This window comes from Amborella trichopoda, chromosome 8, assembly GCF_054954075.1.
Source record: "Amborella trichopoda isolate Santa Cruz 75 chromosome 8, AtrichopodaSantaCruz75HAP2 v2.0, whole genome shotgun sequence".
NCBI lineage: Eukaryota > Viridiplantae > Streptophyta > Magnoliopsida > Amborellales > Amborellaceae > Amborella > Amborella trichopoda.
Genome location: NC_142343.1, coordinates 27,328,806 through 27,388,296, shown reverse-complemented (window position 1 = coordinate 27,388,296; position 59,491 = coordinate 27,328,806). Strand labels below are relative to the sequence as shown.

The 59,491-nt window shown below is 39.1% G+C and overlaps 3 protein-coding genes and 1 long non-coding RNA gene across 4 annotated transcripts in view; 2 read left to right on the top strand and 2 right to left on the bottom strand.

Annotated features, from left to right (window-relative positions):
- Window positions 1–21,848: 21,848 nt before the first annotated feature.
- Window positions 21,849–44,604, top strand: EMB506 (Ankyrin repeat family protein). The gene is made up of 7 exons (XM_006843202.4): window positions 21,849–22,239; window positions 40,228–40,307; window positions 40,573–40,674; window positions 40,754–40,852; window positions 40,932–41,030; window positions 41,137–41,235; window positions 44,213–44,604. The coding sequence occupies exons 1-7, from the start codon at window positions 21,873–21,875 to the stop codon at window positions 44,324–44,326; spliced, it is 960 nt and encodes a 319-aa protein (XP_006843265.2). The 5' UTR covers window positions 21,849–21,872; the 3' UTR covers window positions 44,327–44,604.
- Window positions 44,605–50,843: 6,239 nt separating this feature from the next.
- Window positions 50,844–51,323, top strand: LOC148780991 (B3 domain-containing protein At2g36080-like). The gene has a single exon (XM_088874685.1). The coding sequence runs from the start codon at window positions 50,844–50,846 to the stop codon at window positions 51,321–51,323; it is 480 nt and encodes a 159-aa protein (XP_088730811.1).
- An 89-nt stretch (window positions 51,324–51,412) lies between these two features.
- LOC148780990 (uncharacterized) lies at window positions 51,413–53,417 on the bottom strand. The gene is made up of 2 exons (XR_016061121.1): window positions 52,752–53,417; window positions 51,413–51,843 (listed from the first exon to the last, which is right to left on the bottom strand). It is a non-coding gene; the product is annotated as an uncharacterized LOC148780990 (long non-coding RNA).
- A 4,114-nt stretch (window positions 53,418–57,531) lies between these two features.
- Window positions 57,532–59,491, bottom strand: part of LOC18433109 (receptor-like protein kinase HERK 1) — a 3,817-nt gene continuing 1,857 nt past the window's right edge. Inside the window, exon 2 of the mRNA XM_006843205.4 lies at window positions 57,532–59,491. This exon is cut by the window's right edge and continues 1,513 nt beyond it. Coding sequence (XP_006843268.2) covers window positions 57,874–59,491 — 1,618 coding nt within the window. The 3' untranslated portion in view covers window positions 57,532–57,873.

Here is a 59,491-nt window from a genome sequence, read left to right as displayed (position 1 = left end):
TACTAGAACTGGGCCTTTCAAACCTGAAATTGCCTAATTCCAACTTGTATTATAGCATGCATCGACGAGAAAGACGTTTCATATACCACTTATAATAGTAAATTGTAGCTTTAGAAATACAAATATAAATATGGGTAATTATCGTAAATATATCTATATTTTAATTTAATTGAAAAAAAATCTCAACTTTCAAAGCCTTGTATACACTATTTTTTTTTTTTTTTTTTGAATTTTTTTTTAAAAAATGACTTTTACAGCCGTCGTTTTATTGTAATTCATAATAAGTTTTACGGTAATTAAAATACCGTAATAACTTAAAGTAGTATTACGGTAATTGAAATACCGTAATAACTTGAAATAGTATTAGTAATAGATAACATTTTTTTTACAGCATTCTTTTTACCCTAATTAGGCACTATGTATGGCTTCCTTATCGATGAATGAAGGAGAGGAGAAAGAGAGAAGGGTTTTACGTATGTGAGAGAGAGATTTGAGAGAAAAAGTGTGGAGAGAAAGAGAAAAAATTTAGGGGAAAATGAAAATGAACCAGAGATAAGGACGGACAGGAAAATTGAAAAGGATAAAGACGGCTTCTTGGGGGATTGAGAGAGACAGAGGAGGAAAGTTTAGAGAAAGAGTGGTACGTGGGATTAAAAGTGTCGAATAAAATAAGTTAAACGGAAGTTAACGTACTTTATAAAATAGAAACATTACGGTAGAAAGAATGCCGTAAAGAAAATGTTATCTATTAGGGTACTTAAAGTACCGTAATACTACTTCAAGTTGTTACGATATTTTAATTACCTTAATACTACTTCAAAATATTAAGGTATTTTAATTACTGTAAAACTTAATATGAATTACGGTAAAATGACTACCGTGAATGTTATTTTTGTAAAAAAAAAAAAAAAGACTCGAAAATGAAGAAAAATTGTGTAGAGGTTTTTAAAAGTTGAAATTTTTTTTAAAATTAAGCTAAAATATGGATATATTTACGATAACTACCTTATAAATATCTATGATTTTTTAGGTAGTTGGGCCCGTTTGGTTCCATGGATTTGGATTTCAGGGATTCACTTTTTCAAAAAAAAAATTAAAACGCATTTGGCTGGGGAATACGGATTGACATTTCTACTTTTTAAGTATAAAAAGTGGAAATCTGAATCCACTGACGGAATAATGGACTTCAAAAATGGCGGTAAGTTTGATTGCACACTCATTTTGTAGTCTTCTCTCACAAATCAATCCAAAACCATCAAGCCATCACCCGATGATATCTTCTCTTTCTCATGTTCCTGCAAACGCTTATCTTCTTTGTGCTATGAGGAAGCCATAACATTGCGAACGATTTGCCATTGGAGATGGGAATCAAAAACCCAAATTGACAAATGGGGCAATGGTCAAATTAGTTACAAACTCCTCTACAAAACCCTAGAGAAATGGGAGAAACTTATTTGATTTTGGAAGATGATTCGCCAAGAAATGGGCCATCTGGTTATGTTCAATTGTGGTGCATTTTTTCTCACTAGTTCTAGGGTTTCATCTCTCATGTGTTGCTCTTACGAGCTTCGAAAGATCCCCTGTCTCTAGTTGGGTCTTTCTCCCGATGGTTCACAATTGAATTTTTTTGATCCAGAGTATGGTATTGTACAATGTGCGTGCAAGCCTGAATTTTTTTAGATACAAATTCTTCATAAGGGTATTTTAAGTCATTTTGATGTTCACCCAATAAGTTTTAAGTGAAAAAAACTAACAATATAATGAATAGTAATATAAGTGAAATGGGAGCCTTCAGATCTTCATCATGTGGTTCATAATATATATCGTTATTTTAATTTTAATTATTTTTCTATAAATCAGATCGTAATGAAATTTTAGACATAGGTACTAAAAATATGGGGCACAAATTAAAAATATAAAAAAAAAATATTTTCTAAAATATAATATGCCTGAAATACCCCTAAAAAATGTTCAGGGTAGTTTGGTCATTTTAAATTATTAAAAATAATGTTTTATGTTTTTATATGGTGCGCATTAGTGTTAGGTACATACACCCAAAATTCATGTTAATCAGATTTATATAAAAAGATTTAAAAATCAAATAGTGATGTGCATTTTGAACCACATGATGGAGATCTGATGGCTCTCATTTCACCTATATGCTATTCATTATAACTGGCCAGTTGTTGTAAGGTTTCATATCAATCAAATTTATATAAAAAGAATTAAAATTTAAATAGTGATGTGCATTTTAAACCGTATGATGAAGATCTAATGGCTCATATTCCACCTATACACTATTCATTATAGCTGGCCAACTGTTGTAAGATTTACCCATATATATATAAGCAATGATTTCATGCAACTGTTGTATCATAATATAATGCAACCACATTAAAAAACCATGTTAGAGATATTTGTTTAACACAATTTTTTAGATGTATATTCTTTTCATTCTAAAGAATAATCAAAAAATAAAATTTAGAAAAAAAACACCCTAAAAAGTGTTTTTCTAGCCCAATTAATATAAGCCGTCCATTTTAATGAGAAGGTTAGATATAGGCCTCAAAAGGATTTTTTTATTCCCAAAATTCTTATATAGTGTTATCATCATTAAATTAACAATGCTAAAAGACAAAAAAGATATTTTGAATGTGTAAAGGTCTAGATCTTGAAATTCACCGAATGGACTAATTTTGACCATATCTAAGGTGCAAATTGAATTTGTTTTGCATAAAATTGATTATGAGGATGAAGATAATGGGTGTGCAAAATTTGGAGCCATACAAATACTACAAACATGGTTTTCTAGAGGTATCATTGCATTATACTATGATACAACCGTTACATTGGATCATTTCTTATATATATATATATATATAATGATTTCATGCAACGGTTGTATCATAGTATAATGCAACCGTACCTCTAGAAAAACATGCTTTTGACATTTATATGATCTCAAATTTTTCACACACACTCTTTTCATCTCAATAATTAATTCCCCCTAAAAAAAAGTTAAATTTGAATACTAGATATGGTCAAAATGAGTCCCCTCCAAAAACGAATCTAGACCATTCATTTTGTGAATTTCAAGATCTTAGCCTTTATAAACTCAAAATCATTTTTTTTCTTTTTGAACATTGTTCATCTAATGATAATAAAGCCATCCAAAAAAATTGGAAATGAAAAAAGCCTTCTAAGGCCTAGATTTAAGCATCTCACCAAAACGAACGGACTATGTCGATTGGGCTAAAAAAAATACTTTCTAGGTTGTGTTTTCAATCCTTTTTTTTTATTCATTAGAATGAAAATAGTGTATAGTTCAAATTTTCGATCAAACAAATGGCCATAAGATGGTTTTTAAAGGTTGTTGCATCATATTACCATACAACGGTTGCATGAAATCATTATTATATATATATATATATATATATATATATATATATATATATATATATATATATCTTGTTGTTAGAAATGACATTGCAAACTCAATTTTTAAATCACCTTACTAGGAAAAATACTTGAGAAAAATGATTTAATAATCACAACATTTGAAATGGTTAATTTTTTGAAATAATAGTAATTCATAAAAAAATCAAAACTTTTAGGAAAAATATATTCCAGGCAATCTAAACAATGAATTTGCATTTTTCTGGTCTCTACCATATGCTATGCAAACAACATAAACTGATATTCTGGTAAATATCAATTCCAGTAAATACCAACTCTAAGATACATTTTTCCACATGAGTGAAAAATCCAGGGAGCTAAACGGGCCCTCAAGTGGTATGAATCAAACTCGAGATGTAGTGCTGGTAAATGTTAGCTAGGAACCAGTGTTCAAAACAACTGATCGGGCCGACAAGTCAGACATGGACAAATACTATTAATCCAATCGATTCTGATTAGATTGGGCGATTAGTGCCCTAATTTTTTTAAAAAAATGCAATTTTGGTAAAAAAAGATCTCAAAAAACCCAAAAATAAATCCAAAAAAATTGTAAAAAAAAGTTTCAAATTTACATGTATTGTTTTTATATATTGTCGCATAAAAAAAGAAAAAAAAATGTTATAAGCATAATTGGATTTTGGAGAAAGTGATTAGGCACCGTAAGTCCCTCAGGGGTTGGTGGTATAGGTATTAGATTGAAGATCAAATCAGATGAACAACGAATAAATTTCATAACCCCTTGAGTTGAGGGACCTACGGGGCTTGGCACCCTGGCCTGACCAACTCTGGTGTGTTTGAGTCTACTTGCCCAAAGCGACAAATCTTGTAGTTAGCAAATAAAAAGTATATGACTTGTCTGTCATGGTAATAAAGCGGGAACAATAACTATGACCGCACAACAACATTACAGCTAAACAACAAGACTACCATTGAAGGCTAGTCTCAACCCGTCTTGATCAAACGAGAGAGTAAAAGAAAGAAGAGAGGTCAAAGAGAGAACGAAAAGAAAGGAAATAAGGGGAATTAAAGAAGGAGAAGAGAAGAGAGAAGAAAAGAAACAGAGAGAGAGAGGTGGGACAAAAGGCGATAAGACAAGAAGAAGATATGAATAGGAAGAAAAGGAAAGAAAAAGAAGAAAGAAGAGCATGAGAGAAGATGAGGGAGAAGAAAGGAAGAAAGGAGAGAGAAACAGAGAGGCAAAAGAGAGAGAAGAGAGATATAGATGGCGATGCGATAGGGAGAAGGGAGAAACTCAGACGGCAAGGGAACAGAGAGAAGGGAGAAACTCAGATGGCAATGGACCTCCGTCTTCTTGGACTGAAGAAGATGGAAGAAAAGGCACAGGCGGCGCTAAGGTTTCACCGGCTGGGCTAAGAGAAAGAGAGGGGAGAAAACATAAGCAGTGCTAAGGTTTCGCCGTCTGGGACAGAAGAAAGGAAAAAACTTAGGCGGCGCTGAGGTTTGGCCGTCTAAGACAGAAGAAATGAGAAAACTCAGGCGGCGCTGAGGTTTTGCCATCTGAGACAAAAGAATTGAGAAAACTCAAGCGGCACTGAGGTTTTTCCGTTTGAAACAGAAGAAATGAGAAAACTCAGGCGGCGCTAAGGTTTCGCCATCTGAGACAGAAGAAATGAAAAAACTTAGGCGGCGCTAAGGTATCGCCGTCTGAGACAGAAGAAATGAGAAAACTCAGGCAGCGTTGAGGTTTACCGTCTGAGACAGAAGAAATGAGAAAACTCAGGCGGCGTTAAGGTTTCGCAGTCAGAAAGAATAAATGAGAAAACTCAGGCGACGCTAAGGTTTCGCCGTCTGAGATAGAAGAAATGGGAGAGTGAGAGTACAAACAGCGATGGACTTGCGCCGTCTAGGATAGAAGAGAGAGAGGGGATTTTGACAGAGACCCGGCCCGCCATTCAAGCTAGGGCCCGGCCCACTGCATGTGTCTCATAAACAAAAAAGACATCACACCAGGCAAGAGGTACACCATGGATGGATGGAGGAAAGAAAGATGAATATAAACGTGATAGACCAAAGAAGGAAGAGAGATAAAGAGATAAAGAGGAAAGCAAGGAAGAGAAAGGGAGAGACGAGAAAGAAAATAAGAGATAGAGACGAGGGAGAAAAGGGGGAGAGAAAGAGAGATACGGATGAGATGAGGAAAGAGGAGAGAGAAAGAGAGATAGAGATGACAAGGAAAGAGAGATAAAGATGAGAAAAAGAAGGGAGGTGAGAGAAAATTATCTTACAAGAGGTACCGACCTTTATTTCTCTCTCCTCCCTCTCTCTCTCTCTCCAAGACACACCCATGAACTCAAGGCAAAAATTGATCAATCCGTAAAATGAACGAGGGCCTTTTATAATTAGGCATTGCATGTTTATATAGAAATGGGTGGATGCCCAAAAACTACCCAAAATTGAAGATAATTACAATTTAATTGAATTAAAAGAAATTCTAAAAATGGGTGCAAAATGACCATTTTTCCCCTGCTTAACAATATATGGAATTTCAGAACAGTCCCTGCTGCTGCCCGAGAACTTGCGTGATCTTTCATGGCTGATCCGAGGTTGCTTTGATGCCAGTTTGATAGAAAGATGATTGTTTTATTGTAGGGCTTAGCATGGTGATCGATTTGATACCGACTTCGAGCCATGATCATGAGACTTGAATTTTGGATGAATCTTGAAAACTTCGAATCAATAATGTGCTCATTCCTTGATGTTTTTTGTGATTTCTTCGTCGAATCACTCTAAGCATGCCGTCACAATCACTTTACAACAAACGCAGCTTGATTTCGTGTTTGGATGAAGATTTCGTTGTCTTGAGTTTTTGGCTGGAATCTTGAAATCCAACGGCCAGAATTTACAACAGATTCGATGCCTCTATGTGTAAAATCCAATCGTTCATCGTACACGAGGTTTAGACCAGAGATGACCTCGAACCTTACACACATAATGCAATTAGTTTCGCATCGATCGGGTATGAGAACGTCGTGATTTGACCGCCCAAATGAGGTGTGTTGCTGCTGAATTTTTCTGCAATTTCCTTCATGGATCAGCAACTTCTTACTAGTTTTTCTCCCTGCTCGGGCATTGTCATAGGGACATACCACCTATCAAAACGCTCATCTTTATGAGACGAACAGGCTCACGAAATTTGAGCATGATTCGACTTGGAATGAGTGAGATATAGGCCCCTAATGTCACTGTTCGTGACTGTAAAAACAACCAACTTTAATGGTGTTTTGGTGAAGGGTGGCCACACGGGAATAGTGTGCAACTTACCCCTTTTCGGTATTTTACCTATAACTTTATCTTGAAGTGCCCGATTAAGTTGATAAGGGTTTTCGATTATGTCAGATCCAATGACGGTAGTCCCACTGCTGTTTGATACACCAAAAATATATTTCTAGTTACGAGGTCTATTTTAGGGTGCTAGAGGCCAATTTTTCTGAAATTGTTTCTTTGTGTTCATTGCCTTAGACATGTCTGATTGTGATGAAACTTGGAAGGTGGCCTTTTGGAGTGCTTATAAAGATCTTGACTTGTTCTAGGGCCATTTTGAGACTGTCGAAATTTCCACTGTATGTTGAGGCTTTATTGACCTACTTCCTCTTTATTCCGCATCAGGGACCAAGGTGCTGAAAAATGTGTTCAAACAGCTTGCTCTGCGGAATGTTGTGCTTCAAGAGATGCTAGAAGGATAACATTCAGAAAATTTCCTTCGGCTTTGTTACTTTTTTTTTTCCTAGCCACAAGGCCACGTGAACGCCGAGGAGATTCACGCAATGTTGCAACTAAGATGCTTAGACGTTTGGATGCAATGTACAGGTCCATCCGTGGGGGAGAAGATACTTTTTTAAGGGATCCTGTCAAAGTCCTCACCCTCGCGTGGACTGTTTTTTATTCTGAAGCTGAGGATTTTGTACGTACCTCATTAGTTAGAACCAGGCCCGTCTGGCAATGGAGTGCCGCGTCGAAGGGCATTGTTCCCATTTGATCTGCGTTTCTTTGTCTTGGATACACAACTAAAGAGCCTTTGGTCGGTGATCGTATGCATTGTGCACTAGATATTCCTTGGCGGGCAGGGTACCTCAATTTATCGAGATGACCAGCTTTAGGTATAACCCCTACCCACTGTTAGCAGTCTCGTATAACAGGTCCAAAGTCATGGCTAACTTAGCCTTCTTGGGGCGTCTTTAGTTTGTCGGAGTAACTTTCTTGTTTGTTTGCTTTGGATGGTCTGTTAAAGACCATTTTGTCGACGCTCGTCTGTGTCGTGCACCAGTTATTCCTCGGCACGTAGGGTACCTCAGTTTATTGCGGTGACCGGCTTTGGGTATAACCCCTACCCACTGTTAGCAATCTCACGTAACAGGTCCAAAGTCATGACTGACTTAGCCTTCTTAGCGTATCTCCAGCATCTTAGAGTGCGTTTGTAACCTCGTGGGAATAATGCTCTTCCTCATGAGACTTGTTGTCTTGCTTTCTTAGCAAATCTTCGGTCTTTCGAGTCCTTTTTGTAAATGGACTCAAACTGTCGTAATCTTTTCCTTGAAGCTCATGTTTTTTGGGTGCTGGTATTGTGGCACCAGGGATTTTTCTTTTTGAGTGTGGGCTGAAGCTGCCTGTTGAGGCAAGTGCTGCATCAACCTGTTCATTTCTCCAAGCGTCCTTTGCGGATTTTCACTTGAACTTCAGAAGCGGTGCCATAGAGACGGTTTTCACCAACTTCCTTTTATTTGAGGCTCTTTTACCCATGACCTTTCAGCCATGTCCACCCTTATTTTTCATTTTTACTCACAGTGCCCTTTCAGGTTTTCACTGTGCCAGGGTTTTTATTTTCACGGAACTCTTTTACTCACGGTTTCGTGACCATGCCCGTCCGTCATTTTTACTCATGGCATTCCCTTGTCCAAGTATACACCATGCTCGTTATTTTGTATTCTTGTCTCTCTCGTTTTTTGTGAAGGCGTGTTTAATGGCATGCCATCGGGACTATGCGAAGCCTTTTATCGTCATGCGGTCAGGACGTGCACTATAGTTTTAGGTCATACAGCTGGACCGTAATGGAGATGGATGGCAGTCTGTTGAGGTCATGGAGTGAGTATGGTGATGGTTTTAACGCACTTTGGGAAGATGTATGAATGAAGGTGGAAAATTATGGCCCCGTAGCTGACGACGAGTATGGGTGGCAGGATGGTTCACCGTATTGTGAGCACACGTGAAACTCACTGAGGAATGATAATGAAATGAATAGATTCACTGGAGAGGTAATGAAAGTGGTGCACAAAAATGAACGGGTCGGTTAGGGAAGACGTGCATGAAGATCCACATAAAGGGGGTGTGTGCATATGTGAGGGCAAGGTCATGCCTCCGGGAACTGTTCAAAGCAGCTTAGTGCGGTCAGAACATGCACTATGGTTTAAGGTCATACAACTGGATAGTGGGTATGCAGTTTAAAATCATGCAACTAGGACCATGCTGTTTAAAGTCTCCACCACAGTTTAAGGTCGTATAGTTTGGACCATGCAGTTTAGGGTCATGCACCTGGACCAATGTTGTGCAGTTTAAGGTCATGCAGCCAGGACCAAAGCTGTGCAATTTAAGGTCATGCAGCACGGACCATGGCTGTGCAGTTTAGGGTCGTACAGCATGGACCATGGCTGTGTAGTTTAGGCTCATGCAACACGGACCATGGCTGTGCAGTTTAAGGTCATGCAGCACGGACCAAGGTGTGGGTCACCATGTAGGTGAAGCTGCATGAGGAGGGATAAAGTCTATCGATGGCAATCTGACTCCCTGGGGATAAAATGGTCAAGACCAGCAAGGGGTTCAGATGGGAAGGTCCACTTCATTTGGGGTAATGGGAACAGGTGTGGGTCCCTTATAGGTGAAACATGATACCCGTTCTAGGTGAGACAGACCCACTGGGGGTTGCAGTGGTAAAAATGCCCTAACTCCACTGGGGATCATAAGCTGCAGTACAAGTATGACTCCTACTGGGGATGAGAAGTCATGGCCAGAGTAGAACGACTTAAGCACCACTCCGTTGGGGATAATAGGCCACGATCAAGGTGCAACTCTACTGAGGATAATAGTAGTAAGATGTGCATGGCTTTTAGCATGGGGCGTGTGACAATGAACATTTGTCGAACACCTAGCCGGCCCTGGGTTTTTTAAAACGTAGTCGGCGCTGATGTCGGCCAACATTACTTCTGGAACACTCAATCGGTGCTAAAGTCATTAGAAACATAACCAGTGCTGAGGACAGCCCGTGATATCTCTTGAACACAGTCGGTGCTGAGTCACTGAGAACACAGCCAGCGTTGGGGTTACCGAAAATATAGCCGGCACTAGGTAGTTTTGACAACATATCCAGCACTGGGTGTGGGTTAGTGTTCGGGCCCTGACTTGAGCCCGACCCTGTCCTGGTCTCTTTTGCATAGAATTCCATGGGTGGCGATAAAACTTGCCCGGGCCTTGGGTCAAAACCTGACCCGGTCCGACCAATTGACGTTTGCCCTTCTTGGTCATGACTGGGATTCCCAGTTTGAGAAGGGCATTCGAGGAACACATCAGCTATAAAAAGGGGTAAACCCCATTTTCACTGTTTTTCACCGAAGGGTAAAAAGACTTAAGAAAAAAATTCTAATGGTGAGAAGAAGGTTTCCAGTGAACGCTTGAGTGAGTGCACATGGGATTTCAGCCAAATTAGTAGCTTGCCTGCTGACAAGGGAGAATTCCGGCAAGAAGCAGAAATTTTATCGGGCTTTGTGAAGTTGCAGGAGTTTGTAATAAGCATTGTGAAGCCATCGGGGAGTTTTGTCGTGGAAACAGTGAGTTTTTCGGGACAACATGGAATTTCTAGTCGTGATTTTGAAAAGTTTGTCGGGATTTCAGCAGTGACTTTGGCAAGACAGAGAAGAGAAGAAGGGCAAAAGTTGCAGCGACGGGTCGTTGGGTGAACTTTCGCTAGTTTTTGGCAGTTTTCCAACATATACAAGTGAGTTTCCCCAGTGGTTTGGAAGAAAGTTGCAGAGGTTTCTGGCAATGGAAAGGGGTTTCAACGAGAAACTGAAGGGCATAGGGAGACGGACGGTTACAGGAGGTTGACCGTTGCAGGGAGGTGAACGGCCTTGAATCCACACGTGTGAGGACGTGTATCAGGCCAGGACGTGGCGGCAGTTGTCAAGCGGCATTGCAGAGCTCGAGGTGACACGTGCAGGATCTATAACACGTGTGAGAGATTTGATCCCAAGCGGCAACTATCTTTTATAAACTCAGCCGACACTAGATATTAGCAAACACAACCAGCGCTGAGCATTAGCCAACACAACCAGCGTTAAGTTTTGAGTACTCAATTGGCGCTGGACCTCTGAAGTTACACCCGGCGTTGGGTCTTTAGTGACACAGTCGGCGTTAAAATTCCAAAAACACAGCCGACGCTAAGCTTCCAAAAACACAGCCGGTCCTAAGCTTTTGAGAACTCAACCAGCACTAGGCTTATAAAAACCCTAGCGGGTGCTAGTCTTCTGAAAACCCAACCAGCGCTAGGCTTCTGAAAACTCAATCGACGCTAGGCTTTTGAAAACCCAGCCGGCGCTTAACCAGTGTCTCAACAATTTTCCTTCGGCAGTGAACCCTTGAATCTCTTACAATGGCTGAGGCTTTTTACCAAATCTCTTACAATGGCTGAGGCTTTTCAGAGAAGGAGAAGTTAACACCAATGATTTTACCGGTGAGGCTCTAGTATGGGGCGAGCCCATTTGGCTAACTACTCTTATATGTAAACCGGAGTGGCCTCCTAGCGTCACGTTCATCACTATCCCGGTTTGCTTTGAAGTCCGGAGTGATAATGATGGCAATGTGATTATCGAAGAAGGGGTGGCGCTTCTCCATTGCATGCATAGAAACTTTGCTTCTGAGGAAAACTTGTCCACCCTCGGAAACCGAATGGTGCAAACAAAGGGGCTAATATGGTCGGGCAAGGGCCTTCGAGTACAGGGAGAGCACCAATATCCAAAGGGATACTCTTCCTAGACCACCAGGGTGTTAGTGTCGTACAGTAACGTTCGTGAACGTGCTTCACTGCTAGCAACTGTTCAGTGCTCGGCCAATTACTATGATTGGTGTTCTAATACCGTCAAGGTACTGCTCGAGACGTGGAGCCACGTTAGCAGCACCTGGCTTTTTGGGTATAGGGAAGTAGGAATGTCCTCGCTAGATCTTCATTTTATCAAGGGTCTGCCACTAATCGGGGCCATGTATGACGAATTCGTGCCCCAAAATTCAGTCATCTTTGATGGTGCTAGCTTGGAGGGAGAGGAGTCACCTGCTAGTCTTCAAAAGATTTTCGAGGTTTATCAATTACTTCATGCTCAATCTAGCAATGGTCGGGTAACTTTCACCAAATGGGTGAAATTCTTTTACGGGGACTATGCTGAAGGTAGTCAGGGTACTCCAAGAGGGAAAGGGAAGGCAATTGCAAAGGAGAGACCTCCCTTGTATCAACCTAAGACCACCGACGATCGTGTCTTCTTAGCCACATATTTAGCCTTATTGTTATGCAAATTTGTGCTCCCTGGAGGGGCAGATGACATTCGTCCAGGCACCTTCTATGTAGCCTGTGACATGGTACGAGGGCGTGAATACGCCCTTGCTCAACCAGTCATGTGCAATATTTACCATGGCTTGGGGGCCATCTCCCCTGGAAAGGCTTACAAAGGCAAAGAGGGAGGGAATGGCATTATCAGAGGAGAAGCATTCCCGGGGGACTTTAAAACTCCTTTCCCCATCCATTACGTATATGGGTGGCTAGCGGCCTATTTCCCTGCCACTTATGTCAAAAGCCAGGGTAGAGAGGATAAATTATGCCCCTTCTTGATGAGGAGGCGATCTTTCACAGCCTAGGAGAGGCTCGGAACTTGTTTGGGCATGACTTCTCAAATATGCGGCGGGTCCCATTTCCGGTTGGGAGCTTCACTGACTGTGCTTTTATTGATGAACTAGGGAAGGAGCTAGATGGCGATCCTACTACTATTAGGGAGCTCATGTTTATCCTAAGCATTAGAGGGGTAGTTTTACCCTCTCACAATGCCAGATTAGAAGGGTATTTCCCTCATCGCTTCGCCTGTTAGCATGGGCTTGATCAGGGCTGGCCCTTCTTTGTGTTTTTCGAAAAGCGTAAAGGCAGAATAACCATAGGGAAGATGGAAGAGCTTGGGACTCTGTGAGAGTGCTGGCTGCCAGGACATATACGGACCGCATGGTCCACATGACTAGAGATGATAGAAATAAGCAAATATGTGATACCTCATTTTAGTAGAAGGGTCAGGGTGACCGAGGCATATGCAAACTGGTGGAGGCTCACCAACAAGGGATACTGGGATGAAGATCACCCTTGGAAAGGGGAGTACGGTAATTGGTGCCAGGCGACCAGACAGAGAAGGACGGTGGATACTCCTGCTCATGGTGAGGTTTTTATCTTGGGAAATCCTTTAAACTGGGAGGCTATTGGAATTTCTCAAGAGATACCACAATTCCTAGCCATGAAGAAGAAAACTGGGAGCATATTCGACAAACTCAGTTATGTCTTCGAGTGGCGTGAGGGCCGAAAGGTCCCAGGTTATGAGAAGTGTCCCATTCAGGATTTGAATGCACTGATCGAGAGTGGTCCTCATAGAAAATTGGCTACAGGTGCTTCTCAATGAGGGAATTCTAAAGCGGCTGCTCCTCCTTTAGCAAAAGGGAGGAAAAGGAAGCGTTTTACCACTACCAGTACTCGTGCGCCTACTCAGAGTGGTAAACATGTTAGAAGGCGCAGGGGTGCCAAACTTCAGGTAGCTCTCCTTCTTCTGATTCATTAGCATCTCCTCCAGTATCACATTCTGTGCTTTCACCACCATCTTCTATTTCTCCTAAATTATTATCTTCCTCTTCAGAGACTGAGGTGAATGACTCTGGCCCTTCCAAGCCAATTATGATTGCTTCTAACTGGGAAATGACTCTGGACGTTGGGGAGAACCCACAAGTCTGATAGTAATCCCTGTGTCAGATCCGGTTCATGAGGAAACCAATGAGGCTGAAGGCTCTGTGGTTCAAAAGTTTAGTGCCCCAGCTGGGACAAGAGCCACGATTGAAGAAGAAGGGCCTCTGGTTAGTGAGGCTCTTGAGAATGAAGAAGGTGTTGCCCCTGAAGATGACGGGGTTGAACTTTTTGTGGTCAAGGTTGTGGTCATCGGGGGTATGGACCAGGTGAAAGGGGCCGTGGCTGGCAGAGTCTCCTTAGAAGGTGAAGGAAAAAGGGAAGATGGAGCTCCTGATCTTGCCAATTCTGATAAGACAATTCAGGAGGGTGAGGGGCAAGGAGAGGAATTTTCTGTGGAGCACGATGAGACAGAATTGGTGGCCCCCATGGGCGAGGGTCAAAATGGCATGGCTGGAATTGAGGCATCCAAGGAGATTGAGGAAAGGGGTGCCTCTGAATCTGAAGTTTTGGGCTTCACAATTTCTTCAGTGGAGCCAGTGACTCAGATGGCTATCTCCTCTTCGATCCCAACCCTTGAGACCGAAGCCTCTTTAGAGGCGGCAAGCACAATATGACCACCCCAGCTAGTTTTTAGTGGGGTATCTTGTATAATTGCAGGTATGCTTCGTACAAGCCTTCAGGGTTTAAGGGAACTGCCTTGCAGTGAGCTGCGCGAGGCTTTGGCCAAACTCTGGGAATTTGCTGCCGCAACCACTGTTATTGGAAATGCGTCAGAAGTCCTTTCCCATTTTAATGCTACCTTAAGCGAGTTGGAGAGTTGGAGGTCAGGAAGACTGCATTGTGAGGCGGAAACCAGTAGGCTAGCCTCCTTGGAGGAGTCAATCTTGCATCGTCGCGAGGAGATATATTCTTGCACTGAGAAGAAGGCCACTATGACTGGTCGTCAGCTGGATCTTAAGAGAGAGGCGCAAGCTTGCTTCAAGAGGATGGTCGAAATAAGAGAGGAGATGCGAATATTAAGGCAGGAATTCACCGAACTTGAGAAGGAGATGATTCAGAGAAGGGCCATGGAGACTTCTCTAGTCACAAGCTTATCAGAACTCACTCACACCATCGAGTGCGAAACTGTGGCGATGGAGGAGGAGACTCAAATGGTGGCTGAACTGAAAGAACATGTCTAGGACACCGAGGCTTCTTCTGTAGTATGCATAACAGAGATCAATAAGATAATTGATCATTTTTTAAAATGTCTTTTGTCTTGCCAGCACTTGTAAAAAGTTTGAACTCATGAATAAAATGATTCTTTTTCTTTTTTGGCTAACTTTGCAGTATGATTTCACTCTCCTCTTACTTTGCTACACCTCATGTGATCGTTTTGGGCTTGAACACCTCTCGACATATTTATTGTCTCAAGGGGCTAATATCCTAGGCCTTGTTTAGTCCCCTGACAAGCTGTCGTGGCTTTGATAACTTCGAAACGGGGAGTCAATGCTTTTTCTCCTCTTAATGTTTGATTGGACAATGGCTCATAATTCATTTTCCTCATCATTTGGTGAGCCTGCTCACTATAGATAGTCCAATCAGGAGGGGCTTTTGCCTCCATTAGTGGTGCATTTACTTCAAACCCATCATAGCTTTTGGTCTCAGGCACGAACTCCTTGAGATGTTTTGAAGCAATACACATAACCTCCAATTAGCTATAGAGACTGCGAACTTCGCTTCATAACTATGCTAGGGAATCCTGCTCTTGAGGGGAAGAAGACTGTCCTTTCTCAAACTGTCCTCCTCGCGCGAAACCAGAGAAGTGCAGAACTTGTGGCTGGTCACTGATATGTACTAACTCTGTTGTGGGACGAGGAGCATCTTCTATGCTCATAGCAACCGGATTTTGAAAAAGCTTTCGCAGCGGTTAGCGCGCCACTTCTACTTTTAAAAGTGCAATAGTGGAGGACTTTTTGATGGTCTAGCGTATAAGTGATCTTTGGAGCTAGAAATTCTACTCCCATAACTTGCTCAATCTCAGGAATGACCTTTGGTTTATCTTCTGGCCAAGGTGGGCCAAAACTAGTGGTGAAGGGCGAGGACTCCTCTGCTAGTGAAGATGAAGTTTCTTTAGGGATGATTGTGGGGATGCTAGAACGAATAGGAGTTAGAGGGATGATTTTGCCTTGTCTTTCTTCCTCTTTGAATATGTTTACCAATGTTATCCCCACATCCTCAACATCCTCATGAGGTGAATATCCTGTCTTCATTGTAGACTTGTGATCTCCATCATTCAGCTTCTGAGGCGACACCAGATCTGTGAAGTAATACTTAGCATCAACGTAGTGAGTTTCGGCTGCATGGAATGGTCTTTTGTCAGCATAAACCGTATGCTTCTTCCATCTCGACTATACTTGAACCACTGGTGTAATGTCGATCGAACCACTCCTTGACCATGGAGTCATGGTCGATCGAGGAGAATGTTGTAGGAAGTGTTGGTCTCGATTACATGAAACTGAGCATAATCGTTCAGCTCACCGATCTTAAAATGAAGGCGAACTGTGCCAGCTGGCTTCTCTCTTGACTGGTTGAACTCTTGAACTGTGATGTGGGTCGGAGTAAGATCTTCGGACCCTAATCCCAATCGAGTAAGGATCCTCCTTGGGATAAGGTTGACTGCTGACCCTCCATCCAACATAATTCGGTTGATGGGGGATGCATGTAATTCACCTGTCATGAAGAGAGGGCGATTATGAAACTTTTCTCCTAAATGCAGATCGTCCTCTGAAAAGGTGATTGGCATACATCCTTCTAAAATCGTCAGGTCCACCTCAATGGGTTCTACTTCGATCTTGTACACCTCTGGGTTAGAGAGAGCTTAAACCAAAGCCATCCGGTAATCCTTTAAGAGAAAGAGGGTGTTATAGATGCTAAGAAGGGCTGGAAGTTTCCTCAAATGCTCTATCACGTCATATTTTACCTTTTCTTGGTCAAGGCTTTGTGCTCCTAATCCTGCCACTGGTTTGGGTGGTATGCTGGGTTGAGGAGCGGCTTTAGGTGGAAGATATTTACTTTGGCCTGCTGACTGACTTGACTGCACAGCGGGCTTGATTTGGGTGATGGAGGTTTGAGGTTTTGGAAGCGATTGAGTAAGAGGTATCGCAGGGAATTGGAGAATAGGTGGATTGTTTGGGGTATTTGGATTAGGAAGGAGCCGGGGAGATGGAGGATAGGCAAATTGGTATTTGGATTAGAGCGAAGTGGCAAACTAGGAAACTTCAAAGTGCCCGACTTTTACGGTGGAGATTGCAACGCCTTCCCCGATCTGAGGCTCATTTACTCGGTGTTAGGTGATGCTCCTGAGATTTGCACTATATGACATGCCTCCTAAAAATAAAAGCTCTGCCCCCTTGATTCCTTTAGTCTCTGCTCAAAGTCGGGCTCAGGGAGCCACTGAGGTTTCTTTGGCTTCGACGTTTTGTACTTCTTTGCAGAAGATAGCTCTGCCTTGGCCTTAGCTGCCAAGGCATCAGCAACTGTTAAGAATCGAGCTACTTGGGCTAGCGTCTTTTTCAACCGCTTCTGTTGCACCCTACTTATGTTGATTCCTTCGAATTCTCTGTCAAGAGCCTCGAAATCTGAACATTTCAAGGTTGCACCTACAGGAGATATTGAGGAAGAAGGATGAGAAGCAGAAGAGGAAGAAGGAGAGGGGTTCGAAGGTGGGGGACTTTTAAGGTCGTTCCCCTAATTGGACCGAGTTTGGAAACTTTTTTTGTCATCACCAAGGTTGGACGTGTGCAGGAAATCTTTCAGGTCTTTCACCTGCTTAGACCATTGGGGAGTGCTTTTAACGTCGTCATCCTCATTGGACGTGCTCTGAGGAGAAGATGGCTCAGGGACATCCTCTTGATGAGATGGAGAAGGAAGGAAGATGATGTCAGGGATAAAGTCTAATAAAGTTGGCAGTGGGGGAAGGGGCCTAAGAAACTCCTGCTCGACTAGCGGTTGAGCGGTCTTGTTTTTCCGACGAGCAGCCCTTGGTCTCCTTCTGATTTTCTATGGTGGTGCTTGATTCATCTTGCTCTGCTGGCAAACATCCTTAGCTTGGCGAACTGCTTCTTGCCTCGGAGACATGAGTCTACTTCACCTATGGTGGACTATCCATGGCTGGGAAGTAGAGGGTTCAACCGGATTTGAATCATTATTACGAAGTTCTTATGTTGGAAGGCCCTCTTACACCGGTGGAGCAGTAGCTTGGGGATCACTTATTGGAACGTTGTAAGACTCTTGGCATTCCTGTATTTTCTTTGTAATTATATCATGGAAACTGGTACAGTTGTACAAATAATGCCCTCATATCTAGTGGTATGGGCACCAACGGTCCTCAGTTCCATGGGCAAGGTGTCGAGGCTGCCTTGCCGGTTTCGGTGTGATAAGACCTTCTTGAAGCATTATAATGAAAGAGGCATGAAGAAGACCAGGCGTTTCGTCTTCCTCTTGAACCGTTACTGTATAGGAGGCTTCTGCTACCCCGAATACATCTTTTAGTTCTTCAAGCTTACCCTTTTGAATCAGAGCCTCAATAATGTCTTTCAGTGTGCAGCAGTCATCTGTGGGGTGATTGATCATTCGATGGCAAGCACAGTAATTCGCTTGAGTATCGAGCCCAGCTTGCTCAGGGAACTTGGTCTTTAGAAGCTGGATCATGTTATGTTCCAGCAATAATCGGAATAGCACAAGGACCCATTCCTTCTCAAAGGGGTAGACCATGTTCCTATGTCTAGTACAATAATCTTCCCGATTAAGATTTGCAGGTGGGGGTGTACTCGGTTGTATGACTGTTGTTGTTTGCCCACCTGAGGCGTTGTCTTTGTTGTGCTTACGCCCTTGGAGAGGTCCAAAGTTTGGAAGGGAGCTTTTTTTGGATTAGTGACCATGACAGCTGCACTGATCACTCCATTTTGTTGGTTGCCTCAGGGGTTAGTCCGCGAGCTACCATTGCCCTGGTTGTTTCCCGAGCTTACAGATGGTAGTCGTGACCCACCGTGGTGGCGTGATAGGCCTTCTATGCGTACTTATTTAGAGATTAGCTCTGACATGGAAGTCGGATTGGAGGCCTCAACATGTAGAGTGATTTCAGGTTGCATGTTCCACACACAAGTTTGAAATGCTTCCTTCTATGGCATAGGATTGGGATGACGAACAACCAAATTTCTCCATCTTGATATGAACTGGTCTACAGGCGCATCAGGGTCTTGGGTTAGGGTGAGAAGCTCAATGGTTTGAACCTCTCTCTCAACCTCCTAAAAGCGCTGGTGGGAGAGTTTTTCCATTTCCTCCCAAGTATGCACCGAGTTTGGAGGAAGTCGAGCATACCACTGAAAAGCTGGGCCATTAAGGGTTTTAACAAACTGGCGGAGAAGGAGTCTCCCATCAGCCGCTGTCTCTCCACACGCTGCTTGGAAGTGGGCGATATGCTGATTCGGTGACATGGTTCTGTTGAATAAGGGAAACTTCCCTTTCTTGTAATCTGAGGGAACGACACTTGGTCAATATATGAAGGGTACGGCCTTTGATAAGGCATTGCACCATGTATCCCCAGAATTTGTCTGTCCTGTAAGCTATGGGTAACCATAGCATCGATGTCTGCCTATGAGATGGGAGGGACAAAATTGTCATGTGAGGCAGAAGGAAAGGGCTGCCTTGGAGGTGCACCATATGAGTGATGGGAATTAACCTCATGGTTAGCTGATTGTCGTGTGACATCTATATGATCTATCTTCTCCATCATTATGCACACCATATCTTCGAATTTGTTCATGCGGTCTTCATGCGAGTCAGGTTCATTTATAACCATTACACTAACTGTTTCTCCATGGAGGTCAGCCTTAGTTGTAGTTGAGAACTTGTGAACTTGACGAGTTGCACGTGGTAGATCGGTCAGCAAGGGGTCTGCATGCCTCGACTGAACTCGAGTTTTGTATGCTGATCGAGTGAGGACCGTTTCTTGACGGTCTTGGGACGGTGGCTGCTGAGCGGCTGGGTCATTTTCTACAATGCTAACCATAATGCAAAGCTCATGTGCTTCCTCTTCAGGCTTCGTCATCTGAAGAGGGTAGAAGGGGTTTAGGCGAAGAAGGTCATCAGAGCTGATTTCACCAACCACCTTGGTGCAGACCCCTATCGTGTTTAGCTTTGAAGTTTTGATGGACCTCGCGCAAAAACTATGATCGGGACTGCGGCTGGTCGGCTTTTCTTGCACAAGAGAGAGTTGTCTCCATCAGGTGCGGTAAAGGACGAATTGATATCCTGCTTTTAGTGGAACTTTTGAACACCCATTTTAATTATTGATTTCTCAATCAAACTGAAACAATAGTATTTCCCATACTCTAACTAGTGTATCTTCTTATTGACAAATGATTGTTAAAATTGTGGTATTTTTGGGTTGTTATTACCTCTTTCACATGAGTTTTACCGTTTCATGTTATTCTTCCTCATTTTATTTGAGTCTCTCAAATATTTGATTCAATTAATTGAAAAGTTTCATAATTGGATGGTATCATGGTGTGTGGATCTTGAGGCTTTCTTACCACTTGACGCATGGAAGGAGGGGACAAAAAATAAATCAAATCAGAGAAATAAAATACAAAAATAAATATTGATAGAATATACCCTCATTTTAAAATCTGCAAGAAATTTACCCGAAAACGACATTTTTACATGACCCAAAATAATCTTTAATTATTTTTTTAGATCAAAGAATTACTTATTTGTAAAGGAAAATAGTCCTAAAATGTAAGTTCTCACTAAGATCCTTTAACTAAATCACAACCATTCACATTAAAAAAAAGTTTCGGTTTTATCCTTTAGTTTTCTACACTAAACGAGACATAAATACCCCTAAAAAAACTAGAAACCAAAAGAACTTAAATCTTCTAAATAAATAATAAAATAAAAAAAATAGAAACGCTATTTGCATCAAAATTTTTATTTATAAGTGAAATTTTTTTGGTAACTTGACTACCTAAGTCACCTTAACAAAAATGATCCAAATATCCGTTTTTGTTTCAAATTTTAAATAAATATTTTTTTTTCTATTCAGAAATATTAACTTGACTTTTAAAGATGGCATTTTGATAATGGGATAATCTGCTATTCACAACTCATCAAATTATAAGAGTTAATATTTGAGCGAATTGTGAATGATGGATTTATTAAAAGGGTTATAAAGCCGAGGCTCGAAACAATCAAAGTAAAGCACACCTCCAAATAGTGTCGAGAAATATGTAACCTTAAAATATATTTTCATGTTTAATTATAAAATTTAATGCTTAAAAATAGTGTAGATAGAAAACTCTATGAAAACTTGAAAATCTTGAAAATTGATGGTCGAAAAATGTGTTACAAGATGCACTATTTCTAGACCTTGAAATCCATGCATATTGATGGCAAGATGATCAATTTGATGATATTTAGACATCAAAGCAACTTCTTTAGCGAAAAATTTGATGAGGGCTCTAATTTGATTGTTTAGAGCCTCGGTTCTATAAATTTTTTCTTTTATTAAATATGCAATGTCTTTTTTTTAAAAAAACTATTTTTGGTGATACCTTACTCATGTGAAAAAATATCACTAAATGACAAAGAATATTTTTTTGTCATTTTTATAAGGTGTAAAGTTGAAATTTTTATTAAAGAACAATAACACTTTACAAATAAAATTCCATAACACTAGCTTTTAAAATATTATTTTACTTTTATAAATAATTTTCAAATTGTCTTTACTTATAATTAAATTAACTATTAACGTAATTTTTAATAAAAATAATATTTTTTTAATAAGTACACAATCATAATCTATTCTAACATTAACATTTGTATTTTAAACGGTTTTTAACTACAAGATCTTTCATAATTTCTAACCTTTTTTTAGGTAAGTAATGAAAATTGAAATAACTTGAATGACAAAAAAAAAGTTTGAAATGGGGATAATTTTTAACATTACCAAGCCAAATATCGTAACATTCCCCATTCCCCCCCCCCCCCCTCACTCCCCCTCCTCTCTCTCTCTTCTAAATAAAAATAGAAAATATATACAATGAGATCATTTATTTTTGAGCTGGAAAGTCACAATCTCTGTTCTAAATAAAAATAGGAAATATATACAATGAGATCATTACTTTTGAAACACAAAGTCCCCATCACTGGATTTGAAATTGGGTGATTATTACATTTTATGCCCAACATAGATAAAAATGAGTGTGACCGCTTTGTACATAAAATGAGTGGTATCCTATTTATTATTCATAAAAGAAACAAGTAGTCTCATATTACACATTCCCATAAAAATATTACAATTGTAGCATATTCGGATTTGAAAAGTGGAGCAAAAGTATCAAAATGGCATGATCGTTGAGCTGTTGGCGATGGAAGTAATTGGAGAATGATGTGGTTCGTCGCAGGGCGCGCACCCTCCCTCCCTTTCCATATCCAAGCCCTGCCACCATCTCCCTTCTGTTTTCCCCCATTGCCTCTTCCTTCTACTTTTCTCAAAATCCCTCGTCCTCCTCTCTGCTGCGGCTCTTCCAGCTGTCGAGTATCAGCAATGGCCAGAAGAGGAAGATATGACGATCCAATTGAATCATCAGAAGGGGAGTGGGAGGAGCCTGATTATGATGGTGAGTGGACTGCCTCTGATTCTGAAGAAGTTGAAGAAGAAGAAGATGACCATGCTACTCATTCCATTGATACTTCTTCTTCTTTCATGCGTCTCCGAACACAGGAGATGGAGTACCGGAATCTTGTTAAACGTACGTTACTTGCCTTCTTCGTCTCCTTTGTTTTGTTCTTGTTTTTGTTGCAACTTGGAGAAGGTTGCGACTTGCTTGCATAATTTGAGTTCGAATAGTGTATTGGAGTTGGTGTCCTTATGAGAATGTTGGACTCTTCCCTGCTGGAGAACTTCTCGAATGGGGTTTTTCCAAATTGCTGTTGATTCTGAGCATGGAGGTTGTTAAGTTGAAAATTGAGCAAATTGTTGTAAATGTTGATGATTTCCTCTCTTTTATCTCCTGAAAAATTATGTTCCTTTCAAAATATTAATTTTGCTAAGATGAGTACTGATGGGTAACCCACTGAAAGAAGTGTTTCATTCCAGTCGTTTTTCTTTTGATGTGGTATGAAATAACTGCGTTAGGGCAACTATAATATGCGCATACAATATGCATTTTGTTTCCTGAACGTTTGGAACTATATCCCATCTTCCCAAACCTTCAAGACCTGTGTCCTTCAAAGCATCTGATTTCCCATTTGCTTTTGGATGGTGGCTTCACGGACCTGTTTATGAAATGGCTTTTCTTAGTGTCAGTGATAAAGCATAATGTGCTTCATTCACTTGTACAAGTGAATGAGCCATCATATATATTTTCAACAAATACCTTTGCTGGTGTGGCGAAGCTTAATCCCTTTATGGATTAGTCATCTTCTCCAACACGGTCCTTGGTGGTTCCCTGATCCCCAAATTGGCTGGCGTGTGACCCATACAGTCCTTAGACACACTTTCTGTTATGTTGGTTAGGCCAGTCCTTAGAAAAAGTTTTGCATCATTTCAAGGAAATGGGCATTCTTTGTAATTGGGGTTTTTCTTGATAATAGAGGTCATGGAACTTTAAGGAAGCCAAGCTTCTCCCAATCTTGTGTATCCATTTTCTCTTGTACCTCTCCCCCATCTAAATTCACCCCTCATGTGGATGCTGGATCTTAACATGATTCTCAAAATTTTGTGGCAAAATGTGCAAAAGAATTTTGAGTTCTCTTGTTAAAAGTTACCTTCTCTCAAAAAAAAAAAAGAATTTTGAGTTCTCTTGTTTGTCATCTACAATACTTTGAAATTGTAGAATGCTTACCTTATCAGCGCAAAAAAGTTATTGTGTTCTCTTAGCTTCAACTATTAATAAAGCTAGAAAAACCTTGTGAGCCCATCCAACAATATCCACACAAGCATTGAAATTGAGTTTACTCTAGAATAATTAGTTACAACAAAGGCACTAACATCATCATCATCATCATCATCTGAACCTTGTCCCAATTATTTAGGGTCGCTACATAAATCCAGTTTCACGCCATTCTGCTCTATCAGGGCCCATATCCTCAATTTGACCATAAGTCACCACATCTCTTTTCACTACTTCCATCCATGCCGTTTTAGGCCTTCCTTTTGTCATTTTTGAGCCTTTCACTTAAACCAAATTGCCCCTCCTAACCGATGCTGTTCTAGGTTGATGTTGCACATGGCCAAACCATCTAAGTCTACTTTCCTCATCTTATTGCGTATTGGAGCTACTCATAAGTTCCTTCAGATATATTCATTCCGAATTCTATCATTTATTGTTTTGCCACTCATAGAAGGGCACATAGCAATGTTTAAAAAACACTGATACAAATGCTAACCTCTTATGTGGATATGAGTGTCTGAAAATGCCAACCCCAAGGTTGGCCTTTCAGACATGATAATTTTGTGTATCATTTAAATGAAGAGGGAGGTGGATGTTAAATGAGATTAGTACTTTCATATGGGCATTTCATTAAAAAAAGTTCAGTAGAAGTGCTTAAATTTCTAAAGTGTCAGACGAGTTTGTTGTGACCATGGTGTGTTTAAACATATCAGAAACCCTATAGTGCTAGAGTCTAAGTTACATTTGTATCGAACAAAACTGTACACGTAGCAATTTAACCGGTGTTCCTTAAAATGAAGCAACTGCCTCCTCTACAGGCATATAATACTTCTCATGTTCTCTTAGGTGCACATGTAATACACTTGACAAACCACAGTGACAGCCATAAACTTTTGAAGCAATCTAAAATACTTTGGATTTTTGTTCCTTTCCCGTCCTTATTGGAACGTCTTTAGCACACACTAAACCAATTAGCAATCCTCTAGAGTGACCAAGCCAATTATGACTGCTCTGAAGGGCCAAGAAGTAATTTGGTATCCTCTAGAATTACCAAATTGAAAAGGATGCCTCTATATTGTACAAATGTTGGTTAAGAGAAAATCAGTATGTTATCGTCTGATCAATCATGTCTCAAGTAAAGTCAAGGGAAAATATCATATTCCTCCCCCCTGAAATTCTTGATTTTGAAAACTACCTCCTGATTGTTTTGATTTCAAGTGGCATTCGTTTTTCACTACTCCTTGCATACACCCACCCCCCCCCCCCCCCCCCCCCCCCGGCCACCACCACCACCACCACCACCTGCTGCAGTACCACTTTCGTCATTTTCTCATTAACTTTTTCCAAAGATTGGCTCACTCAAACTTCTTCCTTTCCAATTCAAGGCCCCAATCTGCTCTTTCTCTCCATCTCATTATCTCATTATATTCTTTCTCTCAACCCAAACTCTATGCTTTGTCACTTTATCTATGCTCATCCTAAAAACCTTTATCCTTTTCCTCTGCATCCAAATTTGTATGCTCTCTTTCTCTCATTCTCTCTCTAGCATGGGCTGGGTTGCTCATCCTAAAACCCTGATCATTTTTCTCTACACCAAAATTTGTGAACTCTATTTTTCTGCTATTGGCTGCAATTCATTGGTTTATCTTTATACATAATTGTGGGTTCTCAAATGCTATCTCTATGCTGTATCATGGATTCATCTTTCTCTCTACTACAATTCATGGGCCTTATCTTTATACATAATTCCTAATAGCGTGCGTTGGAGGTTAAGGAATGAGGCAAAAGACTCTATTCTAGTACATAGGTATTCGGGATATTAAACTCTACTAGACTATAGTAAAGAGGCATTTGAGAAAGCGACTAGTCGCTTTTGGCTTTTCTTCTAGAATGCCGACTACCAGTGTGATGGATAAACCAACAAGGAATTGAAAAATATGAGGATGAGTATACTTCCTCGCTCTCAAAAATCTCTATGCTCTGGCAATTTTTTCAATTTTGTATACCCAAAAATAAAAATAATTACCTAAAATGGTCTATCTTATATCTAATATACTCATTCTCAAATTAGTATTTGATCTTGGTAATGAATTTCAACAAATTAGTAGCTGATCATTGAAAACAAATTAAGATTACCAAGGTTCCTGTGTCTTGTCTTCCATCCATACTCCGGCAAAAACCCTATAAATGAATGATTGTTATTGTATGTCATAGAGAGAGATGATAGGGACTTAGGGGAATTTGGCTGAGAGGAAGCACCCGTGGAGTTTGGCAAAGTAAAATGGTAAGATAAAAAAATGAGATGAAAGATAAAAATCACAAGAAGGTGAAAAAGGGCAGCACTATTAGGGGTATCTAAGTGGTGAGCTGAGAGATAAATCACTGATAGGTAAGGTGCAAAAGGGCAGCACTATTAGGGGTATCTGAGTTTGGGTGGAGAGAGAGATAAGGGCTGTTGGTTTGGGTAATATAAACAGAAAATTGAGAGTTGAACTTCTTGGATATAGAGGGAAAGGCCTTGGAGTTTTCGAAAAATAATGGGGCCTTGGACCTTCTAGGTTTGTAGAGAGAGAGGAGCTTTTGGGTTCATGTTAGGACTAATGGTGTTAGGTTAGGGTTTACACGGGGTGGAGGAAACAAAATAATGAAGGCTGAGGATTTTTTTTTTCATTTTTCTTTTTGTTGTTGTGTGTGTGTGTGTGTGTGGGGGGGTTTGTTTAGAAAGAGAGTAAGTGCAGATAGAGGGAGAGTGTTTCAGGAGAGAGATTATGAGAAAGGGATAGAGGGAGAAGATGGTTTAACCCCTTGAATTCTACAGAACCCAGCATATTGTATGGGACAATTTCCCAAAAAAAGAATAATGGAAAATTAGGGAAGTGGCACGAAAAGTAGTGAGTGAAAAGTGTAGAGCAGATAGAATGCTGATTGAAATCAAAATAACTATGAGGTTTCTCTTGGAACCTGGATTCATAGGGGGATTTAATATGATATTTTCCCTAAGATAAATTCAATATGGGAAAATAACCAAAATACATGATATGAGCCAAAATTACTAGAATACCCCTCAAGCATATGATTACTTAAATTACCCTATTCCTTCTATAGACTCCCTTGAGAGCACCTTGGCAGACTCAACAGCCTATGTCGATTCTGTATTTGTTTAGGACATGGTTTGTGCCCAAGGATATTTGTTTGACGTCCTCAAGGTTATAGGCTTCAAATTCAAAGGCCCTAAGGAAGTCTTGGAGGATTTCATCGCTGCATATGCTTCTTCCCAATCCAAAACAAAGACCAAGGGCAAACGAGAGCTGTCCAACATCTCCAACCTTGTTTTTGGGGTGAATTATGACAAAGGATATCCTCCGGAACCTCACCTCACACTTCCGGTCGATCAGTTTCATCTGGTCAGGTAGCTTCCCAGGCGCACTTCTAGGTGCAACTACCTCTCTCTCCGTGCCCCATGAAGATTCTAATCTGGAACATCTGTGGATTGGGCCAACCACATAAAAGAAATGCTGCCCAGGACCTAAGCTCGAAGCATTCCCCATCCATCCTTGCACTTATTGAGACCAAGCTTCCTTCCCTGACTCTTTCCCAAATCAAGAACGTTTGGGGTCTCTGGCCTTGCACTTGGTCGCCCTCGAGGCTCTAGGGGCATTGAGAGGCATTTGGTTACTCTGAGACCCCACTTTACACTCCCTGCTAGATTCCAAAATAGGTGAGTTCTCCGCGACTGTAGTTCTCTCTAGGTTGTCAGACGGTTTGCAGTGGAAGTGCACCGCCATTCTTGGCCCAAATTCAGACAATCTTAGGCCTTCTTTTTGGGCGGAACTACAATCCATAGCCTCCATTGCCCCCCCCCCCCCCCCCCCCCCCCCCAATTTGGTGTCTCGGGGGGGACTTCAACATCACAAGGTGGTCCCACAACTGGAATTCCATTCATTCCATTTTCCCCCAAAAGATCTACATAGCTGGAATGACCCTTTTCGGAGGATGAAATTCTCAAAGCCATTAACAACTGATCCCTGATAGAGTCCCTGGCCCAGATGGGTACCCAATAGCTTTCTTTAAGACCTTATGGGAAACCATCCTACTTGATGTCATCTCTTTCTGAATTTCATTCCAGAGGGGTGATCAACAAAGCCATGAATGCCACTTTTGTTGCCCTAATCCCAACGATTGAAGGGGCAGAGGAGCTCAAGGATTTTAGGCCCATTAGTCTAGTTAATAGTTCTTATAAGTTGCTTTCCAAAGTGTTGGCCTCAAGACTTAGAGCATTCCTCAATTGGGTTATTTCCCGTTCTCAAGGAGCTTTTGTCAAGGATGACCAGATCTTAGATGGGGCCCTCCTATGAGTGTATTCACTCACGCTCCATCTCCAAGATCCCTGGACTTATCATTAAACTTGATTGTGAAAAAGCATACAACCACGTAGACTGGTTGATCCTTGACGAGACTCTCAGGAGAATGGTGTTTGAATCCAAATGGAGAAATTGGATTAGAGGTTGCATATCCAATCTTGTTTTCTTGGTGTTGATCAATAGATCCTCTAAGGGATTCTTCCAGGCCAGCAGGGGTCTCTTCCAAGGGGACCCGTTGTCCCTTTTCCTCTTTGCCATTGTGGTCGAAATTTTCAGCTCAACCATTTCTAGGCTTTACCAAGTGGGCTTCCTGAGAGGCTTCCAATCCAGCAGTGATGGCCCCAACCAATGAACGACAAGTCGTCCGCCCGACCGCCTAGGCAGACTTTTGGAATAAACGGTTAGGTGTATTAAAGGCAGACATTATTAGGCGGGCAGAACTAGGCGCCATGATCGACTTTGGGGGGGCATGACCATTCTTGCACCCAAAAACAATTTCAGTGAACTTTAGAGTGAGAAACAACTTGAAAAAAACTAGATTTGAAGATTTTTTGAGAGATCAAATTTTTTTTGGAAATCCTCGAATGGTCACGATATTAAAGGATATTCATCTCCAATCTTTTTGAGGTTTATAGGAGTTGTATAAGAGGAGATTTGGGATCCCAAGCATTTCAGTTTGGCCCGAAGTCGAGTCCACTTTAAGAAGGTTGGTATATTTCAAAGTTTTCATTAGGATTTGTATTTTTATCCCTTAATGTCTAATGATGCTATTGTTTGCTATTTGTAATTTTTTTTGATACTCTATGATATATAGTAGATATGTTATTATCTCTTTGAATTATTATTTTATTAGTTAGTTTAATAATTGCTTATTAAATAATTCCATGTGTAATGTGTTTTCTCGATTTATGATTCATAAAGCATAATTATTTTATTAGTTAGTTTAATATTTGTAATGCTTATTAAATAATTGCATGTGTGATATCCTTTTTCGATTTTGTGTTATATCATTGCAATTTTGATATGTATGTTTTACCTAGAATTATTTTTTGGCTTAATAAGAACCCAATATATTAAAGGGTCAATGTCTCTACTATTTTTACTTCACTTCCTATTTGTAATTGTTTAGATGACCACTTCTAATTTTTTCAAGTATGACCTTTTTTTTTTTGGTCTAATTTTCAGGCTTAGGTGTTAAGTTTTAACAATATATTATGCACAAAACTTATTAAACAATTCTATATACAATAAAATGGGGGAGGTGTGAGGGATCCAATTTTTGTTTTCAAAGAACACCGGCTGCCTTTGGGTCTGGGGCGCCTGCATAGGAGGCCCAGCCCCCCCCCACCGCCTCTGACTTATTGAACATTGGCCCCAACATTTCCCACCTATAGTACGTAGTTGACACCCTTGTCTTCTGGCAATATCTAGGGCTTTTGTAGGTTGGTCCTTGGCTGCAGAAAGCAATTCCTCCAACATATACGCTTCCGCCCAAGGGAGGGGAATAGAGTAAAATTTTTGACAGACACCTGGATTGCCCATACTCCTTTCAGGGACCAATTGCCTAAACCTTTTCCTCCTAGCTTGTGATGCCCATTCCTCAGTGGCCCAAAATTTCATCGCCTCAGAGTTGTCTAGATCTTGGTCACCAAATTTCAGGAAGCTCCTAGCTGAACATGAGTTAGAAGAATTCAGAGCTTTGGCTGAACTCCTTCCAAGTGGGGAAGATAAGGTTAAATGGGCAACTGCATCCTCGGGAAGCTTCTCACTCGGTGTCCTCTTTCTGTCGATCCGTAACTGCAGTCCACCCCAACCCTACCTCCCCTCCCCTTACCCTTACTTCCAAAGCTTGGTTCCCCCTTATTCCCCTGAGGATACAGGTGTTCTGTGATAGCACTTTACAAACGAGTGCTGACTGTCGACCACATTCAAAGGAGGGGTACCCTGCCCCAATGGATGTGTCATGTGCATGAAAGCCGAGTAATCCAACGGACACCTTTTTCTCCACTGTGACCTGGCCAGAGCCTTATGGACTGATCTACTATAACTTTCCCAGTGGCCATGGGTCACTCCCTGATCAATTCCGCACCTGTTTGAGGCCTTTCTTTCCACTCCCTGGCCCAAAACAGGGAGAATACTTTGAAACGCCTCAGTGGCCGCCCACATTTGGCTGATTTGGAGAGAAAGAAACAGTAGAATATTCAGGGGTGAGCGAACCACTGTAGCATCCTTGATCAAAAAAGTTAGAAGCCTTCTCTCTTTGGGCAAGAAATCACAAGTTTTTTAAAGACTTCTCTCTTTTTGACCTCCACAGCAATTGGGATACTTTTTTGCTTTTGGCCACCACTATAATTTCTCAGGCCTCACTCTAGAGACCGCCAGAACCAGGCTCAGTTATGTTGAACTTTGATGGTTGCTCCCTTGGCAAACCTGGGCCCTCAGGAATAGGACGCGTCTTTAGAACTCATGACGATAGCACTTTGCTGCCCTTCTCCGAACCAATAGGTTTTGTGGACTCTACTCTTGCTGAGGCCCTTGCCCTGTTGGAGGACCTTCGCAAGTTTAATCCCAATTGGAATCCTGAGCTTGTGGAAGGAGATTCCAAGAACGCCATCTCATAGGCATCCAACCTCATGTCCTACCCATTGCGGCTTGACTACATCTTCGAAGAGATAACTGTCATATGCTGGGGTTTGAGAGTCTCTTGGATTCATGACTATAGGGAAGCCAATTCTGTGGCTGATTCTTTGGCAAAGGAGGGAGCCCAATTGAACCCCACTTTGGGCCTTAACCTTTTTGTTCCTCTCTTCTCCCCTGCTCTCTCTCCTTGTACCTTCAATTACTTGTTGTAAAGAATTTTTTGGACCCTTGTGGGGTTTTTGTATAGGGTGCCCTGTATTGGGGTGCCTCATTTTTTGTACATCTCTTTTATGCAATATAAATGAACATTCTGAAAAAAAAGCTAGAAGCACAGCTCATCTTACCAATTGCTTCATAACCTATAGATCCCTGAGCCTGCTGCCATTTGGGTTGATAATCACAAACCTACTATTAGTCCTGTAACATGTATAGTCCACTAGGTAAATATGGAAGATCATTGATATGATCCTTTATTTGGGCGTGTTTTGTAAGACACTTAAAAAATTGGAAAAATATTGAATAGAAGTAATGTTGGATGGTCCAGGGTCATGGAAAGAACCAGGAAAGCAATGAAAAATGAGGTTACACAAGCATAGCAAACTTTAGAACAGGATAAGTCTGCCACAGAGTGAATACTGATCTGCGGGAAACATGGCAGTTTAGGTCGAATGGTGCCCCGAGAGATAAAAAATTGGTGGACGCCTAAGAAAAGTATTTCCAAGAAAGGTCCTTTTTTTTCTTAATTAATGATGAGTTTTGATGGCATCTATGAATGTGCCGCAGAACCACGGAAACTTCAAGTTTGCCTCTTCGGCAACCTTACGAATGGGTTAGATGAATTGAAAGTGGGAAAAGTCTTAAGTTGGAGGGATTTGGTTCCTAAAATCTTTGTCAGTTTAGAGATCATTGAGGAGGCCAAAAAGAAAAATGGGAAATCCTCTTCTGTAGCAGTTTGTAAACAGATTGCTGGTGTTCACCCTAGTTTCAAATAGGTTACTATAATGACCTCCAATCAAGATCACATTTTTTAGGTTAATAGAAGAATTCCTTGGCATTTTACATATAAAATTTTATTCAATTTGGATGACGTTGAGGGTTCAAATAAATCCAAAACCGGGAGGTGCTCGGCTGTTGCAGTCTGTAGCCGACTGCTGCAGTGGAGTTTGCCATGAGCTCAAATAGGTGAATTTAATGCCATCTAATCAAGAATGGATTTTTGATTCGGATAGAGGAGAGTCTTGGGGACCTTTAGTGAAAATTTCATGAATTTTGGACATGTGTAGGGTGTCCAAATAAATCGAGTTCAGAAAGAAAACAATATCAGTTTGCGGAATGCAGCCTATGAAGACAAGTTCATGATTATTTTCATTTGACAATGACTTTGATTCACGGAAACGCTGATATTTTTTGCGAAGGTACGTATATGTCTTCGATACTTCTACAAAAATCTCATTAACTTCGGAGGCTCTGCGGCATACTTGAGTTGCCCATGCAAGAGGTCATTCATTAAGCTGAAATTTTATGTGAATATAGTTCAAGGTATTGGAAAGCTACTGTAAAGAATTCATATTTTTGGATACCTCTAGATGGGTCAATCAAATTCTTCTTCATTATCGGCCCAGTTTTATGAAGCAGAAAACAGCCTTGAAAATAGGTTCTACCTTGGGATTTATTTGTGGGATCAAGTGACTAAAAATTTTGAGCTGAAGTTTTGTGGAGAAGTTTGGGATTGTGTCGGGAATATCCAGTTAGAATGTCATAATTTTTGAACACTCAGAAGGGGTTTTTCTAATTTTCTTCACTTGCTGCCAGATTGTAGCTGTCTTTTTGCGGCAGCCTTGCTCCGCCTTTTCAGCAGAAGCCTTCTGCCTTTGCAGAAAACTCAGTTTTTGATGATTTCTCATGTTTGTGAGTTCCAATTGATCAGGGTTTCTTCTAGCACAATCATGGAACCCTGGAGAATATTTCTAGAATGGATTTTGAGCAAGATATGGCCATACAATCCTTAAATCAGAGAGATGGCAGAAAAATTAGAAAGTGTATCTCTATGGTGCTTGACTTGAGATTTCTTTCAAATGTAGAAAGAGTTTGGATTTATTTGGTTCCAGATATCATGGAGATAATATGGGTAAGTGATCCCTGGTACAATCTAAAAATAGGGTTAAAGAAATCAAGGATTAGACAAAAAGCAGAATGGATTTTGAGCAAGATATGGTCATACAATCCTGAAATCAGAGAGATGGCAGAAAAATTAGAAAGTGTATCTCTATGGTGCTTGACCTGAGATTTCTTTCAAAATGTAGAAGAGTGTGGATTGATTTGGTTCCAGATATCATGGAGATGATATGGGTAAGTGATCGCTGGTACAGTCTAAAAATAGGGTTAAAGAAATCAAGCATTAGACAAAAAGCAGCAGCTTTTCTAAACCGTGAATATTGTTTTGGAAGTAACTTGATCTTCAAATATCTTGAGATTTATAGCACATTTTGGTGCAACCATAACCATTCCCTAAATCATGGGATTTCAGGCCTAAAGGAGCAAGAGATCTCATGAACTGATTCTTGGATGTTTTTAGTTTGGAACATGCTCCAGAAAGATCATATTTGAGGATTTATACTTGTCAAAGGTTGAAATTTTACTTGGACACCCATTATATAAGAGTGTGCCTCAACATACAAAAGATCCGTTTTGGACCATTCAGGAGATATAGAATTCCAGCACAAATTTGGATCATAGCTCAGAGGATAACTGCTTCAACTCACATAAAAATTTCAATATACAGAGGTCGTGGTACTTCTTCGAGAAATGAGAGAACAAACCAGTAAATGCTGGAGTGAAGTCCTTCAGAGTTCTAGGGAGAGAAAGTAGCAACTTTGACTCCCTCGCTTCATAACACAAGGTATACGGGATCTACATTGATCCCTGGGTCTCATGTTTGTAATCTTTTCTTTTTCTTCGAATTTGTTTGATGTCTTTGTAACCCACTTATTGGAAGTGTTCACTTCTTTGTTTGTAAAGTTGGATGTAAACAAAACACGTTGCTTGCAAGTGCCTGGAATTCTTCCCGAACCCATGTTTTACTGAAAATCTCTTGATTATTATGCATTCTTGGTGAATTTGTTCTTAATTGGTGTTCTTTCCTCTGGTTTATTATTTTGGTGTCATATTCTTGTTAGGAGACATTGTAGCGGAACAACCTTGGAGTTATTTTTCCTTAGCAAATGAAATATTTTCTGATAAATATTTAATAAGACTTTAAGTGAGTCTCTTTGTACTCTTCTTTGATGCCTTTTTAATGAATTCAACGGAGCAATTAGCTGTTAGTTCCCAAGGGAATCGCAAATTTGTGATTCATCTTTTTGTGTGAAATATTTAATGGATAGCTTTCTTTTCTATAGAATGGGTAAATTTTATATTTTACACTATTTGCTATTCAAGAAAATTCTGTGATAAATCTAAAACAGGTGTTTCCTAAGCTTCTTTTTGATCATTACCTACTCAATATAAACTATGATATTGTCAATATTTGGACTTCTTAAAACTACTAGACTAAACACAACTTTGGAAATAAGGGAAGTTCGTGCCATGGAAAGATGTCTTTTGAAGAGTGGAACCACAAGTGCTCAAAAAAATATTATAACTTATTTTGCAATATCTTTGTGCAGTGAAAAGAGCTATTATGTTCCATGTCATGGTATATTCGACGTAACTAGTTATATAATCCTTATTTCGATGATTGTCGCAAACCATTCTTAGCTCATTTGGATTTCACAAGGATTATGGGAATAAAAATCTTGAAAAAAAAAAAAAGAGGACATAAAAAGAAAAGCAAAACAGGAGGAAAAAAAGGAAAAAAAAAAGAAAGAAAAAAGTGAAGAATGTGGAGAATAGCCTTGAAAGGAAAAAATAGAAAATTGAACACAAAAAGGGTTTTTCTGGGCATTATTTTCAGGTTCCTCTTTCTCTCTTGGTCTTCTTGTCTCACCCCTGACCTTTCACTCTATGGCAGCCCACATCTATCTCTATCTTTAGCACTTTCACCGTAATCCCTCTGTCCTTCTCCCCTTCCCCTAGCCTAAGATGGGGTATTGTTCACTATTTTTGGCTCTGCTACGAGAGGAATGTCCTCTCCTCAGCCCCTCAAACCAGGTATGCTTCACCCCACCCCACCCCACCCCACCCCACCAATCTCTAATCTCTCTTTCTCTTCTCTTTGCTCTAATCTCTCTCTTCTCTCTTGTCGCTCTATAGTTAAATCCCCCCGCTCCCCCCCCCAAAAAACATGAAAAAAATAGAAGGGGGAATCAAAGGACTATTTAGGGGATGGAGTAGAAAAAAAGAGAAGGAAAAAAAGGGAGAAAGGAAAAAAAAAGAAAAAAATAAAGGTCTTTTTCTTATGCTGGGTTCTCTCCTACTCTCTTGCGCTGGGCTATCTCCTTCTCTCTCCTCTCTCACCTCCTTTTCTCTTTCTATCTTTCTAGTTTCCCCTTCTTTAGCCCCTTACCCTTTTCTTCTCTTTGGTAGGATACCAGGCTTCTCGTCTTCCCTTTTCTCTTTCCCTTTCCCCCTCTTTTCCTCTACCCCCGCTTCTCTCTCTTCATCCCTAAACTTCTTCTGCTCATCCATTATCTCTCCCTATGCCCCTTCTCCTTCAATTTATCCACCCTCAAAATTACAAGCTCCTTCTGTTGAGGACAGAAGGTTCCCCTGATTTGCGATCTGCTTCGTGACTGAAAGCTCCCCCAAAACTCGGTGAACAGTTTCCTTTTACTTTGCCTATCAGAGCCCCTGCCCTCATCTTCCAAGGAGGCTGTCGTGGACCTTCAAGCCAGGGATTGGCTCCAACAGTTACGCCTCTTTCTCACACTATTAAAGTTTTCTTCAAGCTCAAGAAAAACTTTGTCTACACTAGTGCTGTTAAGTTTGTTTCTTTCTATTCAGTGGGATCCTGTTGCACACCATTTTGAGTTCTTCTTTTGGGTTTTCAGTTCATTTTCTGTTTCTCTCCTTAGTATTACTTCTCTCTCTCTCTCTCTCTCTCTCTCTCTCTCTCTCTTTTTCTCTCTCTCTTTTCTTCTATCTGCTTTACAATTGTAGTCTAAGGCCCAACTTGTGGGATGCCGTCTTTAGTTTTAGTAAAATGTAAATTCTTTTTTCTATACAAAAGTTACTCTTCGTAAAAAGAAAATCTTGACTAATTTCTACTTTTTATTTATTTTCAATTTGATGAACCCTATTGGATGTGCGGTATTACACTACACATTGGAACTGTCCTTGTCAGAGAATCTAGAGAGAAAAGAGAAAAGAGAAAAAGAAGAATGAGAGAGAGACGTGAGTGAAAGAGAAGAGAGCGAAATGTGGTTCAAACTAACCCCTCACACACCTCTTAAACCACTTAAATATTACGAAAAAATATGAAGGGGAAAAACTGCCCATACAAAAAATGAAAGGACCCTAGGATCCTAGAACTTAGATAAAAGGACTTTTAACATTTCCCCTCAAGGTGGAGCATAAATGTTACCCATGCCCAACTTGGAACAAATTGTTTGGAACATATTATGACCAAGGCCTTTGTTGAAGATGTTTGCCTGCTGGGTCCTTAGATTTCACATATAGAGTAGACGCCTGACTACTAGCAACTCTCTCTTGGATAGAATGACAGCCTACTTCAATGTGCTTGGTCCTTTCATGAAACATTGGATTACTTGTTCTATAAGTGGCAGCTTTATTATCATAATACATCTTCACAAGTTTAGCAACACTAAACCCATCTCCTGCATCAATGTTTTCAGCCACATCAATTCATATGTGGTATATGCTATTGCTCTATATTTAGCCTCTGCATTAGATCTAGCTACAACATTTTTTTTTCTTGCTTCTCCATGTTACTAAGTTTCTGCCAATAAATGTAGTAATGTACAATAACCTGTGGTAGACCACTTGTTAGATGGTGAACCTGCCCAATTTTAAATCACCATGGAGAAGCATTCTTGATACCAAGTTGCCTCAACGAACATCCCTTGTTGGCAGCCATTAATATAACCACTTGAACTGAATTAAGTTTAGAAACAAGGGCAAATGGTTTCAAAGTAGTCAATGCCAAATGTTTGTTTGAATCCATTGGCTGCCAATCTGACTTTAACCTTTCGACAGTGACATCAGGTTGATATTTGACTGTATGGATCCATTGACACCCAACAACCTTTTTCCAGCTGCTTACTCAGTGAGTTCCCATGTATCATTTCAATGAAGTGCATCCATCTCCTCTTCCATTGCTCTCATCCTCCTGGTATGAAACAGTGCTTCTTGATAGGTCTTAGGAACATAAATAGATGAAATGGCTAAAACAAACTTCGATATGATGGAGACAAATTTGTAAAGGTAGCAAAATGTGCTATCGGATGTTGAATACAATACCTGATAACTTTATTGATGGCAATAGGTATATCATCACAAGAGTGAAGGATTAGTAGACAAAGATGATGATTGAGTGGTTAGCTGAGTTGGTAGGGGATGTCCATTTTCTTCTAGTGTAAAACTTTATAGGCTGCTCCTGAGGAACAACATGATGTGTAGATGTACTAGATTCAGTGGATTCACGTAACTGGGGTGAAAAAGAAATATCAATAGAAATAGGAAGAGGAATCATAGAAGGCAAGGACTTTGAGACTTCTTCAGAAGCACGATAAGAAATATCTATATCAAGCACACGACTCTCTTTGAAAAATAAAGGGTATCTTAAAGAAAGGTAACATCGGCACAAACAAATTTCTTCCGTAAACTAGGATGATAACAACGATAACACTTCTGGAAGCATAAATACCGTAGAAAGACACACTTGACAACCTGGTGATCTAGCTTATCATTACCAACACATAACATATGAACAAAGCAAACACACCCAAACACTCATGGAGGAACAACAAACCAGTGGAATATTAGGAAAGAGAACTGAGTGTGGTATTTTTCCATCTAAGACTAAAGGGGGCATATGATTAATTAAATAGTATGAGGTCAGCAAGGCATCTCCCCAATAAACCTTTCGAACATGGATATTAATGGCTAAAGAACGAGCTACTTCAAGTAAGTGTTGATTTTTCCTTTCAGCAACCACATTCTGTTGAGGTGTATGCGCACAAGAGATTTGGTGTAAAAATCCCATTTTGAGCAAAATAAAATTTTTTAGAAAGATTCCCTTAAGCATTATCAGAACGTAAAATATACATATTCTTATTGAATTGAGTTTGGATATCTTTGTGAAACAATTGAAAATTGGAGCTAATCTCATATATCTCTTTTATTAAATATAACCATTCATTTGTGAATAATCATCCACAAAAGTTACAAAATACCTATGACCATACAAAGTTTGTACTCTAGCTGAACCACATATATCAGAGTGAACCACTATAAATGGAACAAGACTCCATTTGTCAACTCTAGGACGAAATGAGACCCTATGATGCTTTCTTAACTGAAGCTTCATACTATAAAGCAGATGTAAACTCCAAAGATGGAACTAATAGCTTCAAGTTATTGAGAGAAGGATGAGCCAACCATTAATGCCATAAGAAAGGAAAATTAGCAAAGTGAAGAACAACATCAATAAGTTCGTAATCTAAGTTGTAGAGGGCGCCTGATGATACCTGCCACCAATCGTCCTCTCTGTCTTTAGTTCCTAAAAGACGCAAGAAGAAGGATAAAAGGTTACATGGTAATGAATAAATTCTGTTAATTTGCTCACGGATAATAAATTGAAACAGAACTTTGGTACATATAATGTAGATGATAGAGAAAGGGAAGAAGTAGGCATAACTGTACTCTGGCCTGTCACATTGGATATTGATCAATCAGCTAGAGTAACAGAGGAATTAGGAATACATTTAATTAGAGATGTAAAAACAAAGGACTCACCGGTAAAGTGATTAGATGCTCCTGAGTCAATAACTCAGGTATAGGTTTCTGAGAGGCTTGAAGCACAATAGTACTTGAATTGGCAAGGATGGCAGTATAAGAGGAAGAGGGAACCGTAGATTGATGTACTTGTTTAACAAGTTTATTATATTCTTCTTTGGGAAGCACAATAGAGTCACTGGCAGAATCCGATTGTTGTTGGCAATCACTGGGCCCATTCAGATAAAGGTCATCACTCTCATGTGTATAAGTAGCTAGGTTTGCCTACGCAGGCTTACCAACCTTGTCTCAACATTTATCAACTGTATGATTTGTACGCCCACAATATGTACACTTGTTAGTTCCTAGTCCCCTGCCACGATCACCCCTAGCTCATTCTCTTCTTGCGCCACGACTACGTCCTCGACCTCCATCGCCTTCCCTACAACTGTATTCAAGATTGATCCATCAATTTTATTCGAGTCAAAAGCAGTGGGAGAACTAGATATATTGACCTATTGAATGTGCGTGTAAACATTTGTGAGAGATGGGAGTTCATCGCTTACCAAGATTTGTTCACGTATCGAATGGTACTCAGGATTAAAGCTACATAAAAATTTCGCAACCCTAATTTCTTCATGCTGCCTCTTCTGTAAGTCCACATCACCAGATATAAGTTGATATAAATTCAACTTCTCCCATATATCCCTAAGGGTACTATAATAGTCACACATTTTTATTACCTTGTTGCAATTGAAACATCTTCTAAAACAACTCATATACCTTTATCTTATGAGTTCGTTTCTTTCAAAATGTCCCAAATTTCTTGAGCTGTATCGAGAAACATCACATTGGTATTTGTTTGGGGTTCCATATTACTCAACAACCAGGTCATGATTGTATAATTCTTATCATCCGTTTTCATATCGACTATCAAATTTACTAGGCTTGTCTTCCGTTAAGTATTTTAGTTTCCTCTTGCATCGAGAAATGCTTTAACAGATTGGGCCCATACAACATAATTAGGCTCATTTAATTTTAACGAGATCATTTGTATCTTCTAGGAAAACTAAGGATTCCAGGTTTAATTTCCTTATCCATGAGTATATAAAATAAAGGGGAATGAGGGCAACCAGGATTGTCAAATTTTAGTCACTTAGTACAATATTAGAAACCACATAAAGAGGGAAGAGATGCTTATCATTTGGATCAGGTCACGTTCTACACTTGAACGAATTAGGGCATCACATTAAACATATCTTAGCATCACCATGCTGCCATTATTGATACTAGGTCATGACCTCTTTGTAGATCTTAATCTCGAAAGAGAAAACACACACAGCAGCATCGTCACACTAGCAGCAGATCAACATGATCTTCTGCACACAAAACCCTAGGGTTTAGATCTAGGGTATCCCTTGACAAGATCGGCATCAACAGGGTTAAAGTTTATTGTTTTTTTTCGTTTTGGAAAGGAAAGGGGAATACAAAAGTTTAGGGTTTAGAGAAAGGGAAAGATGAAAGTTTAGAGTTTAGAGACGAGGGAAGATGAAAGAATAGATTTGCTCTAATACCATGTCAGCTTATCTATAGAGAGAAAAGGGAAAAAAGAAAAAGAAGAGAGAGAAGAGATAGGAGAGACGAAGAGAGAGAAGAGAGTGACATGAGGTTCAAAACTAACCACTCATGCACCTCTTAAACCACTTAAATATTTTTAAAAAATATGAAAGGGCAAAACTGCCCGTACAAAATATGAAAGGACACTTAGGTCCTAGAACTTAGATAAAAATAATTTTAACAGTCCTAAACAAGCATAGATTTCTTGTATACTTTGTCTTTATTTGTGCCTCAAATTGCAATTTTATTTGCTTTTGTGTTATTTCTGTTTTGGTAAAGCTTCTATTATTCCTCCATTTTGATAAAGAATCTGATATTCCTTTGATGCATACAGAGGTGGAGCAATTATTGGAACCTGAAGAAATTGCTATTTTGCAGAACAATGAGGCTCCTGTTCTCAATAAAATATCAACGGTGGGTTTCATAATCATCCCGCCAACTTCTTGTCTTATGTAGCTAAATATATCTGCTTTCTAGCTCTGCATGTATGGGTTGGAAGCTTAGGAGATGGCATCCAATTTTTATGTTTATCTCATTCCTTTTTTCATGTTACATGAATTCTAACTGTACTTTCAGAATGATTCTGACATGAGTAATACGAAAGTTCACTCGAAGTAACATTGAAATTAAGATAACTGACATTCCTTTAGACTCTAATTTCCTTAATTGTGTGCTGCAGCCAAAATGGAGCCCCATTCATACTCTTGCAGCATCTGGGCAAATAGCTTTCATGGACAAGTTACTGGAACTTGATGATGCCTCCGTTGATGCTGTTGATAAGGTAGTCTCATCTTCTTCAAGCTTTGTCCTGAACAATCTCCCATTCAAGAATTGGTGCAATAGTAGCATTTGCGTTACAGGATGGTTTTACTGCTCTTCACAAGGCAGTTATAGCAAAAAAAGAGGCGGTTATTAGTCATCTTCTCAGGGCTGGTGCAAATCCTCATGTAAGAGATGAGGTGAGGCCAATGTTCCCATATTTGTCTTGAGCTTCCTTATTTAGTCTCAATTGAAAATATGTCAAAGTTTCCATAACAGGATGGTGCTACATTGTTACACTATGCGGTTCAAGTTGGTGCCATGCAGACCGTTAAACTACTGATCAAATATAAGGTTGACATAAACATTGCGGATGATGTGAGTGGGTGGATTTTTTATTCCATTTCTTGAAAATGGAGAATTCTAGTTGTGTACTGAAATTTAAAGTCTGAATTTTTTTTTTCCCTTTCAATTACTCTTTTAGGATGGCTGGACACCTCTACATGTTGCAATCCAAAGTCGGTGTAGGGATATAGCCAAAGTACTATTGGTCAATGGAGCCGATAAGACAAGGAGAACCAAGGTGAGATTACTGTCTTACTTCTCATCATAAATTTCTTGCTTTGCACCTTTTTATTTACCTAAGTTTGATGGTTGTGATGGTAGCAGCACTTGAGTCAAATAATAATTGTGATGCGTATAAGTTATCTTAGGAAGGACATGGAACTATCCAAAGGATACATAGCAGTTTCCTTATAACATGGAAAATATCCAATGGCAAAGTAAGGCAAGGAACTTTTTCGAAGCCATATGGGTTAGGTTCTACTTGCAGAAAGTCAACAGCACGCAGAGAGATGAGTGCTCAAAACAGTTTCTCGCATTCCATCTTTTATACGATGAAATTGAAGTTACCCTTTACTGTTGTATGATGCAGTCTCAACGTAATTGATAGTATTATCACTTATTTGACAGATGATTCCTTATTTTTATTTGACGTGCACCTGATTACATTAGTAAGCTGATGATATGATCTTATGTGTTAATGCGTACATGAAACCTTGTGCAATGGCTTTTGAGGTATTGAGCATGTCCTAGAGAGATGTTGAAGTTAGGTCATATGCAGATCTCTCTCTTTTTCATGTTAAACCTTTTTTAAGATTAACATGTTGGAGCTTGGGACTCGGTAGAATGATACCCTGGTTCAGATGAAGTATTGAAAGACGTGTCTTTGTGAACATTGGAATTATTTCTGTATTCTATCCGTAATGTATCTTTATGGTTTTACAAAGTGGATTGTGTCAGGTCTACTATCCTCATTGGTTAATAAAAATTTAATTAAAGAGGAAAACATTTAGCCAAGGGATGTCCTTTTCCAAAATGTCTTTCACATGAATGATCTTGGCCAACTTGTTTGTTAGGTAGTGAGACTCATGGTTGACCTATTAGTGATTTTGTTAGTGAAAAGAATGCATGTTCATAGCTTCTCCTCTTCCACAGATTACGACTGCAAGTCATTTTCAGCACTTGATGCAGCTATTAACTCATTCCAGTATGATTCCTTGGCACCACTATTAGTAACAAGTGTGCCTGTACTTGAGAATCTTGTGTTGACTTGTTTGTCTGGAATTTCATTATCATTGAAGTGTTCCATTTATGCATAAACCCAGAACCATCTTCTTGTAAAACCTGCATCTGCCTTATCTCACAGGTTAATTGATGCTTGAAGACATGGCTCCAAAATTTTCCCCTTTCCACTTTACCCCGTTTCTGAATAAGGCTATAAATGGGTCAGGTCCGGTTAGGGTTGACCCTGACCCAACTAGGTCCGCAGTTAGAGGCAGACAGGGGTTGGGTCCATGTTGGACTCAGACCCGACTTGGATTAATACGGGTTGGGTCGGTTCCTGGTCAAGATATTGAACCATACTAATATATTATATTTAAAATATGATTTTAATATTTATGTATTATATGTAAATATGTTGGGTTGGGTCAACCCCTACCTGACCCAAATTTGTCCTGCCAGTTCCATTTGACGGCTCCAGACCTGGGTTGGGTTGCCTCCCGCCCACCCAGGGGAGGTCTGCTGGTCAGCCAGACCCATTTTTGAGCATATTTTTCAAATGTATGTGCTTTGTTGCAGGTTCCCCCCACTACCCCCCCCCCCCCCCCCCCCATTCCCTCCTCCTCCTCCTCCTCCTCCGCCTCTCTCTCGTCTCCCACTAGGGGGCTTCCCACTTTATTCTTTGAGAAAATTAATCCCTTTTTTGTTGAAGGCAAACTTGGTTTCTATGAGTGTTTTACAGACCATTTTAGTTTTGTCATTTTGCAAGCATTTAATTGTATGTAGTTTTGTATATAAATACATCTCTGTCAATTTCATCAAAAAATAGAAAGAAAAAACTAATGCTTGAAGATGGCTCAATGTACCATTGTATTATTACATTCGAACTAATGAAACTGGATGCATTATTTTTAGGGAAAATTATAGATACCCCCAAGAGCCAACTTTCTAGGCATGCCCTCTCCCAATCCCAATACCTAAACCACATCACTAATTGCATCCAACCCCCAAGTAAAAATGTAACTTTCTTATGATGGAAATGACTCCCTCTAAACCCAATGTTGAGGGGTTAGTGATGTGTTTAAACAGTAATTTTTTTTTTTTTTTTGGGGGCGGTGTGTGTGGATGCCGAGAAAGTTGGGTCAAGTGCGGTATCTATAATTTTCCCTTATTTTTATTCAAATAGATAAGGAATATATACAGTTACCAGAACACAAAGCCATTGCTCATGTGAACAATAGCGGTCTGACAGCATCTGCTATCTATCGCATGAAGGTTCCATTTTCAACTTTTACACTATATGCACTAGCATCTCTAGGTTTCGCGCAGCATTGACTGCTTGGTGCCAATGATGATTTCCACACCCACCAACAGGCCTTCAGGCTCCTTTGGTCCTATTCCTGTATCTTGAGCAGTAAATCTCTGGAAATGTTTGCTTGCTTTAGTGCAGGGCTGCGGCATATTGCTGTTCTCATGACCTAGCTTTATTGTCTTCCACCTAGCAAAATTTGGTTTGGCAATTTATCCATTTTTAGCTGTAAATAATCAGTGCACCATCCGTATAGACTCAAGCTGTCTGTTGTTTGTAAACTTTCTTTCATCTAAATCTTGTGAGTTGATCAAGTTCCATTATCAACAAAGAAAAACAACAAATGAGGTTCCGTGATATCAGGCACTGAAGATTGGGGCATTGATCCTTGAGATGGACCTCTGATCCTCTAGGCTAGTATTCTCAAATTATAGTTTGCCATCTAATCGTTGAAAGATTCACCAGCAGTTCCACTCCCTGAAATTGGTACATCATCTACTGTGAAACCTTTATAACAATGGTCTCTAGCAATAAAAAGCATCGTGTTTCTCCACTGTAGTAAACCATCTTGTTATTGTTTATTGCCTTGGTTTGTTTTTCTTGCGCACTCATACTTGTAGTGGTTGCATTTCCTGTTTGGATAAGATCTAACAGTGTTCATTGCCCGCTCCATTCTCCTGTGTTGTAGGATGGAAAGACAGCTCTGGATCTTAGTTTATGCTATGGGAGGGAGTTCAAGTCATATGAACTAGCCAAGCTGCTTAAGCTTGTTCCTGCAGATGGTGTAAACAGGGATCCTTAAGTCCTGACATTGCAATCAGGATTTGTTCATTCTTTATAGCTATTGTTTATGCAATTTTTCTTTCTCTGTTTTCACCTTCACGTGGCTAAGTTTTGAGGTTGCATGCTTGTTTTTGGTTGAATTTGCCAATTACTTTTCAGCTATTCCTTCATTGTTCTTTGATAGACTGCAATATGGTTAGTTATATTTCTTAGTTGAACATGAGAATTCATTTGCGAGTGTGATATGTGATTTATATGTATGAAAAGATACAGGGATGTGCTTTTTTTGTGCAAAAATTCTATCACTTGATGGCTGTAGCCAGTTTTTGGAGGGTTTGATTGATTTAAGAGTTGAGTGATCGACATAGGTCCTAAAAGGTTCCTCTGACCTAAAACACATGCAATGCAATGACTTCATATAGATACTTGATTTCATTCTTCAATCATTTGCATCTGAAATTAACATAACCTACATAATCGGGTGTGACCACCCAGTTGATTCTACCGGGGCCCACCAACACCCTAGAATAGGGAAAAGGACGTAGTTCTTTGTAAACCCTGTGGACCTCTACTCGAATAAAAAAAAAAAAGACCTTTGCTCTCCTCCTGCCCTTTTGATAGTCAATTTTACCATGTTGTTCATTACCTTCCAAAATAATAAGAATACCACCCTGTTCAAAAAGGCACCCCGAAACCTCCCTAGAGTATTCCCCATAAAACGTGCTCAAGGGTGGCATTGGAGAGAGAAAGAGAGGGAGTCTGCTATGAAACATTCTTTGGAAGGATTAGAATGTGCTCCCAGCGAATGACACCGAGAGAATCCGAAAGAATTCTCGAGACAGGCCCTGATGTTACCTATGGAAGAATACTTGAAGAGTATCACTTTGTGAACACTTCTTAAACAAGGGCAAACAGAAAAAATCCCAGAAAGTGATAACCCTAAAAGCATTCTGAAACAAAACAGTGAAGTGAATGCCATGTTAGTTTGGTCATTTTAGTATGCATTTAATTGTATGCGGTTTTCTTGACTTCATTTTATATAAATGCATCTTTGTCGATGCCATCAAAACTAGAGAGAAAAGATTGATGCTTGAAGATGGCTCAATGTAAAACATGCTCTCGCGGTGGTACTAAAATCTCTCTCTCTCTCTCGATGTACAACATGCTCAATGTACAATGCTTTATTGATTTTATAAAGCAATAAATGATATCGTCGTTGTAAATAGAATAAGGTGGGGGAAGTCTTCATATCAAATTATTAAAAAAAAGGGGATAAAAAAGGAAAGGAGTTCTTAGCTATGTTGCAGTCACTTAAAAAAATCTTTTTATAGCTAATCATTTATTATTAAAAACTCATAATGGATTCCTACAGATTCCATAACAAAAATTATTGAATGAGATATTGAACTACAAGAATGAAATTTTTAAGGTTGCATCCTTAAAATGTAGAAATACGGATGCACCTAAAAAAATTCATCGGAAAAGATTGTTTTAATGTTGAAAAACCCTCTAGTCGATCATCTCGACATAGAGATGTATGAATATGACAAAAAACAGATTTTGAGTCCCGGAAATAGTACATCTTACAATGTAATATCTAGACCGTCCATTTTCAAGATTTTCATATGTTTGTGGTTCTACTTAATTTTAACTATTTTTGGAGCTTATAATTTTATAATTAGATATGAAGATAGATTTTCAGATAATCTTAATAATTTCTTACACCAAAATTACATGTTATGATAGAATTTGGAAGTGCACCTTAATTGGATTGTTTAAGGTTGCAACCTTATAGAAACCACACCCTAAAAAAATGATTCTTTTTAAAGGAACATAAAAAAATCGGTCTGCAGGAATGGTTTGGACGATCCAAACAGCAACAAAATCAGGCGATCCGCATTTGAAATAAAACGTTGCCAAAGTCAACCACTTGAACCCAAGTCTGATTTTTGTATTCTAATTTAGTATACAAAATGCGTAAACTATCTTCTTCTAATTTTTCTCTTTATTCATCAATACATCTTTATATTGTGGAGAGACAAAGCGGGCTGAGTGTTTGGATTGGCTTGACACGGAGGAGGGCTTGGTGCTATATGTAACATTTGGTTCACAAGCTCATCCTGAGGAGGCTCAGATGAGAAAGATTGGCAAAGGGCTTGAGGGTTTGGAGGTGAGCTTCTTGTGGGTGGTGAGGGGTGATCCTGTGCTCGACGATGAGTTCGAGGTGCATGTCAAGGTTCGCGGGCTTGTGGCTAGGTTCCACAAATCGGAGTGCTCAGCCATTGTTATGTTGGTTGGTCCATACTTAGACAAACACTAAAAAGGACTTAAATTCTTCTTAGGTGCAATAATCATAATGATTATTATTTTTTAAACAATGATATAATAATTGTTTTTGAGTTTTTTGAAAATATATCTTCTAGACAATCCAATCTTCTAGACAATCCAAACAGTGAATATGTATCTTCCAGATCTTCGGTAGATGTTACCAAAATAGCATACACCCATTTTCCAAAAAAAACCAATTCTTGGAGATACCAATTCCAAAATACACATCCCTAGTATTCCCATATCTAGGGAACCAAATGGGGCCTAAGAGGCTAGGTGGCTTTGCCCGGCCTTCTTAATGGGACTAGTCCAGGCCGTGCAGTAGATAGTAATCATTCGGTTTTCTAAAACTATTAAAAATGGAAAAAGTTTATGTAAGGATGCAATCTTATAATGTCTACAGATGCCCCTAAAAATCCATCGGAAAAGGTAGCTTTAATGTTGAAAAACCCTTTGATTGATTATCTCTACATCGAGATGTATATCCATAAAAAATAACAAGATTTTAAGTCTAAAAAATAGTGCATTTTACAACATATTATCTATACCGTCCATTTTCAAGATTTTCATATGTTTATAGATCTACTTGATTTTAACCAATTTTGAAATTTAAAATTTTATAATTAGATATAAAAATAGATTTTGAGATAATCCTAATAACATTCTACATTAAAATTATATACCATGATAAAAGTTGAAGGTGCATCATACCTCTACAGCTACGGATGCATCCGTATGCCAATTGCACCCATTAAAAACAGACAGCCAGGCCGTGGCCTAGAACTGGCCCTAAATGTCATGCCTGAGGCCTATCCTCAGGTCAAATTTAGTGGCCCAGGTATGGGCTACTATGGGGCCAGGCTGACCAGCCCATTGGCTCCCTGTAAGTTAAGACATTGGAAGTCTATGATCTTTACAATCTCCCTACACAATTTTGTTTTCTGTTTTTTTCCTGAGTGATTTATCTCAGAATTAAGCATCCATCCTCGAAAGTCTAATTCTCTCTCTCTCTACATTGTATATCTCCAATCGAAAGAATTATTTGCTCCTATCGGAGCGAAATTTACACTTGTTCCACGAGTGAAGACCTACTTATGGGGAATTTTAGGATCTGAACCCGGTTGCTTGGTCTTTCCCTCACCCCCAACGTTTTAAATTTAATGTTCTTGGGACCTCTGGATATGGCAGGTGGTTATGGGGTTGTTATAGACAGCTATTGGGCCTTTATAGCTGCTTGCTCTCCCTTTGTCATTGCATCAAGTAATTATGCAGAATTCTATGTTTTGAAGGTAGACGTTGATCTGGCTATTGAAGTCTTATTGTTTTTCAATTAAAAATTGAAAGTAATTTGTCATTGCTTGTAAATACTATTCAAGAGTGTTGTAGAACTCCATGGGTACTCCACACGGTAGTAGCCAATTGCCATCATAGCCTTTCAAATCATAGGTGGTTCAGTTCTCACATCTATCGTGAAGCCAACATAGCGTATACACTTGCTAATAGGGGGATATTTTTCTATGATACTATAGTTTGGCGTTCTAGATTGCAAGATGTCATTTCCATGCCTTTACTTCATAATTTGGCTCAATTTCCATACTGTAAAGTTGTAACCCTTTGAGTTGTTTTTTGTCCATTTTTATTAATGAAAACAAGTAAGGGGACTTCTCCCCGACTGACTTACGCCAAAAAAAAAAAAAAAATTACGATCTCAATGTTTGGGGATGATCTTTACTCATCTTAGTAGTCAACGCTCTAAAAAGGAAAAGGAATTAATTGCTTGAAAAAATAGAAGAAGTGAAAGTATATAATGAGACCATTTACAATTAATCTTAACTATTGAATGTGAAAATAGGTGGCTGCATTTATTTCATTGACAAAGCTCAAAGTTCTAAAGATTTTTTCTCCAATTTCTCGAATTTTGTGACACACTTAAGCTATCCGATTTCACATTGGAAGGTTGTAAGTAATTATGACCTCCAGATTTCCTCCAGATTTCACATCAGATGATTGTAAGTAATTATGACCTCCCTGTATCAAAGGTAAATGGTCTCATTATGTACAATCCCAAGAGAGTAAATAAACAGTATGCTCCTGTAAGAGCACAAAATCTTTTGGCCTTACCAAAGGATTGCATTAGAGAAATGGGCGGCATGTCAAATAGAGTCAAATACTCATGCGAACAAAAAAACATAAAAGTGTTTAAGATTCATTATTTAAGAGAACTTTATAATTTTCAAATAAAATTTGGATTTTCAAAATCCAAAATGCTGGGGAATGCTAAAATACATTTTTGAAAAACCTAAAAAAGCGCAACTTGGTCATTTAAACAAATTGTGAGATATTATTATAATAATGGGTAGAAAATGAGTATAGATCAAAATAACATTAAGATATATATACACACACATGTAATTTTATCTATAAAATAACCAAAAGATCCGAATAAACTTTGAGGGATATTTTGGTTATTTTAATTTATTATATATATAGAAATTGTGAGAAAATTTCTTTTGAATTTTGAACTTTGTCAATGAAATAAATGCAGCCACCCAATTTCACATCCAATGGTCAAGATTGTTTGTGACTACCTTGCACTAAAGGTAAATAGTCTCATTATATATATATATATATATATATATATATATATATATATATATAGATATATATTTGTAAATTGATCGTTTAGAAAAAGTAAAAAGATTGTATACAAAGAGACTATTTACTTTTTGGGTGCGGTTTGTATGGAGCCTAGGCTCTAAACAATCAAATTAGAGCATACCTTCAAATAGTGTCTAGAAATATGGTTTCAATACTGGAAATCTTTGTGATAGCCTTAAAATATATTTTCATATTTATTTATAAAATTTAAAGCTTAAAAAATAGTGTAGATCGATAAATCTATGAAAACTTGAAAATATTGAAAATTGATGGTAAAAAAAATGTGTTACAAAATACATTATTTCTAGAATTTGAAATCCATTTTTTTCTCATGTTCATGCATCTTGATGTCGAGATGATCAATTTGATGATATTTGGGCATCAAAACAATATCTTCTAGTGAAATTTTTGAGGTAGGCTCAAATTTGATTGTTTAGAGCCACAACTTTATATAAACTTTTCTCTTATTTTTTATACAAAAAAGTCACAAATCACTTTTAGCTATTAGATGTCAAATCCAATAGACAAAAGTGTGTCACCACATTCGAAAATTTTTATTTTGGACTTTATTGCTAAACAATGACACATTCTCAACCACACGATTTCAAATCTAACGATCAATGATAACAGTGAGCTCTTTGAATCAAAAGTAAATGGTCTCATTATATACATTTTCAAAAAATAAAATATAATGTTTTTTGGAAAAATTTCGTATAGAACCCTAATTTTTTGTATTATTTCATACTAGACTTTTTTTCTATTTTTTTTTCAAGCGGCATAAAAAAACCCTTAAAGATTTCACTATACGCTTTCCTCTCTTATATCAATTTTTTATCATAAAAATTACCCCCAACAAATCTTTTTATACCATTTCAACCTAAAAACTTTTTTAACGGGTGGAATGGGAAAAAGAGGGTTAAAAAAGTTTTGGAGATGAAATGGTATAAAAAGATATATTGAGGTTAATTTTAATAGTCAAAAGTAAATAAAAGAGGGATAAAAGAAATTGCGAGATAAGGTGAAATCCTTAAAGAAATTTTTTATACTGCTTGAAAAAAAAAAATAGAAAAAAGGTCTACAATTAGGGTTGTATTGGAAATTTTCCCATATTTTTTTATCAAAAGTGACAATTTAGTGGGACACCTCGTACCCAAATTTGGACCGTTGCCAAAGGGTCTACAAGTTCTAGTAACTAACCAAATTATCTTTTGAGTTAATGTCAATTAATTAATATCCCGCTATCAATGTGGCAAGTTTCGATTCTTCTTAAACTGAACTTTCCTTTTCCGAGTTCCTCTTCTCTTTCAACTTCAAACAACACACGCTCCCTCTCCCTTTCCCTCTCCCTCTCCCTCTCTCTCTAAGGCGGGGAAGGAAAACCGTTCTCTCTCTTAAATAAGGAAACTCATTGTTAACCCTGTGAGCAAACCCATTCTCTCACTGTTAACCCTGTGAGCAAACTCATTCTCTCACTGTTAACCCTGTGAGCAAACCCATTCTCTCACTGTTAACCCTTTCAGCAAACTACTCTCTCTCTCTCTCTCTGCAACATGAAGATGAAGATGAAGGAAGAAAAGGAGGAGGACAGGAGAAACCTTTTGATGCTTGCAGAATGTGCCTGCAACGTGAGCAGAGGCAAGTGGCTGGCCACCATGCTCCAACTTGGCGCACAAGCTTTGCAACCTGTCTGCCATAAGACTTTAACGCCCAGCGATACTGAACCCCACCTTAATCGTCTTGCTCTCCCCAAGACCCAAGTAAACAACCAAATCTTCCCCCTCCTTACAGAGGCAGAGATAAGGAGAGTCGAGGAGGAAGGTGGTTTGGAATTGTGTGCCTTTGATAAGGAGGGGAGGGCTTGGAATCTCATATTCAAGTATTGGAAGAGCAGTCAAACCTATGTGTTGATTGATGAATGGATGGGAATGGTGGTGCGCAATGGGTGGAGGTCTCATACCGATGCTCTCACTGTTTGGTGCTTTCGGCATGGTTTTAATGGCAGCCTCTGTTTTGTTATTTTGAACCACTGATTTTTTTTCCTCATCTCACTCTCTATAACATACATTTACACCTGATCATTCTCTCTCTCTCTCTCTCTCTCTCTCTCTCTCTCTCTCTCTGTGTTCCTGTGGCAAACCGCCAGTTTTTTGAGTCAGCTTCTATTACAGATTTTGTGTTTTGTAGGCTTAGGGCTTATATCTGTCTGGTGAATCTTCAGACTTGATGCAACCGATTTTGTATTGAATATTAAGATTTATTGACATTCATTTATAGCAATTCTGAGTTATGGGTTTTATTGACATTCACCAATTTCCTGCAATTTGCTTATTATCCACCCTAAAAATCATTAATCTCCCCTGATACTAAGTACTCTTTACGATTATCTCTCTCTCCAGCCAATGTTGATGACCTTAAGCAACCTAAAAGCACTTGTGAATGCCCTCTCTCTGTTGAGAACATGAAAACCCACCCATTGAAGCCAACGGTTTAAAACTCTGCCACCCCAGTAACTTGGTCTCAGTGAGTTTCTGAACCCAACTCGGCCTTCTCCTATACAGTTAAAGAAAAAAATATTTGAGAAAAAAAATCACTGATAAATTATTTAGAAACATATTTCTAAATAACTGTTATGTTTTGTAATGATGATTTGTGAACTTATATTATTGTATGCTCTGTTTTTGTTTTTCCACTTTTTATTTTTCTGAAATATTTCATGCTATAAATTAGGTTTTTTGAGAATCCATCTTATAAATTAAAAGGTCCTACTAGAGCTCTAGCCGGGTGTATATTTTTGATTTTTTTCCATTAAATGCCTGGTGAGTGCAACAGAATATAACACTTCACTCACGATTGAAATCAATTTGAGCACTTTTCAAAAACCTCAAGTCTCATTCGAGATAACTCAAATAGTGCAAAACTGAAATTTAGCAATTAAATCTTGTATTATGGCACCAATTTGACTAATTACAAAGACCTTTTACACAATTACACTGCCGGATCCTAGGTTGAGCCATGGGAACCAATACCAGATCCTTGTAAACTGCTTTATGGTTTAACTCACACACAAAAATAACCCCCACACCCCGTGGCCGGCAATCTGAACAATGGTCATGAAGTGTTATGGCAGCCAATAAAGCACACAAATACTTTAGAGGTGCAATGGGAGCTTGATGGGCTGAGGGTTTTATTTGATCATTAAGGGAAACTTCAAACTCAAACAATAGAGGCACACTGATATAATTCACGAACAAATGGTGAGATTTAATAAAAAAACTCAAAAAACTAGTTCATTTCCATATGAACTTGATCATGATTTCAAGAAAAACTGACACTGTTATAATACAAATGCAAATGACTGATAGTAACATTATATAAAGTACCGATTCTCCCTCTAATTATGCTTAAGATGATCATGATTCATGTCACCAATATTCAAATGTCATAGTGTAAAAAATTACCAATACATGATCAAGGAGTTGATCAAATTTCTGTGATCTCTGCTGATCATAGAAACAGCAGCAAGTGATTCAAGATTGATGGTCTGTGCTAAATTCAAAAAGAAAAGGAACGACTTCTAGAGAGACAGAGAAGGAAAGAGGGTGGGGTTTAGTCTTTAAAGTGAGATATACTCTATCTCCATTGGTAGAATGGTGGTGGTGGTCATAGCTAGGCGATAATGGTGGTGCAGTGGTGTGGTGGTGGTAGAGTGGTGGGTAAGGGGTCGTACTGGTGGTGGCAGCGATGTTGGTGGTAGGAGTAGCGGCTACATTGTGGTGGTTGGGCTGGCAGCAGCGGTGATAGTAGTGGTGGCGTCCCCTGGGTAATGGTGGTGGGCTGGGTGGCAAGATAGATGTGGCTAAGTGGTAGTGGAGGCTTCGATAGGGACTTTGGTGGTGGTGATAGAGTGATGGTGGCAGAGAGCCAGATGGGAGTCGTTGGAGCCGGAGTATGGGTCGGGTCCCGAGTCCGGGGTTTCATTATGGGTACAGGTACAAGTATAGGTTCTCTGGACCCTTTGGGTCCGGGTACGGGTACGGGTCCATCACTGCTTATTCGGGTTCGAGTCCAGCAGGATCCGGTCCATACCCGACCCATTCCATTGCAACCCCAGGGAGGAGGATGTCCTTATGCGGTGTCAGGTAAGCGTCAAATTTCATGTAAAAAAGTAAGAAAAGAAAGGAGGGAGGGGATGAGGGGGGTATGTTAGTAGTTTTTGGGGAAATTTAATGCTGCTTAAAGATTTCTATGATCCCCCTTAAACGTAGAAGTTTTATCCTCCTCCTTATCCAACCGTCAATTTTTTAATGGAGGGTTAAGATTGTCTCAATCACAATGTCACATCTCTACACTATTTTATTTTTAATTTTTTTTCTATAAACTTTTATGACACCAAATTTTGGACATCCATTCCTCTATTAAATTTGCACTAACGAAAAATATAATTTTTTTTAATAAAATAAAATAACCAAAATACTTCTGAAAGTTTCAAGAGGTATTTTAGTCATTATTTTTTATCAAAAAATTATTGTTAATATTTTTTATAGGTGCGCCCCAATGAGAAGATGGTACGTACCAAATTTTATATTAAGAAAATTTTTATTAAAAAAACTACAAATAAAATACTTTGAGATGTCGGATCTAAGATCAAACGGTGAGTGGCTCTCTTGATAAAAAATGGACGGTTGGATGGTAGGGGGATGATAGAACTTCTATATTACAAGGGGAACATAGAAAGCTTTCCCAAAAGAAAAAGATTGGTAGGGGCTATATGAAATAAGTTTGAAATTGTGGGTTTGTATGTTATTTTTCTAAAGTAAACCTGAAGAATTGTTTTTATAAATTAAGAAAAAGTGTGTGGTTTTCGTCAAGATGTAACATTAAACAATCAAATTAAAGCACACTTCTAATTTTTTTCAAAAATATAACTTTGGTGTAAAAAATTCTTACGATGTCATGAAGATCTATTTTTTTTATCTAATTATAAAATTTTAAACTTCAAAAATATTTCAAATTAAGTAAATATAGAAACATATGAAAATCTTGAAAATGGACGGTCCAAATAATGTGTTACAAGATACACTATTTTTTAGACTCGATAATTTTTTTTTTTTCATATTCATACATCTAGATGTGAAGATGATCAAGTAGAAGATTTGTCAACATCAAAACTATTTTTTATGATGGATTTTTGAAGTGCACCTTAATTCTAGGTTTTAAAGTTGCATCCTTATATAAACTTTTTCCTTGAAGGATAAAAAAGTTGTTTCTATCAACATGTTTTAGCTCATTTCGTAGATAATCAATAGTTTTGGCTCCCCTGAAATAGTACCAGACCATATTGAGAAGTCTCTCTCTTCAATAATTGAATAAGATATTTTATGTGCCAAAATAGGGCTAGGTTTTGGCCATGTAGCAAGACATCCCGTCTTTGCATGTGGAGATCAAGGACTGTAACCCTTTGAATTTGTCCCACAATTGATCAAGCAGACCTACTCACTCTGACAATTTGTTTTTTTAATGGTAATGTATGATTTATTATTAATTTATATATAAAATACAATATGTTCAAACAATGAGACAATATTACAGAAAAAAGTAACCCACAGAGAAGAAGTATAGACTCCTTTAACAAGTAATCACTCTTTGACAATTGATCAAGCTAACCTACTCGCTCTTTTTTTTTTTTTTTCTGTTTGTCATGTATTACCCGAGGTGTGAAGCTTCTATCTCAAAATTATAAATATTTTAACAACCTTGGCTGAGGACAAATCATGACATTGTGCATTTTGATTGGTTGTTGTGTTCCCCTTAGTATTGATGGCCATGTTTTTTTAAGGTTTGACCCTATTAACTAAAGAATTGTGTCCTTTAAAAAATATAACTTTCTTTGGTACCTACCAGAAGTGGGTTTCCATTTCAATATTTGTTTAAAGTTTGTTGATGAGAGTTACAGTAGTAGATAAGATGTATTTAAAGGAGTGGGGCATTTGAATCATCATTATTGTGCACGAAACGTGGTTGCCATAGTCATATTCATCTCATCCTTCCACTTTCTCTGTGAAAGTTGGCTCTCCACCAAAATGGAGATCAGTAGTCAGTCCTGAAAGTGCAGTTTTTGTGTCAAGATCCTCTATGATGGCCTGAAAATTTATTTTGGCCTGCTGTTGTAAGATTTGAAGTTCTAAAAATGGTGTTGATATAGTGGATCTGTAAATACTTAAAAAATAGAGGGTCCTTTAGATTATGCACTACAATATAACTATTTAAGAGCTTGAATTTTCTCTTATTTTTCATTTCAGATTCATAACTGCCTAGGTAGATGATCAATTTGAGGATTTACCAATGCCAAAATTGTACTTTTTGGTGGGGTTTTGAGGTGCGGCTTTACTTTCTAGCGTAAAACTCATGCTTTACGTAGATTCTCCTGTAGTGTTTTATTTAACTCCTCTTTTCCTTTTCTGCAAGTGAAATGGGCATTGGAATAGTTTGTATTATGGGTTTATTAGTGAGTAATTAATCTAGTGAGCAACCCATCTCTTTTCCATTTATATCTTTCCTTGGTTGTATTTCCTTTTTCATCACATGAATTTGAAAGATGGAGACTGCAAAAAAAAATTAAAGCTAAGAAATTCCTCTCAAATTGAAAAGATAATAGGCCCTTACCTGTGTTTGTTCCCTGGAAAAAACTCTAATTAGGAGTACTGTCAGGACCCCAGATTTTGATTCAATGTAGAAACTATGGTTATTAAAAGGGTACAAATAACATGGACATGTGTTTGTTTTAAAAAAATTATACATAGGTTTGTATACTGATTGTCCAATGTTTAAATGGTCAAATCTAGGTGTTTAAGCACCCAAAAATGTTATTATTTATCATAGAAAATACTCATATCGTGATTCTAGAGTAGACAACTAAATCTTAAGTGTAAGAAATCCTCCCTGGTTAAGTCTTTTGACCGAACGAGTCGTCATCATCATCATAATCACTGCCCTTTCTTAATTGGGGTCTGCATTTTGACCAAAGGAATAAATACAATAATTTTCTTGATTTTTTTGACACATTAACAATTACTATCATTAAAGAAAAGAGCAAAATTCACAAATTATGAGGGCAATTGGTGTGAAAAAAATTCAGGGATGAAAAGTGACAAGTTGTAGGCTTGTAGTTCACTAAACTCTGACAAGGTGAAGTGAATATGGCCCAAGTACTCACCTAAATCATTTTTCCTGTTTGGTGGTAATCTACTGTTAGTTATTAAATTGGGAGAGGAGATCAACCATAGATTATAAAAGCATATATCTTCATCTAGGTATGTCATATATGGTCACCATAATTATTGGTCGCATTTCACATAAATATCAAAAAGTGATCCATTTTATTTATTGATAACTCAGTAGTATGTTTCAATAACATCTCTTAGATCAGTCAGATTGTGATCGGCTTTGTTAGCATTTCCAAACCAAAGTTTACAGATAATTACCCAATGTCCCTTCTATCACGAGAAATAAATAAGGGAAGTTTTGGTACACGTCAAAATACTCACGTGAAAGTATTTTTTACATGAAAAAACTCCCTAAAGTGATCTGGTGTAGGAATTTTTTTCATGTCAAATGGCTTCAGGTGAAAAAAATGCGCTGGGATCAATTGATATGAAAAACCTTTCACACCTTGTCACATGAAGGAGTTTTTTCACATGAAAATGCTTTCACAAAAGAATTTCCACGCTCTTTCACATTCATACTCGAGGACAATCAAGAAGAGAGAAGAGGAATCTTCCATAAAAATTTCTTGGATCAATAATAGGAGTTTTGTCAAATCAAAACAAGCTCAAGCTTGTACAAAGAGATGACAACACAATATATCGTCCTAACTCAAAGGTGGACAAGGGATCTCCTATTAATACCGTCATATTCATGCCAATACCCTGCAATTCCTTCATCCATGAAAGTTGCAGGAATACATCAAACATAAGAAACCAACACAAACAAAATTCAAAATGCAACATGAACAATTGTTCAATTCATGAATGAATAAGGAATCAGAGAGAGAGGGTCATATTCATGCCAATACCCTGCAATTCCTTCATCCATGAAAGTTGCAGGAATACATCAAACATAAGAAACCAACACAAACAAAATTCAAAATGCAACATGAATAATTGTTCAATTCATGAATGAATAAGGAATCAGAGGGAGAGGGAGAGGGAGAGGGAGAGGGAGAGAGCACCTACGCAAACAGAAACATAATTCAGAAGCAACTTGAATTGAACAAGAATACATTCCAGAGACAAGACACAGAGGAACCCCAACTTGGAGACCACGGCATGAACAACTCAAAGAGTCCCCCAACACAGCAAGAACCTGCAACCTACCTATTTTTACAAGTCGTGAAAAAAAGAGTTCCACCACTGGACTACAGGTGGATCATATTAGGTAGCAAATGTATGACTCCATAGAAGCTGATTATACACATTTGACAACAAATTCACTAAACTTGCCTAAACTATCAGAGAACCCAAAAACTCAATTCTTATGCCGTAAGAAGCCCAATAGCCTTACCTTTTTCCTTGGCCCCAAAACCTATCGACCCTCAGTGCTGAAAAGTTGTGAGAAAACTTTACTGGTGGACACATCTGAAAGATCATCTGCAGGACCTGCGGACCCATACCCTTCTCTCCCCTCATCATTCTCCTCTGAAGCACCAAGCTGAGTGATCCTCAAAGGAAGCTCAGCGATCCTGTTCGTGCTATCTTCATCAGGTTCACTCCTCATGGCAGTCTCTTGAAGTTGCAATGCATACTCCAGGTTCCACAAAACATCACCCATGGTTGGACGATCCACACCATACTCTGCTAAGCATTTGTCAGCTGTCTCCCCAAACTTCCTAAGTGAATCTGCACTTATCTGACCTACCAGCCTTAGGTCTATGATTTGATCAAGCTGCCCCTTCTTTTGCCATTTCATAGCCCACTCAGCCAAGTTCACCTTCTCTCTAGGGAGCGTGGGGTCTATCACAGGCCGTGCACAAAGAACTTCAAGCATCACCACCCCAAATGAATACACATCTGATTTCTCTGTTAGCTGCTGCCTCCTAAAATACTCAGGATCCAGATACCCGAAACTGCCCTTCACTGCTGTGCTCACGTGGGTCTGGTCGAGGTCGGGCCCGGTCTTTGAAAGCCCAAAATCAGCCACCTTTGCCATGAGGTTTTCGTCCAAAAGTATGTTCGCTGACTTGACATCTCGATGGATGATACCTTGGGCAGAACCAGTGTGGAGATAATGGAGCCCACGAGCTGAGCCTATGCAAATCTCGAGCCTTTGCTTCCAACTCAATGGTGGGAGCTCGGAGCCATAGAGGTGGTTCTTGAGTGTACCATTGGCCATGTACTCGTACACGAGAATCATCTCATTGCGCTCGTCACAATAACCAATAAGCGAAACTAGGTGGCGGTGCCTGAATTTTGAGAGCATTTCGATTTCGGTTTGGAACTCCGTTAGGCCTTGTTGGGACCTCGGGTTACCTCGTTTCACCGCAACTTGGGTCCCATCCCTCAATGTTCCTTTATACACCTTTCCAAACCCACCTACACCAATGACCCAGTTTTCATCAAAGTTGTTTGTGGCTTCTTGGATCTCAGCAAAGGAGAATCGGAAACCTAGGCTCGAATTCAGACCGGATGAAACCGTGGTTGCGTTTGAGAACTTGCTCACTGTGCTATGAGAGTTTGCCCCATTCACAGAGAAAGGGATCCATGATTTTGATTGGTGTTTCTTCAGTTTCATTGATCTTCTCTTGCAGAAGAGCAATCCCAAAATCAAAAGGAGAACAAGGGCAGAAGATCCTAATGCCAAACCCAAAATCAACCCAACTTTCCCCTTTGAACCTATAACCAAAGATGGGTTTGCCGCAAATAAGCCATCAAGGCTTCCCACTGAGTTGTTCATCTTCATAATCTCTAATCCATTCAGTATGGCATTTGGGTCAACACCAGGTATACTCGAAGGGCCAATACTTACCCTCATGCTACTGCTTGACTTATCAGTTACAGGAGTGACAAAATCAATGAAGTATGGAGAAGCCAAGCTCGATGTAAGAGCAGAAAGATCGAGATCTCGAGAAGCCGACCAATCACCAATGTAAACATTGAAGTAGAGCAGGTTGAGTGCAGTGCTCACAATATCGCAAAAGTGCATC

Coding starts and splice junctions, on each gene's coding strand:
- EMB506 (XM_006843202.4), top strand. CDS start 21,873: ATGATGTGGTTCGTCGCAGGGCGCGCACCCTCCCTCCCTTTCCATATC. Junction 40,853..40,931: donor ATCCTCATGTAAGAGATGAG/GTGAGGCCAATG, acceptor TTTCCATAACAG/GATGGTGCTACATTGTTACA. Junction 41,236..44,212: donor ATAAGACAAGGAGAACCAAG/GTGAGATTACTG, acceptor CCTGTGTTGTAG/GATGGAAAGACAGCTCTGGA.
- LOC148780991 (XM_088874685.1), top strand. CDS start 50,844: ATGAAGATGAAGATGAAGGAAGAAAAGGAGGAGGACAGGAGAAACCTT.